We start from the raw sequence: 62,773 nt of genomic DNA on the forward strand, positions 1-62,773 counted from the left end.
ATTTATGTATTTGCTCAATCCCACTTTATGTAACTAATCTCCCAAACCTGCTTTGTCGCTGCCCAACTTGGCTACTTTCTTTGCTGAGGACCCCACTGCCAGAGCACTGACCTGCTGGGCCAATAATCTTATATGAGCCCTGATTGCTATTGGGGTACCTCCAAACTTGGCAACTTTCCTCACATGTACCTGTTCAATTACTTCTCAACTGGGTTATTAAGTAAGGAAGAAGAAAAGGAAGGCAGGAAGCCCATATGAATATTTCACATAAATATAAAACAAAATTAAGTTTAAAAATAAATCCCCCATATCAAAAGAAAAGAATGAAATACATCTGTACATTGAGTTGTAGCATAACGACACAAACAGAAACTATTTCAATTCACTTTAACACAAAGTAATTTGACTGCACATTCTCACAGACATATAGACTAAGAACGAAAAGAGCTACAAGAGGGAATTCCCTGGTGGTCCAGTGGTTCGGACTCTGTGCTCTCACTGCCGAGGGCCTGGGTTCAATCCCTGGTCGGGGAACTAAGATCCCACAAGCCACGTGGCCAAAGGAAAACAAAAAGCTACAAGAAAACTTAAATGGGTTTCAACAATAACCCAGAAATTCCACTCCTTAGTATATATATGAGTAATAAAAACATATGTCTACACAAAAACTTGTACATGAATGTTCATAGCAGCATTACACATAACAACATAAGTGGAAACAACCAAAATGTCCATCAACTGTTGAATGGATTTTAAAATGTGGCGTATCCATACAACTGAACGTTATTCAGCCATAATAATGAATGCAGTGCTAATACATGCTACCGTGGATGAACCTTGAAAACATTATGCTAAGTGTTTAAAGAATCCAGACACAAAAGACACATATTGCATGATTCCATTATATGATGTGTACAGAATAGGCAACTTTATAGAGACAGTAAGTAGAGTAGTGGTTGCAGGGGGGCAGGCAGAGGAGAATGGGGAGTGACCGCTAATGGGTATGGGATTTCTTTCTGGGATGATGAAAATATTCTGGAATTAGATAGTTGTGTTAGTTGTACAACTTTGTGAATATGATAAAAACCATGGAATTGAACTTTATGGTATGTGAATTATATCCAATAAAACTGTTATTTAAGAAAAGAGGGAGGTAACCAGGCACGAGGTGCTTCCTGACTGAAGTACACACCATCACCTACATAGCATTCTTGTCAAAAATTAGAATCTGAATCTTATCAAGTCTTCAGAAAGGAACATGTTAAAAACACCACAGAGATATAATAGCTAAATCCACAATGAGGGAAACTCTACTGGACAAATAACCTGACTTCCTCAACAAATACATTGCAAGGTAGAAAAACAAACAAAAACTATAACAAAAAACAGAGAAAGAGAGTGAGAGAGAACGGCGGGGCGGGGGTGGGGGGACGAGAGGAACCTATAGATTCCAATGTATGGATGTTACTTGGATATTGATTCCAACAAATGAAAACAAAAAAGCAAAATATAATATGAAACAATTGGGGATATTTGAACAATGACTGGATTTTGACAATATTAAGGAATTATAGTTATTTATTTAGTGTGACAATAATATTGAGATTATACTTTTAAAAATAGTTCTTTTGTGTTGATGAAATAGTTCTGTATCTTGAATTCTTGATTGTGGTGGTGGTTACATGAATCTATACATGTGATAAAACTGCATAAAACTATAAACACACACATACAAATGAGTGTATGTAAAAACTGATGTAACTTGAATGAGGTCTGCCAACATACAATGGTGAAGCAGGCATAGGGTAACTGGTATAGATTCTCATATTCAAAAATGGGGGACTAGGGCTTCCCTGGTGGCGCAGTGGTTGAGAGTCCGCCTGCCGATGCAGGGGACGTGGGTTCGTGCCCCGGTCCGGGTAGATCCCACATGCTGCGGAGCGGCTGGGCCCGTGAGCCATGGCTGCTGAGGCTGCGTGTCCAGAGCCTATGCTCCACATTGGGAGAGGCCACAACAGTGAGAGGCCAGCGTACGGCAAAAAAAAAAAAAAAAAATGGGGGACTAGGTGGCACACAAGAATCGCTAGTCCATAGCAGTGGATTCTGAGATTCAGCAGGCACGTGTTGTTAGTTCCCTGATTAGGGCTCAAGGCTTGAGGAGATTCACTATGGCTCTTGATTCCACCCTCTACATCATCGTTCCTTGTCCATGAAAGGTAGCCTGGCTTTACAACGAGGTAGTTTTCTTAAATTGTGTTCTGCCTACAGAATCTGGGGGGTCCAAAGATTTCTTAATTTCAGTCCAAACCGGTGGTGTTTCTCCTAATATAATTCTCTTTAAAATGTTGTAGATCCCTTATGAATCTTACCGGAGTTTACGTTATTAGGCAAATCAACACCCGTGAATCTCTAAGATATTCTCTTCTCTACTTGGGCTTTGCCTGAGACTGCCTAAGAACAATGTTCTTAAAATTCTTAGACGTCTTATTGTTTGAACCATTATTTGAGGCACTGCCTTAGAGCTTTCTAACATGTTAGTAAAGGATTTTATAGTCCACCCTTGGCTTCATCTTTTTTTTAAATTAATTAATTTAATTTATTTATTTTTGGCTGTGTTGGGTCTTCGTTGTTGCATGTGGACTTTCTCTAGTTGTGGCGAGCAGGGGGCTACTCTTTGCTGCGGTGCGTGGGCTTCTCATTGTGGTGGCTTCTCTTGTTGCAGAGCACATGCTCTAGGCACATGGGCTTCAGTAGTTGTGGTACATGGGCTCAGTAGTTGTGGCTCATGGGCTCTAGAGCACAGGCTCAGTAGTTGTGGCGCACAGTCTTAGTCGCTTCGCAGCATGTGGATCTTCCCAGACCAGGGCTCAAATCCATGTCCCCTGCATTGGCAGGTGGATTCTTAACCACTGTGCCACCAGGGAAGCCCTTGGCTTCATCTTTAAACCATGTTTTTATACTTGTGTTCTGATTTTTTTCCCAGAAGTCATTTCTTAATTTTAGCATTGTTTGCTATCTATAGATTCTGGGAATTTTCAAATCTGGCAAGTCCTAAAAAATTTACGTTTTAGAGTTATTTCTTGAACATATGTCTTTCTTCTTGCATTTTACTATAGGCAGCAATAAGAAGTCAGGTGAACATTCAACCCTCTGCTTAAAAATTTTCTTAGATCACTCGCTTAATTAGATAGATTGTCTACTTTCCATGTTACTATGGATTACAATGTGGCTAAAAGTTCTGCCATTAAATACCAATAATTCCTTTGCTTCCAGTTTTTGATAATATTTTCTTCATTTTCCTTTAACCTTTCATGGTCAGGCCCCCTGGGGGCCATTAAGCTACTTCTAACTGCCTCTTTGAGGCTCTTTAGGCTTTCATTAACACACTTCTCAAGGTACATCCAGTTTCCACCCCTTGCCTGATCTCAAAGCCAATCCCACATTTTTAGGGTTTTGTTAAGGCAGCACCTACTTCCGGTATCAGTCTCTGTGTTAGTTATCTACTGCTGCATAACAAATTATCCCCAAACTTAGTAGCTTGAACAATATGGTGTTATATATTACCTCCCACAGTTTTGTGGGCAGGGATTTGGGAGCAGGTTGGCTGGGCAGTTCTGGATCAAATTGTCTTATGAGGGTCTTCCATGAGCTGCAGTCATCTGGAATCTTGACCGACACTGAAGGATCTGCTTCTCACCTCATTGGCAAGTCAGCGCTGTCTGTTGATGGGTGGCCTCTGTCTCTTCACATGGACCTCTCTGTAAGGATGCTTTAGTGTCCTCATGGAATGGCAGCTGCTTCCCCCACCAGGGCTGGGACCGTAGTGAGGGAAGTGAGTCACTTAGAGGGCAAACCTGAAGGAGGACGCACTCTCGGGGTTATACAAGTGTAGGGTTGGCACCTGAGAGTAAATGCTTCCCTATATTTTGCATCCTAGGTGCCTTGCTTATGTCATCCTAGACCAGGGGTCCCCAATCCCCGGGCCACGGACTGGCACTGGGCAGCGGCCTGTTAGGAACCAGGCCGCACAGCAGGAGGTGAGCGGCGGGGAGAGCGAGTGAAGTTTCATCTGCCGCCCCCCATTGCTCGCATTACCGCCTGAACCATCCCCCGGCCCTTCCCGTGGAAAAATTTTCTTTCACGAAACCGGTACCTGGTGTCAAAAAGGTTGCGGACCGCTGTCCTAGACCCGGCCTTGCCCCCCACAGTGAGCAATCCAAGAGGCCAATGAGGAAACTGCAATACCTTATGACTCAGACTCAGAGATCAGAAACCAACACTTTCACCGAATTTTACAGGCTACCCAGACCATCCCGGATTTAGTGTAGGAGGGGAATAAACAAGGGCGTGAGGAACCAGAGGTAAGGATCACTGGGGGTCATCTTGGGGACTGACTACAACAGATAAGATATAAACGTCTGGGATTTACTATAAAATAATGTGGATTTGGGGAATTTGGTGAGATTCAATACAAATCAATCAAGACTGACCATCGGTTGATCAACAGCTGATAGGTAGGTACACGGAGGTCCATTATGCTGTGCTGTCTACTCTAGTAAACGTTTGAGATTTTCCATAATAAAAAATCAAAACAAGAAAAGACAATGTGATATGAGGTAGGAGTTCTGCTCAGCCAGCGTGGAGCAAGAGTTTGAGCTCTTCACGGTTTTCACTGTGTCTCATGGAATGTTTGATACATACTTGTCTAGTTGATCAGAATTGCCTGTTTTTTTTTTTTTTTGCGGTATGTGGGCCTCTCACTGTTGTGGCCTCTCCCGTTGAGGAGCACAGGCTCCGGACCCGCCTAGTTGATCAGAATTGCCTGTTTTTATTTTAAAAATATGAGCGAGAAAAAGAAGTTGCTGAAGGATGTTTATATGGTATAATAACATCTATTTAAAACTTTTAAATCTGTGAAATAATACTACATAATTTTTAAAAATATTTATTTATTTAGGCCGTGCCAGGTCTTAGCTGTGGCACGCGGGATCTTCATTGAAGCATGCGGACTTCTCAGCTGTGGGATGGGCATGTGGGATCTAGTTCCCTGACCAGAGATCGAACCTGGGTCCCCTGCATTGGGAGCGTGGAGACTTACCCACTGGACCACCAGGGAAGTCCCAATACTACGTAATTTTTAAAAAGACTGTTCTCTTTTTTTAGAGCAGTTTTAGGTTTACAGCAACATTGAGAGGAAGGCACAGAGATTTCCCGTGTACCCCTTGCTCCCACACAGGTATAGCCTCCCCCATCATCAATATCACTCAGCAGAACAGTACACTTTTTATCAAGGATGAACCTACACTGACACATCATGATCACCAAAAGCCCATAATTTACAACAAGGTTCACTTTTTGTGTTGTATATTCTATGGGTTCAGACAAAAGTATAATGACATATAGCCATCATATTACAATACCATAGAGTATTTTCACTGCCCTAAAAATCCTCTATGCTCTGCCTTTTCATCTCTCCCTGCTCCGTCCCTAGCAACCACTGATCTTTGTATCGTCTCCATACCTTTGTCTTTTCCAGAATATCATATAGTTGGAATCCTATAGTATGTGGCCTTTTCAGTTTGGCCTCTTTCTTAATAATATGCATTTAAGTTTCCTCCATTCCTTTAATTGTACTATATACTCTCTTTTTTCTTTTTTTTTAAATTAATTTTAATTGGAGTATGGTTGCTTTACAATGTTGCGTTAGCCTCCACTATACAACAAAATGAATCAGCCATACATATACAGATATCTCCTACTATATACTTTTTATGGATGTATGCACGCCTAGTAAGAGTATAAAAACTTACAGGAATAATAAACATTAAGTTATGGCAGTAGTTACTTCTGGGCTGAGGAAGCAGGGACAGAGGGGCCTTCAGACATAAGTTTTTTCAGGGTCAGAACAAAATGACATGATGTTATCACTTGATAAGGCTGGAATGTGGGTATATGGACATTTGTCATTCTATAGGCTTGTCTTACATTTGAAATATTTCAAAATAACAAAGTAAATTATTTTTAAAAAGCCAGGATAGCCACTGCTGTTCACCATTGTACTAAAAGTCCCAGTCAATGTAATGAAATAAGAAAAAGAAATAAAACATTAAAAAATTTGGCAAAGATCCAAATACTGCCACAGTGCTTGAAATAAAGAGATCTTTTAGAGGACCTGGGTAAAGAAATTTTGGGGAGGGGATAACAAAAGAGCATTTGTGCAGGGGTAGGAATAGTATGAAGACATCAGAGGTCCTTCCCTTAATGATATAAAGGAAGGTAAGAAGTCCTGGGAGTTTATTAGCATAAAGCATCCCTAAGAAGATGAGTGTTGAATCTATTCATAACTCTGCATAACTTTTCATAGGTTCAGGGTCAGTTCACTCATTTATGGAAGCATAAAGTTGTCTGGGAGTCCTTTATTGAGTACAAACTTTGTTAGCCATTTACTGCTTCCCGTTTTGATTTTCTTATTTCCTCAGTCAGCCATTTCACTTGTAACCAAGTGCTTCGTTACAGAGAAAGAAGAAAAAAGAGGAACTTAGGTCTCCTTTTTTTTTTTTTTTTTTTAGGTCTACTTTTGTTCAACTTTGGTTAACTATTTTTACCTCTGAAATCACGTTAATTACTATCTGTGTGTTCTGCTAAACGTCACGAGGCAGATTCGCTATGCAATTCATCCCTAGTTTGGGGAAGTCATGGGTTCTAGGATACCAGCCAAAGATAACAGTGGATTTTGCCAATATCTTTTCATGCTCACTGAGGCTGTAGAAAGAAGATGCAAAATAAATAATACTGATAGCATTTCTTTGATTTACTGAACACTAAAATTGAAAAAGAAGTTTTATTGGGGAAAGGAAGGATAAGAAAATGAGACAACATGATACCAGGAACTTGATTCAACAAGTGGTTTTCAGGGCATGACCAGAGATCAGCCCAGGTTCACCTCAAAATCTTAGACTCTTTGATGTGTAGCAACACCTACAGAGGCATCTGGGCTGGAAACCAGAAGAGCCACATTCAAGTCCTGCTTTGCAGCTAACTTGTATGATCTTAGCTGTCATGTTTCCTTCAGCATCTCCATTTCTTTATTTGCAAAATCAGGGTCCTGGGCTATATCATCTCCAAAGTTATTCTACATCCAAAAGTCAGAAAGGAACTTCATTTACTCTAGAAAGAATGTCACCAGAAGTAGGAACCACAATGTTGTTCTGGTCAACTCTCTCACATACATTTGGTATTCAGCCAACATTTGCAAAGTGCTTACCATGTTTTGAGGGACTGGATGAAAACACATAACAGCTAGTTGTCCCTGGACCAAGCAGTGATTTCTGAGCAAGATGTGGTAGAGGGAACCAGGTCTGCCAAGAACTTTTTGGCAGAACATCACCATCTTCTTCAGCCAGGAGACTGGGCCAAGACTTCTTCTTAAAAATAATCCTCCAGGGGCTTCCCTGGGAGCGCAGTGGTTGAGAGTCCGCCTGCCGATGCAGGGGACGCGGGTTCGTGCCTCAGTCCGGGAAGATCCCACGTGCCGCAGAGCGGCTGGGCTCATGAGCCATAGCCGCTGAGCCTGAGCTTCCGGAGCCTGTGCTCCGCAACGGGAGAGGCCACAACAGTGAGAGGCCCGCGTACCACACACACACACACAAAATATATATATATATATTCTCCAAAGATGGGACTTCAAACTTTTATCTTCGCTCTAGGGGAAACCTGGTCTAAAGAACTTTGAGGTTTTAATAGAGTTGATGGGAGGAAGAAAATATCTTTTGAAAGGTTTAAGGAGATTTTTGGTTTCACCTCTGTTCCTTTGTTCTGGGAAGACAATGTGATTAATGATAACAGTAAATGATTCTGTATATGCCATATGCCAGGTATTGTACTAAGTCCTATTCATTCAATCCTTATAACAGACTGCAAGAAAGGTATTATTATTAACTCCATTTTACAGATGGGGAAACTGAGGAACAGAAAATTTAAGAAAACTTAAGATCACATACAGTAAGTAGTAGAGGTGGATTCCGAACCCATACATCTAGCAAATTGTGCTCTTAATTCCAACCACTGATGTCTCCCTAAATGGTTCTGTTAGTGATGTAAAAGTAGAGCTAGGATTAGCTTATGACCCAGTGTATTAGTTTCCCATGCCTGCTGTAACAAATTACCACTAACTTTGTAGCTTAAAACCACAGAAATAGGGGCTTCCCTGGTGGCGCAGTGGCTGAGAGTCCGCCTGCCGATACAGGAGACGCGGGTTTGTGCCCCGGTCCGGGAAGATCCCACATGCCGCGGAGCGGCTGGGCCTGTGAGCCATGGCCGCTGAGCCTGCGCATCCGGAGCCTGTGCTCCGCAACGGGAGAGGCCACAACAGTGAGAGGCCCGCGTACCGCAAAAAAAAACAAACAAAAAAACACATAAATGTATTCTCTTATAGTCCTTGTGGTCAGAAGTCCAAAACGGGTCTCACTAGTCTAAAATCAAGGTGTTGGCAGGGCTACATTCCTTCTGGACGTTCTAGGGGGAATCTGCTTCCTTGATTTTTAAGACGCTGCCTGCATTTCTTGGGTTATGGACTCCTCCATCTTCAACGTTAGCAATAGCCAGTTGAGTCTTTCTTATGCTACACCACTCTGACACTCTCTTTTGCCTCCCTCTTTTCTCTATAATGACCCTTGTGAGTATATTGGGCCCACTTTGATAATCCAAGATAATTTCCCCATCTCAAGATCCTTAATCACCTCTGCAGTCTCTTCTGCCACATAAGAAAACATGCTCACAGGTTCCAGGGATTAGGACATAGACATCTTTAGGGGGCCCAGTAATTCCACTTGTAGGTATTGGGTCAGCAAAAAGTTTGTTCTGTTTTAAGTAAAAATAAAAGACCCTTTCCTCATTTTCACGAAGAACTTTATTAGCCGAACGAACTTTTTGGCCAATCCAGTATATACCCAAGAGAATTGAAAACATATCCACACAAAAACTCACATACGAATGTTCATAGCAGAATTATTTACAATAGCTAACAAGTGAAAATAACCCAAATGTCCATCAAGTGACAAATGGATAAACAAAGTGTGGTATACATCCTTACAATGAAATATTACTGAGCCAAAACAAAACAAAACAAAACAGTGGAGTACTCATACCTGGACACATGGATGGACTTCTATAATATTATGCTAAATGAAAGAAGCCAGACACAAAAGGCTACATAATGCATGATTCCATTGTATGAAATATTCAGAAAAGGCAAATCTATAGAGACAGAAAGTAGATTTGTGATAACTGGGACCTGGTGGTGGGAACAGAGAGTGACTGCAGATGGGCATAAGGGGTCTTTTGGGAATGATGGAAATGTTCTAAAATTAGATTGTGGGAATGGTTGCCCAACTCTATATATTTACTGTAAATTATTGAATTGCATACTTAAAATGATTGAATTATATGACATGTAGATATCTCAATAAAGCTGTCTCTTAAAATGAGAAGGACAGAATGAGTATAGAGTGCACATGTTGAAGTTGCCAACCCCTTTTCTTAACAAGGACTGTCTTTTATTCTGAGATTATTTCCTTCCCATGTTTTTTAAAGTTAATATATCCTTTCTTCCTAGAAGTGATGTGATAGAAACTGGCAGTAATAGTAGTTGGTTTTTTATTGTCCTTCCTTGGAAAGTAAAAAGTAAACACCCTGTGTCATTTATGGAAGGTTTGTGGGAACTGTAATGATCTGTGAAATCCAAGAGTTTGGAAGCCCTACACCAGCTAATCTGTAGAGCTGAAAGAGGTCTTAGGGATCGCTGAGTTCAACCCTCTCATTTTCAAGATGAGAAAGGGCTGGAGGCCCATGGCAGTGGAGCCATTCATCTAAGGTTGCCCAGCAAGTCTCTGGATAGTTCATTTTCTTTCCACTCTCACTGCCTTCTCCAAGGCACCTTCTGATTCCAGGAAGCTAAGAATTGTTCTATTTGCCTATCAGTGTACACTAAGGTATGACAATTCTGGGCAGGTCAAAATGTTAGAGGTTTCACCCAGGACACAGTTCTAGGAGACGTGCCTGGCTCTACTGACCTCAGTTAATCTGGATAAGCCACCTGACCCAGGCCAGCCCACATTATCACATGACAGTCAAAGGCAGTGAAGTGCATCTGTCAAATGACTAAGAAGGGCTTACTGGCCAAAGGAGATGTTGACCATTTGTGTTGTTAACTAAGTGTACTTCCCTAAGGCTCAGCAGAATGAACATGTGACTTGTAACCCCTGGGGCTGGATCTCAGCACCACATTCTCAGTTTCACTCTTGCTGCTGAAAATATACTGCAAAAGCACCTGTGAAAATTTCCAGACCCCCAAAGATGAATCAGGCATTCTGTCTTTTTTCTTTTTGGTTTTATTAATTTTTTTTTTTTTTTTTTTTTTTTTTTTTTTGCTGTACCACATAGCATGAAGGATCTTAGTTCTCTGACCAGGGATTGAACCTATGCCCCCTGCAGTGGAAGTGCAGATTCTTAACCACTGGACCACCAGGGAAGTCCCAGGCATTGTCTTTATTTATTTACATCTAGTTTTAATTCCAGAAAGGATTGAAGGCAGCTTTCAAGGATGCATAAAATACAGAGAGTGTACATTAAAAGGGAGAGTGATATGAAAGCAACCAAGGTGTCCATCAACAGATGAATGGATAAAGAAGACATGGTATACACACACACACACACACACACACACACACACACACACTCTCTCTCTCTCTCTCTCTCTCTCTCTCACACACACACACACACAGTGGAATACTACTCAGCCATAAAAAAGAATGAAATTTTGCCATTTGCAATAACATGGATGGACTTGAAGGGCATCGTGTTAAGTGAAATAAGTCAGACAGAGAAAGACAAATACTGTATGATATCATTTATATGTGGAATCTTAAAAACACAATAAACTAGTGAATATAACAAAAAAGAAACAGACTCACAGATACAGAGAACAAACTAGTGGTTACCAGTGGAGAGAGGGAAGGTGGGAGGGGCAATAAGGTGGGAAGGGGATTAAAAGGTACAAACTATTTTGTATGAAATAAGCTACAAGGATCTACTGTACAACACAGGGAATATAGCCAATATTTTATAATAACGATAAATGGAGTCTAACCTTTACAAATTGTGAGTCACTATACTGTACACCTGTAATTTATATAATATTGTACAGCAACTATACTTCAATTTTAAAAAAGTTTAAAAAGAGGGAGAGTGATACTAAAGTTATGTAAATATGGAAGTCATGTTCTGACCTGAAACCCAACTTTTTATTAAAAATGTCTATAAAAATATTCAATTAAAATTTTTATACCTCTTAGCTCTAAAGCACAAATTTAAAAAAACTTTATTATGATATAATTCACATACTATAAAATTCACTCTTTTAAAGTGCACAATTCAGTGGTTTTTTTTTTTTTTTTGCGGTACGCGGGCCTCTCACTGTTGTGGCCTCTCCCGTTGCGGAGCACAGGCTCCGGACGTGCAGGCTTAGCGGCCATGACTCACGGGCCCAGCCGCTCCGTGGAATGTGGGATCTTCCTGGACCGGGGCACGAACCCGTGTCCCTTGCATCAGCAAGCGGACTCCCAACCACTGCGCCACCAGGGAAGCCCCCAGTGGGGTTTTTTGTTCTTCTTTTTGGCCACGCTGCATGGCTTGCAGGATCCTAATTCCGCAACCAGGGATCAAACCCACTCCCTTGGCAGTGAAAGTGCGGAGTCCTAACCACTGGACCACCAGGGAATTTGCAAAATTAGACATCTTTTTTCTTTTTTCTTTGGTCATACCACGCAGCCTGCAGGATCTTAGTTCCCCAGCCAGGGATGGAACCCATGTCCCCTGCAGTGGAAGCACAGAATCCTGACCACTGGACCACTAGGGAATTCCCGCAATGGTTTTTAATATATTCACTGTTCTGCACCCATCACCAATATCTAATTTAAGAACATTTTCACCACCCCAAAGAGAGAACTCTGTACCTGTTAGCAGTCACTCCCCATTCTATCCCAGTCCCTTGCTGGGAGAAAATATTTTGCAAAAGACATATTTGATAAAGGACTATTATCCTGTATATATATATATATATATATATATATATATATATATATATATATATACATAAAACTCTTAAAGCTTAACAATGAGAAAATTAACAACCCAATTTTAAAATGGGCAAAAGACCTGAACAGACACCTGACCAAAGAGGATACAGAAATGACACATAAATATATAAAAAGATGCTCAACATCGTATGCTATTAGGGAATAGCAAATTAAAACAACGATGAGATACCACTACTCACCTATTAGAATGGCCAACGTCCCAAACATTGAAGACACCAAATGCTGGTGAGAATGTAGAATAAGAACTTTTGTTCATTGCTGGGGAGAATGCAAAATGGTACAGGTATAGCCACTTTGGAAGACAGTTTGGCATTTTTTTATAGAACTAAACATACTCTTTCCATGTGATGCTGCAGTTGTGCTCCTTGGTATTTCTCCAAGTGAGTGAAAACTCATGTCCACAAAAAATCTGCACATGGATGTCTATAGCAGCTTTATTCATAATTACCAAAACTTGGAAACAACTAAAATGTCCTTCAGTAGATGAACAGATAAATAAACTGTGGTACATCCAGACAATGGAATATTATTCAGTGTTAAGAAGAAATGAACTCTCAAGCCGTGAAAAGATATGGAAAAAACTTAAATGCATATTACTAAGTGAAAGAAACCAATGCTACATACTGTGGATTCCAAATACGTGACATTCTAGAAAAGAAAAATCTATGGACACAGTTAAAAGATCAGTGGTTGCCAGGGGTTTGGGGGAGGGAGGGATGAACAGGCAGAGCACAGAGGATTTTTAGGGCAGGGAAACTATTCTGTATGATACTGTAATGGTGGATCAATGTCATCATACATTTGTCAAAATCCATAGACTGTACAACACCAAGAGTGAACCCTAATGTAAATTATGGATTTTGGGTGATAAGGATGTATCAGTGTAGATTCATTGGTTGTCATAAAAGCATTACTCTGGTGCAAGATGTTGATTGTTTGGGAGGCTGTGGGTGTATCGGGTAAGGGGGTGGGGCAGTATATGGAATTCTCTGTACTTTCTGCTCAATTTTGCTGTGAACCTAAAACTACTCTAAAAAATAAAGTCTATTAAAATTAACCCAAGAATACAACACCAAGAATCTATCATATATACTCGACTTTAGTATCACGCTTAAGTTGGGATGGTTCCAGGGTAGTGGTTGCTCTTGGTGCCCTCTGCCCAGGATCCCTTCACTGGGCCAGTGAACTACCAGGTCTTGGATGCTAAGAGCTCACTCTGCACCCTTCTTAGGTTGGTTCCCACCCTGCCTTTGGCTAAGGGAAGCTGTCCCCCACCAGGAGATGCCCTGGAGGTTATACTTCCTCTTCATGGCCAATGACTGGCCAAGGTGGGTGGAACAACCTCTATGATACAAGGTGTGCTTCAGAGCTCCTCGTGGGATGAGGCTGAGGCCCACTTCTTGAATCCATATCTCTTCAGCGTTCCTTCTTTTGCCCTGTCCCTTTCCCCCACTCCCCTCTAGGTTTCTCCTGAGAACATGCCCTCAACAACTGACTTGCACAAGGATCACCTCTCAGGCTTTGTTTCTAGGGAACTGATCCATGACAGTTCCTATGGACTGTCCCTGTCTTCCAAGTATATCCTGATTTATTTTGCAAAATATTACATGGAAAGTCACCTTAAAAGGGTCAGGTGATTCATTGTCCACAGTATTGCTCTGATGCAAACAAACAAAAGAACTTTAAGTATTTTTTTCTGCCTTGGTGGTCTGAGACACATAGCACTGCAGCTGAGCCCGACTCCAAGCCAAAACCAAGACTTTTCCTCCAAGCAATGTTTTTACATTAAAAGAGTGACTTTGGAGGAAAAAAAAGTAGAAGTAAAAGAAGAAAGGACTGTGGTGGTGACATACAATGTGGCCAGAAATGAGTCTGAAAAACTGTGGGTTTCCCTTGGGTGGGCCACAGATTTCAGATTTCACAATAAGACCTGTGTTTACACACACACACACACACACACACACACACACACACACACACACACGTTCATTTATACAACTCAGTGTCTCCCCTTCAAGAACTAACTGTATTAAGACCAGTCAGAATTTCTACCTTGGTCCTTCTGAAAAGCATACCCCACTAGGTAATGAAGACAACCTTGACCGTATCCTTGGAGGAGAAAAGCCCCCACCCAGCTTGAGGCCTGACCCCTGCTCTCCAGGCTAAACTCCCTTACAGACTTTGGGCCATTTACTTAATTTCTCTGAGCCTTCACTTTTTCATTTGTAAAATGGGAATAGTAATAGCCCCTACTTCATAGACTTTATTAGATAATTAATCCTTTAAAGAGGACTAAATGATAAAATAATACACTGCTAACAGGTCCTGAGTGAGCTTTAAAAAACATGACAGCTTTTTTTTTTTTTTAAAGAAGATGTTGGGGGTAGGAGTTTATTAATTAATTTATTTATGTTTGCTGTGTTGGGTCTTCGTTTCTGTGCGAGGGCTTTCTCTAGTTGTGGCAAGCGGGGGCCACTCTTCATCGCGGTGTGTGGGCCTCTCACTATCGCAGCCTCTCTTGTTGCAGAGCACAGGCTCCAGACGCGCAGGCTCAGTAGTTGTGGCTTACGGGCCTAGTTGCTCCGCGGCATGTGGGATCCTCCCAGACCAGGGCTCGAACCCGTGTCCCCTGCATTGGCAGGCGGATTCTTAACCACTGCGCCACCAGGGAAGCCCCGGCAGCTTTAATACTAAAGGGAAAAAAGACATTTTAAAATTGGCTCCTGAGGTCCTTGACTTCAGACCTGTCTCTGATTACCCCACAACCTCCTCCTCTTCTGTCGTCACCCGGAATTTACTGAGCGCTCACGGAACCTCTGCAGAAGGCTCATGCTCCTCTCGCTACATCTGCTTTGCGGTGCCGGTGCTTGTTGGCAATGGAACTCCCTTCTCCCTCTCCCGAGGGTGAGGTGCAGGCCTGCCTGGCTGTTCTGGAACAGAGCTGGACTACAAAGCTTACCTAGTTCTGTTTTCTTTCTTTGCAGGGTTAAAAATTTACACAGGCCCCTCAGGTGTGCAGAAAATATTGTGTTCCTCTACGTCCTTCGACTGGATCTTGCAGGGTAAAAGGGCAGGGGAAGGAAGACGGCTTAAAGGGGGAAGGAAGACGGCTTAAAGGGGGAAGGAAGACAGCTTCAAGCTGCCAATGAGAGGCTCCTCAGGTTCTTCTGGTTTAAATCACTTTCCTTCAGATCTGGGGGGAAAACCTATTAGTCTTTCAGGCTGTCTTCTTGGTGGCAGAAATGGCTGGATAGCCCCAAATACCCACTCTCTCTTGCTTCCTTTAATAACAGAACCCCTGAGTTTTAGCCGGGTCCATGGCTGCCCAACGAAAGGCCGCATTTCTGAGCCTCCCTTGAAGCCAGGTGTGGCTATGTGCCTCAGTTCTGGCCAGCAGGATGTAACATACATGTACATTTTCCAGCTGGCTGCCTGCAACGTGACATGGTGTGGAGCCATCTTGGACCAGATAAAGCCAACGATCTAGGAATGGGAGCGCTCAAGACAGAAGGAATCTGGGTCCCGGCACCAGGGAGCTTCTCTATCAGCCCTGGACTGCTAACACTTGAAGTGTTTCATAAGAGAGAAACCCATCTTGTTTGTGTCACTGTCACTATGGTTTTTGTCATAGCAGCTGACTCTGCATTCTAACTAATATACTTTCTGTTCCCTCCTCTTTTCCAAATGGCGTCTGGAGACAGGGTAGACTTATGTAGCCTCGTGGCCATCAGAGGTGAACTCAATTTGGTTCTCCACTTAGGGTCTCACAGGCTGAAATCCAGGTGTTGGCCAGTCTGGGTGTCTACCTGGATGCTCTGGAGAAGAATCCACTTCCAAGCTTATTCAGCTGGTTGGCAGAATTATATTCCTTCAGTTTGTAGGACTGATGTCCCCATTTCTTTGCTGGTTGTCAGCTGAAGTCCTCACTTAGCTCCTTAAGCTGCCTGCATGTCTGTGGCCCCTCTATCTTCAAACCAGCAATGACTCTCTCTAGCACTAGCCAGAGAAAATTCTGCTTTTAAAGGGCTCATACAATTAGAGTAGGCTCCTTTTGCCATATAACATAATCACAGGAATGATATCTCATCATCTTCAGAGGTTTCACCCATACTGAAAGAGGAGCAGATTATACATGAGTGAGGGTTATGGGGGTTATTCTTAGACTACTGCCTACCACAGAGGTAAATAAATGCTTATTGATTGACTGGAAATCCTTAAAAAACAACCAAGAAGAGATGGTGCCCCCCCTGAGTACAGGAGCACAGCAAACAGCACTTACCTGTATCATGCCATTTAATTCAATTGCTACCTACTTAGTGAGCACCTACTATATGACAGCTACACTTTTAGGCGCTGTGAATATAGAAATAAGTAAGGTAGACTGGGTCTTGCTCTCAAGCAGTTTAACTTTTAGTGGATCCCCAGGAAATGAACTAACAAAAAATAAATGAGATCATAAAGCTAGGTAAAAGGCTAGAGAATGATCATAAAGCTAGGTAAAAAGCTAACTAGAAGGGCTAGAGGTTTGTGTGCTATTTTAAGTTGGCTGGCCCAGGGCAGCCGCTCTGAGGAGGTGGTGCCGTTTGGGCAGGAGCTAGTTATGTGTCTGGAAGGGGAAGGGCATTCCAGGAAGAGGGAGCTGCGTACACAAAGGCAAGAAAGCCATCAGGCTGGAGTGGAGTGAGTCATGTGGCAGGAAATGAGGTCATGGGGTAAGGCAGGCGATGTGAGCCAGGCAGAATTTTATTCTGGAAGGATGGGGTGGTTTTTGAGCTGGAAATCACGATGAAAAGTTTCCGAAATAGAGAGTAGTGATGGTTGCCCAGCAATGTGAATGTAATTAATGCTATTGAAGTGCACATATAAAAATGGTTAAAATGGCAAATTTTATGTTATATGTTTTACTACAATAAAAAAAGAAAAGGGAAAAAAAAAAGAATAAGTAGTACTTGGTCAGAATAAAAACAAAGGGACTTGGGAGCCGCAGGGAGCAGTGTAGTTAAATGCTCAGGGGAAGGGAGGGTATGGAACATTTAAAAAAAAAAAAAAGTTTCTGGGATGCTGGCCAGGCTCAGTCTTTCATCTGGGTGCTGGTTACCTGGACATGTTTGCTTTGTGAAAGTGTATTGAGCTGTACATTTACTTCCATTGAAATATTTAAATTTAAAAATAAGATCAGTCTGTCTGCGGTGGGAGGAATTAACTGTAGGGACCCTCAGGGCTGAGGCTAGGGTCCAGCACTTATGATGCTCTCAGTGAATAGCTGATACTTGGCTGGACACTGAACTAAGTTTTTTCATTACATGTAATTTTATTTGGTCTTTATAACAACACTATGAAGCACAGAGAAGTGAAATGATCGCCCAGGGTCACACAACCAGGAAGTGTAGCAGAGGTGGAATTGAAACCCGGGTGGTCTGGAACCACAGTCCAGGCCTTTAACCATCACATCAAATGGAGTGAATGAATGCATGCATGAATGATATATTCAACTATCTCTTTCTCTCTAAACCAGAGGTTCTCAACATGGGGGAAACTTTTGGCAAAGTCTGGAGATATTTTTGGCTGCCACAACTTGGGAGAGGGGTGCTGCTAGCATCAGATAGGTAGTGGCTAGGGATGCAGTTAAACATCCTAAAATGTGCAGGACAGGCCCCCACCTTCCCACCAACAAAGAATTACTGGGCCCCAAATGTAGTAGTGCTGAGAAGTGTTGAGAAACCCGCTCTAAACCTAACCAATTTCTTTCACACTCTCCCCAACTCTTGTTGCTCTATAATCTTCATCTCACTTAATCTCCCACCATTAGATAAGAAAAGGGTCTGAATCTGACATGGCTCCTCAGGGCTCTTATCTCTGGTGAGAGTTAGCGGCCACATCCATATCCAGCTGAGCCTCATTACCCTCTGATTGCATGGAATGGTGGCAAGAGTCCCAGACTGTGACTTTTCTTGTGAGAATTCTGCCAGGGGCATTTGATGGGGAGGTCCCCATGCCTGTATGTCCACGGGGAACCTGCCACCTTCCTGCCACCTGTGTGCTGTTTTGGTGCCAACCTCCCTGCTCCTGGCGCTTCCTATTAGCACATACCTTGCTGCCATCCCATGAGTGGGTACCAGGAGCCCAGGCAGTGCCCAAAGTCAGACCCCCATCTTCTTTCTTTCTTTCTTTTTTGTTTTTTTTGCAGTACACGGGCCTCTCACTGTTGTGGCCTCTCCCGTTGCGGAGCACAGGCTCTGGATGCACAGGCTTAGTGTCCATGGCTCACGGGCCCAGCCGCTCCACGGCATGTGGGATCCTCCCAGACCAGGGCACGAACCCGTGTCCGCAGCATCGGCAGGCGGATTCCCAACCACTGCGCCACCAGGGAAGCCCAGATCCCCATCTTCTTTTCCTAATTGGGATTCTTAATTTATAGCCCAGCAACCAAAGATCCTATTAACACAGGGAGTAGCTAATATTTACAGGGCACTTACTTGGTGCTAAGTACCGTGTTAAAAAATTTAATCCTCAGAGAGAACTTATGAAGTAGGGGCCGTTTTTTCCATTCAACAGTTGAGGAAACCCAGGCACTGAGAAGCTAAGCGACTTGCTCAGGCCACACAGCTTGTAAGTAGTAAAACTGGGATTTGGATTCAGGTAGCTTGATGGCCCACCACCTACAAGTTCCCATTCCAGGCTTCTCACGTCTCAGCCTCCTCCCCGTGGCTGGCCTAGGCTAGACACCTTACAGCCTCTTCTGAGGCTTACCTGACCTTCACCATGGCAACCCCCAGCCACGCCCCTCCCCATGTCCTCAACTTTCAGCCACCTTCTCTTGTCCCAACTTTGAGCTCTCAGCCCACAGTGATGCTGAGGGAGACTGAGGGGGCTACCCCCGGCCCTTTGTTTGCCTAAACATGCCTGGCACCAGGCCACTATTTTTATTCCATTTCAGTTGTGAAAGCCTCACCAGCCAGAGGTCGCCATTTATTCTGGGTGAATTGAGGGAGTGGTTAAGGACACTCTGCCTCTCTTACTAGACAGTAAGTTTTCAAGGGTAAGGGACAGAATCCTAATTCTCTCCATGTTCAGTTACACCTGGCATATGTTAATGTTCCCCATTGAGGAAGACTGTGAAAGCATAGTGGTCATGACAATTGACCTTGGGCTAGGGTAGACCTGAGCTTGAAGCCCATGTTCACTCCGGAGCTGTGATCTTGGGCCAGCTGCTTAACTCAGGGTGGGTGAGCTTTTTCTGTAAATGGTCAGACAGTATATATATTCTTTTGTGGGCTATATAGTCTCTCCTATAAATACTCATCTCTGCCTTGTTCCCCAAAACAGTCACACCTAAACCAATGGGTGTGGCTGTGTTCTTTTTTTTTTTTTTTTGGCAGCACCAGCGGCTTGTGGTATCTTAGTTCCTTGACCAGGTATCGAACCCGGCCCCAGCAGTGAAAGCGTGGAGTCCTAACCACTGGACTGCCAGGGAATTACCGAGGCTGTGCTCTTATAGACTTTTATTCACAAAATAGGCAGTAGGCCCAGGATAGTATGCTGACCCATGATTTACTGTAAAAGAAGATTATAAAAGAAGATCAGGGAATTCCCTGGCGGTACAGTGGTTACACCTCTGTGCTTTCACTGCCAAGGGCCTGGGTTCAATCCCTAGTCAGGGAACTAAGATCCCATAAGCTGCCCCGCCAAAAAAAAACCAAAAACCAAAAAAGACAGCCCATGAATGTAGTCCTATATCTTGCACTTGACGTCTTGATGTTCTTGGGCAAAACTGGACTTATTCCCTCACAATAATTCAACTCAACTTTCTGTGCTCCACAACATGGCACTTTGTATGTATAGTATTTCATTTTTCTCTCCCTGTGAGATAATACCAACCGTCTGAGAAGTAGCATTGCATATGGATTAAAAGCACGGGATTCTGCAACTAGACTGCCTGGCTCCGCATTCTGGCTCTGCCACTTCAGAGGTGTGTGACCTTCAGAAAATTAACCTCCCTGACAAAACTTCCCTCCGTTGCCTTATGTGTACGCTAATAGTTCCTCCCTCTCGTGGGGTTGTTAGGAGGACGAAACAGATCTGCACATCGAATCTCCTGGGGCTCTTTAAAGATTCCAAAACCCAGGCCACACGCAGACCAATGAACTCACAGTCTCTAGGGTGAGACGGAGGCATCAGTGTCTCTGAAGCTACTCTAGGTGGTTCCAAATATGTGCACAAGTTTGGAAACTGAGGGTTAAAGTGCTCCGCGCGCTGGCTTTGATCCTTGGGTGGAATCACTGCGCCCCCTGTTCCCACGCACTCCAGGACCCCCGTCCCCACCCACCCAGCCCTAGCTCACTGCGTACCCGCCTCCCTGGGTTTCTTTAGCCTCGGAGCTCAGAAGGCCCGGCGGGTGCACGCTGGGACTCGTAGTCCCTGCGACTCTCCGGCCGCTTTCCCGCTTCCCATTGGCTTTCTAAGACGCCCCGCCCCGAAGCTCCGCCAATCACCACGGCGCAGCAGACCCTCAAAGCGGGGAGCGAGGACGCTGCTCTGCAATCACTGCAGGGCTACCGTCGGAAGGTGGCTGGTTGGAGGCGGCGCGTTGCGAGGAGTTCCCACGGTCCCACCGCAGGTAACCTTGATTCCTGGCAGGGGACTGCGGCCGGGTCCCAAGCCCCGGACCAGGGTCGCCCATCTGCCGCAGCTCTTGGCTTCAAGGCAGGGATTTTCAGTTTCCCCGGCCTTTGCTGAGTAATCCATTTCTCACCCAGCGAAAGGGAGTTTCTGCAAACGATGAATTCCGAGGGAAACCCTGCGACCTCTCAGCCTGCCATGCTGTGGGGTTGTTGGTTGGCAGGGTGGGGCTCCTTCTGTTACGCGTGCTCTGGCAGGAGACCCAGGCCCCTCCGAGCTCAGAGAGAAACAGACCCGAGACGAGAGCACATTTACTAAGGTCTCATAGCCAGAGAGTGCCGGGAGGTGTCTGGGGCCTGGCTCCCATCTTCACAGACTAGAAACAGGTCAAGCTGTTGAGGCTTGTAATGCGGAGGATTGCACCAGTTTCCAGTTAGTTCTCAGTAGTCCAGGGGGGAAGGGGTTATGTTAACCACCACAACTAATATACCCAAACGTATAAAAACATCCCTCCTGAGAAATCAGGAAAGCTCTACTTCTCAGAGGCTTGAGCTGGTGGGACTTACAGGATGATTCACATCAACAATGGAAGTGAAAGTTACCTGGATTTGGTCCCCTCTCCTAACTCTTAGAGTTGAGGTTATACCCACAGGTGTTATTCAGTGCCAAGAACTGCAGAATCTGGGGGCTGGGAGAAGGAACTTTGTGTCGTATGCTTTGTTTGAGAGGTGAAAATAAATGCCCAGGATTTGAGAGTTGCCCTGTGGTATGTAGTGAGTGGAGTAGCCCCGCTTTCTTCACTCCAGGGCTGCATTCGTTAGCAAACATATATTGAGCCTTACTCAGCTTTTTGAGCAGGGATTATTTCGTAAAGGGGAGAGGCAGTCTACCATGAACCATTCCAGTGTTCAAGGGGCAGCATCTAACCCTGACTTGTGGGAAGAGAGAGAACTTTGCAGAGAAGGGAATGATTGAATGGAGCTTGAGGGATGGGCAGGAGCTAATGAGATGTAGGAGAAGAGCGTTTCGCCTGGGAAACAGCATGATGAAGACAGGGAAAGAGCACCAATTTTGGACCTGGAGTCCCGGAGCCTGGTTGGAGCAAGGGATTTCACGTGGATAGTGGAGAACAGAGAGGCACGTCTTGGCAGGATCTCCTGTGCTGCTGTAAGAGATTTGGATTTTGTCCTGAAAGCCCTGGAAGCCGAATTTAGTAGATGTGTATCTTAGATACTCTCTAATTTGGAAAGGTGTTGGAGAGAGGCCACACCAGGGAGCTCATTGCAGTAATTCCCAGGAGAATTGCTGAGGGTTTTAAAAACTGTTGCAGCGGGAAGGGAGAGAAGATGAAAAAACTGTGAACTGTTAAGGAGGTGAACACCATACCCAGTATTGTTCAGTAAAAATATACTGAAGCGAATGCTGTCTCTTGAGTTTTCCACCTATGACTATCTTTTTAGGAAATTACCCACATTTTTTCCCCCCTTAAACTGCAGACATTGCTTTGTAGACCAAAATTCGAATCCCAGTTTAGGATGGGGAAATTATCACATATGTCGAGGATGTTGAAATCTGAATGGTTAAGCATATAAGACTTGAATTTTCCTGTAATCCAGGAGAGACAAATTAAACCCCATAATTAGATCACTTTATATCTATCAGATTAGGAATTATGAAGTTTGATACTCTCGAGAGATGATAGAAATTTGGAAGAGTATCTTAGAACAGTACAGCTGCTAGCAAAATAGGTATATCTTTTTTTTTTTTTATTTTTGGCTGCGTTGGGTTTTCATTGCTGCACGTGGGCTTTCTCTAGTTGCAGCGAGCGGGGGCTTCTCTTCGTTGCGGTGAGCGGGCTTCTCATTGCGGTGGCTTCTCTTGTGTGGAGCACGGGCTCTAGGTGCACAGGCTTCAGTAGTTGCAGCATGCAGGCTCGATAGTTGTGGCTCACGGGCTCTAGAGCGCAGGCTCAGTAGTTGTGGTGCACAAGCTTAGTTGCTCCGCGGCGTATGGGATCTTCTTGGACCAGGGCTCGAACTTGTGTCTCCTGCATTGGCAGGCAGATTCTTAACCACTGCACCACCAGGGAAGCCCCCAAATAGGTATATCTTAAGACTCAGTGGTTCTACTCCTAAAGTACCTTAGAGAAAGAGACATTTGTGTACAAGGAGATGAGTATAAGAATGTTTTTGCAACATTGTTTGTAATAGTAAAAAAATTGAAACAGCCTAAATGTCTGTTAGTAGGGGAATGTTTATAAAGTGGATATATATTTTTTAAAGTATAATAAATTGATTGGAATGAAATAACTTACGGTAGTGGTTACCTTGTGGTATGGGGAGAATGGGACAGGACATGGGGGACTATTTTTCTGTAATGTTTTGTTTACGGGGAAAGAGGGTTAACGGATTTACAGAATATTAACAGTTGATGATCTGGATGATGGTAACAGGTATTTTATGTTATACTTTGTACATTTCTGTAGTTTAATGTGTATCCTTCAATTTTGTAAAATATAAATTATAGCAAAATTAAACTTAATAATTAACATCTGGCTATAAAAGTCATGTTCATTGATTTTGGGAAAAGACTACAAACTATTATTAATCCCAGGTTTCAAAATATAGTAATTTGGAAGAAATTCAAAAAAAGGAATTCAAGTGCCAATAAAAGCAGTGAAAATAAAACTGTAGAAAAACCATTAACCATTGGTCAGATTTAACTTTGCTAGATTCCTAATTGTAATCATTAGTAGATTTAAAAAATGTAGGGAGGGGGAAGGGTAAGCTGGGATGAAGTGAGAGAGTGGCATTTACATATATACACTACCAAAGGTAAAATAAATAGCTAGTGGGAAGCAGCGGCATAGCACAGGGAGATCATCAGCTCGGTGCTTTGTGACCACCTAGAGGGGTGGGATAGGGAGGGTGGGAGGGAGACGCAAGAGGGAGGGCATATGGAAATATATGTATACGTATAGCTGATTCACTTTGTTATACAGCAGAAACTAACACAACATTGTAAAGCAATTATACTCCAATAAAGATGTCAAAAAAAATCTTTGATGTAAAAAATAAAAATAATCAATAAATAATGCTTTCTTGACTATATTTTGAAATATGATATAGCTGCTAGTACCTTTTGTAATGTTAAAATATAATTTTTAAAAAGTAAAGTCATAATTTTATACAGATATAAAAATGAACCAGTGTTAAAGATTGTATTTAACTTATTAATGAGTAGATTCAGTGAGGTATTACAGCCAGTTCAAAGGAGAATCCAAAGTACATTTGTAGATGAGAAATACTGAAATGTGCATTGTGAAGCCTGGATTCTTTCTTTCACTAGAGTCACTTGAACCTTCACTTGATAGAATTCATTTGCATGTCTTTAGACATGAATTACTAGCATTGCTAGTATCCATGGTTTACAGAGTTGTGAAAAAAATTTCCATAGAATCAGAATTAGATAACCTTGAAGGACATGCTCTAATCTAGAATCTGCTTTGCCACTGAATCAGAAATTTTCCCTATGGAAAAAAGTTTGATTAACTAACTTGAACAAAATCCATATTTTGTTTGAGATTTGAGATAAGACCTATTTGGATTCTTTTTTTTTATTTCACTCTTGAAACAGGAAATCAAAGGATTTGAGAACTGAATGGGCCCTTAATAGTTTAGTTCTACCGTCTCATTTCACAGATGGACAATTAAGGCCCAGAGAGGGTCTCCCTTGACTTAGTAACTACCTGTCCCATATTAAAGAGTAATTGCACCTGACATTTTTTAAAAAATGGCAAGACGGGTTTTATTCCAGCAGTTGCATTAGAAGAGAGAGACTTCAGTATAGAACTGAGTTCAACTCCAAATACATCAAGGACAGATGAGACTTATCACCAATAGGCAGAGTGGGAGGGTCAGTGGCTGAAAAATGACTAAGAGGAGCTTGATTAGATGTCAAAGATGGGAGGTTCTTGCAGGATTCTTGCTAAACCTGGGCTCAGCAGGCCAAGGTCTAGTCGAGAAGAGGGCTCAGAGGAGCTCGACTTAAGTTTGGTGAAGGAGGGGTCCTTGTCATCTGTCCTTGTCTCTCTTGCATGATGATTTTGTTGTAAGCCCCCAGGGAACAGAGAGCAGAATCAAAAACCTGTAGGTTTGGAAGGCTCTTCACATATACCATTGTCTGCCCAGCTGCTTCTCCTGGCTTTGACGGTTCGCTGTCTCTAACCCAGAGCAAGTAGCAAGTACAGGGCTGATGGTGGGAGGTCATAATGGTGGTTAAGGTGCGGGCTTTGGTGTCAGACGTGGAGCTGAACTTGATTCTGCTATTTAGATGGTCCTCTAACGGTAGCCTATTACTTGCATTGCTGGTACCAGTTGATCTAGAATGGGCATTCTGTCCCAAACCTCCCAAATGGATAAACCCCAATTGATGGTACACTTCCTGAAGTCAAGTGGAGTCCTTCAATTGAATCACTGACCTCATGTAGCCCTGTAGCCTGAGAGGGTTGCAGGACCAGTGGAACCAGTGAGGACCTGTCCTTGGAGGCTGCTGAAATTCATTTGTAAAGGCTTGTCCGTTGACTTTGACTTTGTGTGGTTCAGGTTCTCCTTTGACGGGTTCTTCTTCTAAGAGCTCTTTATAACCAATTACCAACAAGAGCTTTAAAATAGGGTGGTGAAGAGTACTGTGGGTATCCTGCTACTGGGGGAAACTTGGAGGCCCTGGGGTATGGGGTGCAGCGCTCCCATCTGTGGTTGCAGGGTCTCCCAGATGTTCACATAAACAGTGCTTTTTTGTGACAAGCGAGGTGGTGTAGTGGAAGAAGCAATCTTTGGAATGAGATCTGTGTGTCACCCAGCAGTGCCACTTTCTACCTAGTTTCTCCACCTCTGCGAGTCCGTCTCAGCTGAAGGGAGTAATGAGCCTGCTCACAGGCTGCTGTGAAGATGGTAAAGTGCCTCACACACTGCATGGCTCATAGACACACACATATCCCACTCACCCACCGTGTGCAGCAGCACAGCACTCTTGGGGAAACTTCCGTCCCGCCCGTGGTTAGAGCAAAAGCTACCTGGGTCATTTTCTCCCTGCAAACAGTTAGCAGACTGAACACATACCCCTAACCATCCCCTTGGAGGTCTTTCCACGCTTGGCACGTTAAAAACTGCCTTCCTCTTTTAAAGGCGTCACTGTATCCCATTATAAGGATGTATCATAATTGATTTAACTAGGCAGGCTCCTGTAGATGACCATTTATGTTGCTTCCAGGCGGGCTCCCTTACCTTCTTAAAATCTCCCCCGGGCTTCCCTGGTGGCGGGGCAGGTGGTTGAGAGTCCACCTGCCGATGCAAGGGACACGGGTTCGTGCCCCGGTCCGGGAAGATCCCACATGCCGCGGAGCGGCTGGGCCCGTGAGCCGTGGCCGCTGAGCCTGCGCGTCCGGAGCCTGTGCTCCGCAACGGGAGAGGCCACAACAGTGAGAGGCCCGCGTACCGCAAAAAAAAAAAAAAAAAAAAATCTCCCCCTTTTGAAAATGATACCAGCCACTCCCACTGGGACTGCCTCCCCCTGCCTTTATTTCTTCCCCAGCACTCATCACCACCGGACAACCTGTGCGTTTCAGTGGTCTGTCTCTTCCTGCTAGAATGTCAGCTCTGCGAAGGGTTTCATCTGTTTGGGCCCTGTTCAGTGCCTGTGAGCACCTGGTGGGTGCTCAGGCCATGTTTGTTGGACGGGTGGGTGGGTAGACAGGAAGAAGTAGATGACAGCGCCCGTGTGACTGGTGCCATGGAGGGCCACGAGCAAAGGGCGGTCGCCAAGGGCTCGTTTGTCGGGGATCATTTACTTTTTCCTCATGAACTTTTCACTCTGATGAAACAAGAATAATAGGTATGCTGCAAGATTATGACTTTGTTTTCATGTTTTGACGTTGTCAAGAACATTGCTGACCAGGAAGTTGCTGTCTGAGACCTGCTGCTTTGAGATGTCTTCATTGCTGAGGGCAATGGAAGGATTAGATTACTTTCACATCTTTCCTTTGCCCCAGGCCCTGATGTGTTTCCCAGAATAGCATTAGTATGTTTTTTTAAGTTGCATTTCCCAGTCAGTGTCACCCTGTGAGGCTTTTATTTATTTATTTGTTTTAAAAATTTATTTTATTGATTTATTTTTGGCTGCCTTGGGTCTTCGATACTGCCCTCAGGCTTTCTCCAGTTGTGGAGAGCGGGGGCTACTCTTCGTTACGGTGCGTGGGATTCTCATTGCGGTGGCTTCTCTTGTTGGAGCGCAGGCTCTAGGCGTGCGGGCTCAGTAGTTGTGGCGCACGGACTTAGTTGCTCTGCGACATGTGGGATCTTCCTGGACCAGGGCTCGAACCCGTGTCGCCTGCATTGGCAGGCGGATTCTTAACCACTGCGCCACCAGCGAAGTCCCTGTGAGGCTTTTAACTTGTGGTTCAAGGAACCACAACTCTGTGTTTATAACAAGAAGAAAAAAAAGAAGATAGACAGGAACCATCGCCAGATGTTAACCATGAAAATATCACTTGTGTATGGATAAGGTACTTTGCCTCACCGAGGAGTAACTTGCTAGTATTTTAGTAGAAGAATGAAAGGTAAACTGGAACTTGTAAAACTAACCTGGTGGTGTTTTCTGTTTGCTAATTTAGGCATTTGAGCTGGTGATGTCTATTCTGTTGTTCACAGTCAGCCAACCATTCAATTTTAGTATTTTATTTCAATATGAAGGGGGAGGACTTCCCTCGTGGTCCAGTGGTTAAGGATCCATGCTTCCACTGCAGGGGCCACGAGTTCGATCCCTGGTCAGGGGAACTAAGATCCTGCATGCTGTGAGGCACAGGAAAAAAAAAAAAGAGGGGGAAAGGTCACACACCAGTGTCTCCAGAGGAATGAGCCCCTTCGGGATTAAGTCGCATGATTAAAACTCAGAAGAGAATGGTGTGCAAACCAGAGAGCCTGTTTCATGATTGTCGATGCAAGATGATAAAAACCCCAGGCTGTACCAGTCACGTGGGCTGAGAGCACATTCTGGCTCCCCGTGGTTTCAGTTTTCCCGGAACTTAGCCATGTCTACTGGTTTCTGTATTGTCTCTGGCTGCTTTCCTGATACAATGGGAATTGAAGAGTTGTGATGGAAATGATGTGACCTGCAAAGCTGAAAATACTTACTTTCCAACCCTTTACAGAAAGAGTTTGCCGACCCCTGCCGCATGGGACGGCTTCCTGGGAGGCTTGGCTACAGCCGGGAGGCTGCTGGCTGGAGGACCTCAGCAGTCACTGGCACACTTCCCCTCCCGTTTGGAGGCCACTGCAGAGCTCTGGGGATGGGAGTTTGGCTGTCTCTTGCCTGACCTCACTGCTGCTGCTTCATACATTTGTATAACTTCACCTTCTATTGCCCCATGGTGAGCCCTGGGCAGGTCGAGTGGACTCGGGAGAGCATCCTCCGATACACGCTAACGTACTCACAGACCAGCAGGTTCCAGTGTTGGGGCAGCCTGGGCAGTCCACTGCCCTCATCTGTGACGCACCTTGACCGTTTCAAGACAATCTTGAAAACAAACCTGGGGCACGTTATTGTAGCTACCCGTGCATCCATGACCTTGCAGTAGAGCTAAAGAAACCTGGATCCAGCACCAACTCAGATTCTTAATTCTTACACATTAAGAACTGAGTTCTTGGGAGACGTTATCCGGGGGATAGGGTAGTGTGGTTTCTTGACGGGGATGCCAGGCTTCTGGGCGGAGCCGACTAGAGCCTGCCAGGGTTAAGGAAGAGACCTGCTGTGAGTCCAAGTGTTGTCCTGGGCATCACCCAGAGCTTGTCAGAAATGCAGAGTCTCAGGCCCTGCCCAGGCCTACTGAATCAGAATCGGCCTTCTAACAAGCCCCCCAGGTGATCTCGGTGGACAGTCAAGTTGGAGAAGTGCTGGCCCGAGGTGCTTTTACTTGTTTAAACTTTGACCAGACTCAGGGCTTTCTGTTCTTTCACTTGGGGGGAAATCCATCATTTTGAGTTTCAGCACAGTGTCAGGCACAGATGCCGAGGATGGTTTCTTAGGCTTAGACGTGGTTCATGCCTTAGCTGGCTGTGCGATCCGTGAGGACAGAGGCCTTTTCCTGTCCCTGCTGCGTTCCTGGCACCCAGCACTTTGTTTGGCAGGGTTGGAGTTCAGGAGACTCTGGCCCAATGGGTGGATGAATGAGTGAATAAATTAGTGAATGAGTGAATGAGCGCTATTTCGTCAGAAGGCATCGGAGGCAGAGGTTAGCCTCCTAGACTTTGCTCTGCTCTGAGTTTCTATATCTCAGAGCAGACTGAGATGCTCAAAGACTGTTTTTCCTCTTGTCTCAGAGTGAGAGGCCTGGCTTCTGTCACAGGAAGGCTGTTTTTTAAAATAACATAGTCAGGACACAGGGCAGTAAGATAACATACTTGTCTGAATAATGCAAAGTGGCCTCAGTCTTGCCTTTTGTGCTTTAAAGCCCTTCAAAGTTTTGGCAATGAAGTATAAAATTGGGCATGTACTTCATTAAGAATAAAGTCTTGAGATGCAGAACCACGTAGCAGAAAGGCTGGACCAGGAATTCAGAAGGCATTGGTTCTGATCTCTGGCCAGAGCTGACTGTCTGCAGATATTGGACAAGTCACTTCTCTCATGCTTCAACCTCCCCGTCCTGTAACACAAGGATTAAAATATTTGCCCTGCCTCTTGTACAGAATAATGTAAATGGATTGTGTTATGCAAAGACATTCATTTGGGCTGCCAGTGTTAGACTATAGCTTATCCAGATAACTCCCAAACGTAAATTGCCCCCCCCCATGTTTATATTGAATGTATGTTGAAGTTTTACAAACTTTATTGTATAATTAATATATATTAATTGTAGTAAAAGAGACAAAAATAAAGATCATCCTTAATTCCACCTACCAAGAATAACTGCTGTTAACTTTTGTCTGCCTTCCACATTTTGCTGTGCACACATTATATGTCTATTTTCTTACAAATAGTTCATAGTATGTGGTAGGCGTTTTCCCAACAGTCAAGTTTGTTGATGGATTTTGTCTGCCATATTCCAAGTTGTGACAAAAACTTTAAAAGGTTGCCCCAAGAGCTTTCTCAATATTCTTTGGTTTATACTCGTAACTTCAACCCACAGTGAAGGTTGGGAGCTATGGGCAGCCCCCTGCTCCACCCGGGGAAGAGGGCCGCAGAGCTAAGAGTAAAATTCTGCTCTGTCATCATTTTTATCCTCAGCTTGTTGTGTCTGACGACTAAATCGTCTTATCTTTTTGACCCGTTTGCTGTGATCTTTGCCTAGGGGCCAGTCATGTTCTTCTGTTCACGTTATTCCTTTCTTGCCTGACTCAGCCTTTTTCTTCCCAGATTTCTACAGTGGAACTCCAAGGCGCAGAATGATTTGGGAAGTCGCTGTGTTGCTCAGCTTGGCCCTGGGAGCTGGTGCTATTCCCGTGGACGATCCTGAGGACGGAGGCAAGCACTGGGTGGTGATCGTCGCGGGATCAAATGGCTGGTATAATTATAGGCACCAGGTAAGAAAATGACTCATCGTTTCCTTTATGACGCTGGCATTCTGTAAACAATCCTGGACATTGTTACTAGAACAGACTTTTTAAAAAGCCAGTTATGTCCCTATTAGGTTGGCAAAGATAAGTGTGTTGGTGAGGCTATGGAGAAATGGGAACCCTCCCACGTTGCTGGGTGGATTATGAAATGGTACAGCCATTTTGGAAAACATTTTGACAGTTTCTCAAAGTGGCCTATCTGGGGTCACCTCAGTCTGATGCAGGGTTTCTCAACCTTGGCACTATTGACACTTGGGTCCAGGTAATTCTTTATTGTTGGGGGGCTGTCCTGCACATTGTAGGATGTTTGCCAGCATCCTTGACCCCTGCCCTCTAGATACCAGGAGCATCACCCAACCCACTGTCACGACCAAAGTTGTCTCCAGCCTGTGCCAAATGTCCCCAGTTGAGACCCACTGGTCTAATGCCTTCATTTTATAAATAAGGAAACTGAGACTTGAAGAGAGGCGGTGACTCGCCCGAGGCCACGCAGCAAGTTGAGGTGCAGACGGGACTCTGGTCAAAGCATCGCGAGGCCTCTTTGCCCTCCACGCCTCTGCCCTGCTGCTGTGCCCTTACCCCTTTCTCCTCATCTTTCCTGGCATTCCCAGCAAATCAGCCTGGCAGAAATCAGAGCGGAAAGAATCTGTATTCGTAAATACATTAAAAATGCAGCCTCCAGGTGAGAACGTAAAACGGTGCAGCTGCTTCGGAAAACAGTCTGGCTGTTCTTCGAAAGTTTCAACACACAGTGACCATATGACCCAGCATTTCACTCTTTAGGTATATACTAAAATAAATAAATAAACACATATGTCCCCCCTAATAAAACTTGTACTCAGATGATGAGAGCAGTTTTGTTCATGTTAACCAAAAAGTGGAAACAGTCCAAGTGTCCATCAACTGATAAATGGATAAACAAAATGTAGTCCATTCATACATTTGGCCATAAAAAACAACAAGGTACTGTATACATGCTTCAACATGGCTGAACCATAAAACATTATGCTAAGTGAGAGAAGGCGGTCACAAAGGACCATAGGATTCCATTTATATATGAAAGTCTAGCATAGGGAAATCTAGAGAAACAGAATGTAGATTAGTAGTTGCCAAGGTCTGGGCAGAGGGAATGACTGCTAATGGGTATGGGTCTCTTTTGGGGGTGATGAAAATGTTCTGGAATTTGAGAGTGGTGATGGTTGCGTGACTTTGTGAACATACTAGAAACCACTGAATTGTATATATTAAAAGGTTGACTTTTATGGTATGTGAATTATACCTTAATAAAGTTGTTATTTAAAAAGTCATTGAGGGAATTCCCTGGTGGTTCGGTGGTGAGGACTGCACTCTTTCACTGCTGAGGATCTGGGTTCAATCCCTGGTTGGGGAACTAAGATCCTGCAAGCTGTGTGGTGCAGCAAAAATAAATAAATAAATAATTTTAGGGACTTCCCTGGTGGTGCGGTGGATAAGGCTCCATGCTCCCAATGCAGGGGGCCCGGGTTTGATCCTTGCTCAGGGAACTAGATCCCACATGCGTGCCGCAACTAAGAGATCACATGCCACAACTAAGGAGCCCAGGTGCTACAACTAAGGAGCGCATGTGCTGCAACTAAGGAGCTGGCGAGCCACAACTAAGGAACCCGCCTGCCACAACTAAGACCTGGTGCAACCAAATAAATAAATATTTAAAAATTTTTTTTAATTAAAAAAAATTTTTAAAAAGAGTAAGAAAATTTAGAAAAAAGAAAAAGAAAAAAAAGTCATTGAATCTTTCAGTTCTCAGAGACAAGATGCACAGATGATCATGGTTGGTGCTGGGCTTGCATCTAAGAGCCCTTTACACAAATGAACTCATTTAACCATTGTGGGGTTACGTGCAGTAGGTCTGGTTGTTGTTCCCTTTTTACGGATGCATGGACTGAGGCTTTGAAAAGGTCAGTACTTCAACCCAACGTGGCCCAGATGGCAAGTGGTCGAGCCAGGATTCAAACCCAGACTGACTAGCTCCAGAGCAGCGCCGTCCAACAGGAGAGCCACCTGTGTCGTGGCAAATTTTCTAGTAGCCACATTTTTGTTTTTTTTAAAGTAAAAAGAAACAGGTGAAATTAACTTTCATATGTCCTCTTTAACCCAGTATAGCCAAACTATCATCATTTCATTTGTAAACAATATAAAAAGTTACTAATGAGATACTTTACGTTTTTTTAAAATATACTACGTCATCAGAATCATTTCATTTGTAAACAATATAAAAAGTTACTAATGAGATACTTTACGTTTTTTAAAAATATACTAAGTCATCAAAATCCAGTGCACGTTTACCTTCACGTTACATTCAGTTTGGACTGGTCATATTTGAAGTGCTCAGTCACCAAGTGTGGCCAGCGGCTGCTGTATTAGACAGCACGGACCTAGCATCTGTGTTCCTGATGGCTTAGCAGGGCTGCCTCACGTGCGTTTTCCTCCCAGGGTGTCAGTTTCATATCTGTTAAATAGGGGTTGGTTTAGATGAACTTCCTACCAGCTCTATAATTTGATGATTATTGAATGACTTATTTCTTGAATGCTTTTTGTATGTTAGCTGAATCGGAAATTTGGCTTGATTGAAAAATTATGATGGCAAAATGATCCCTTTTCTTTTTAATGCTTAACCCAGACCTGACCCAGTTAAAGAGGAGCAACCCGAGTACTAACTGCCCAGCTCAGCTTTCTCCTCCCTCTCTAACCATGAGTCCGAAAGATGCAGTGTTAAACATGGGTCATTGAGAGTGGATAGGCTGCTTCCTCAGCCACCCTGGTTTTTATACAACCAACTTAAAAAAGCATGTATTATTGGTTAAATATTATTAAGTATAGGTATCCGATTAACCTTTGCTAGTGTTGCTAGTTTCCCTGGGTAAAATATTCCATATCAAGGTGGAATGAGGCAAGCAAGGCAAACAGAAGTGGCCACAGACTGAAATTTTCATCCCTAAATGAGGGAGGATGCTGGCACTGAGGCTGTGAAGAGGAAACGTGGGTGCTGAATCATCTCTGGCCTCAGCCCATGTACCGGCCGGACGGGTTCTCTGCCAACATTTGCCGTCTCGACTTTGGAGGCCGAGCACTAAAATAGCATTTGAAAGAATTTGTCCCCTAGAACCTACACACACTTTTTTTTCTACACAGACTTTTTTTAAAATAAATTTATTTATTTTATTTATTTATTTTTGTCTGTGTTGGGTCTTCATTGCTGGGTGGGCTTTCTCTAGTTGCAGCAAGTGGGGACTTCCCACTGCGGTGGCTTCTCGTTGTGGAGCACGGGCACTAGGTGCGTGGGCTTCAGTAGTTGTAGCACGTGAGCTCAGTAGTTGTGGCTCATGGGTTCTAGAGCACAGGCTCAGTAGTTGTGGTGCATAGGCTGAGTTGCTCCGTGGAATGTGGGATCTTCCACGGCACAGGGATTGAACCCGTGTTCCCTGCATTGGCAGGCGGATTCTTAACCACTGCGCCACCAGGGAAGCCCCTCTACACAGACCTTTAAACTTACATTTTTATAGAGGTTTATATTTTCCTTGAGTGAACACAGCACTCATTATCACAAATTTCTTTTGTTTAGGGAAGATTTGTACACCAGGCACAATTAAATCACCGCAGAGAGCTTTTCTGTGCTTTCTGATGGTTATTTAACCTATGTTGGTTAAACTGAATTGTATTTCTCTGTTTTCCATTTTTGACTGGGATAATGGGATGACAGAGAGGGAGTTGGCTGGTCTGCGGTGATGCTGGTGGGCGTGCGGCCTCTTGAGTATAGGGGGGAAGGTCTTGGGAGGACAGGCTCCTGCAGTGGCAGAGGCAGAAGCCAGGCTGCAGTGCATGGAGGACAGAGAGAGAGGCCCCGCAGTGCAAGCTAAGCTGCACACGGGGACACCGGTACCATCTATTCTTCCGACAGGCTTGTAAGGGGGAAAAAGAAGTATGTAGGTCACCAGAGGAGGTACAGGACTGGAGGAGGGTTTCTTTTAGGGCAGAGATTTGAGCACGCCGAGAAGGAAAGTATAAGGCCCAGTGGGGGCAGCGGGGGGTGGTGTTAAGTAGATTGAAGGTGAAGTTCACCCTTGCCCAGGCCAACAGGAGGACGCTGAGGATGGTGGGAGTTGGGAGGACAGGCAGATGTGAACCAGGTGTCACTAGGAAAAGGGGGCTTGGGGGGCGGTTTGAGGTCACTGCTGGGCAGTGGGGCACTGAAGGAGGAGGTCTGGCGTGTTGGCAGTAGGACAGGAGTGGTTTGAGAACAGCAGGAGGGGTGAGGGGCTGGGAAAATGCTGGTGCCTCTTCCCCTCTGCTGGTCTCAAGCTGGGGGCTGGCGCGGTAAGGAAGGGAGCTCCACCTCATGCGGGAAGGCTTTGAGAACATCCACATCCTGGGGCCAGGAGGAAGCAGGGAGGGAGAGGGAGAAGTCTAGAACTCACACACGTCGGAGTCGGGAGGAGAAGATATGATGATGGAGGGTCAAGGGCAGAGTCATTACATTTCTGAGAGACTGCCTTTCATTTTATATACTTTTAAAGTGTGTACAATGACCACTTTTTAGAAACAGCTTTATTGAAGAGGTATACGTTTACATGTCATACAATTCACCTATCCTATAGCTTTGTGATTTTGTAAATTCATACAGTTGTGCAAGCATTACCACAGTCCGGTTTTAGGACCCTTCCATCATTCTAGAAAGTTCCCCATGCCTGTGCCCATCCCAGCCCCATGCAACCAAGGATTTGCCTTCTGTCTTTATTGTTTTGCCTTCTCCAAAAACTTCCTATAAATGGAGTCATACAATATGCAGTCTTTGTGGTGTCTGGCTTCTTTCGCTCAGCATAATGTGTTTGAGGTTGATCCATCTTGTTGCAAAATATCACGTATATTTTAAAAACAGAAACATGGATGGAGAGCAGAGCGGAGTAGGACTGACTTGGGGGAATGCAGTTAGCCCAGGAGGGCTGTCCTTGTACAAGCCAGAGGCTGGGCAGGGTCGTGGGGAATGTGGGCCGTGGACTTACACAGACCCCGGGTATAATTCCTGCTCTCCGCTCACCTGCTGTATTAGTTTGAACAAATTACGTAGTCTCGCTCTAAACCTCTGATTCTCCTCTGGAAAATTTGAGGTGGTGGTGAGCTCAGTGAGGCATCCCCGCAAAGCCCAGACCCAGGGCTTAGCCTCTGCCGTGCTCAGAGCACGTGTCAGGAAGTGGTCATATACACGCAGTGGTAATATACCCTCAAGTGGTAATATCCTCTCAATGAGCAGCCCGTGAGAACCACTTCCCAGCCCCTACCTGGTTTGAAAGTGGACCCCTTGGCAGTGACTAGAACATGCCCAGTATTTAACCTTTGCTCCAAGCCGGTTATCCTTATTTTGCTTACAGTTGGCCTGAGGTAAGGCAGCACAATCAGTGTCCAGACAGTGGCCTGCACCAGGACATCACGGGATGCATTAGTAAGCCCCGTCGGAACTCCTTACGCAGGCCATGAAACAAGCTGAGTCAGCAATCTCTGTTCAGTAGTCCAGAGGGCTCTGCCCTTTCTTTAAAGCCTTGCTCAATACCCTCCTCTCACATGGCATCTCGTATGGCATTTCTGTTTTAAGGGGAAAAAATGCATAGAGATCAGATATGTTTCAGGGAATCCATTCAAGTAACCTTTAACACCATCTCCAAGTCATTTGACTTGGCCTAACCCTACCTTTTATCTCTCTTGGATACCAGTAAATGCTTGACTCCAACCAAAAACCCTTCTGAATTAAGAAAGTTAGAGGCAACCAAGAAACTCCAAGGACCCAAGAGAGAATCACCGCTTGGCTCTGAGACCACTGTGTGTGGAGGCAGGGCGTAGGGCGTGGTCGGGGGCGGGAGATCTGGGTTGGAAGCCATGAGCCCTTCCTGAGCTTGTCCGCATCTGTGAAATGGGTGTAAAAGCACCTGCCTGTCAAGGTGGTGGTGAGGAGCCAGACGGTGTAGGGGAGCACTAACAGGACAGGCTGAATATATTTTCTAAAATATATGGTCTTATTGAAGCCTATTTTACAGAGCATGTATAATTCACCCATTTCAAGGGCTCAACTCAATGATTTTTTTAGTACATTTACCAAATTGTGCAAACATCACCATAAGCCAGTTTTAGAACATCTGCATCTCCCCAGTAAGATCCCTTGGGCCAATTTCCCTACCTCCAGGCCGAGGCAACCACTAATACACTTTCTATCTCTGTAAGTTCGCCCTTTCTGAACATTTCACGCAAGCGGAGCCCTGCAACGTGGTGTTTTGTGTATGGCTTCTCTTAGGGTAATGTTTTTGTGGTTCTCTGTGTTGTAGCCTGTATCAGTACTTCATTCCTTTTCTTGCCAAATAGTGTTCCCTTGTATGGATAAACCACGTTTGTTTCTGTTTACCAGTTGATGGACGTTTGGGTTGTTTCCATTTTTTTGTCTATTTGAATCATACTGCTAAGAACATTTGTGTGCAGGTCTTTGTATATACGGACAAATGTTTTTGCTTCTCTTGTGCAGACACCTAAGAGTAGAATTTACTGGGTCATATGGTAAATTTATACTTAACTTTTGAAGAAACTGTTAAACAATTTTCCAAAATGGCTGCATCATTTTACATTACCACAAGTAGTAGATGAAGGTTCCTGGTTTATACTCACCATCACTTGTTACTGTCTGTCTGGCTATGAAGTGGTATCTCATTGTGGTTTTAGTTTGCATTTCCCTAATACCTAATGATCGTGGACATCATCTTTTTATGGGCTTATTAGTATATCTAGTTAAGTGAAATGTTTATTTAAATCATTTATCTATTTTTGATTGGACTGATTGTTTTATTGAGGTATAAGAGTTCTCTGCATATTCTAGGTACAAGTCCTCTATCAGATATGTGTTTTGCAGACATTTTCCTCTTACTCTGCTGTTTGTCTTTTCATTTTCTTACTGGCGTTTTTTGAAGCACTCGTTTCTAATTTTGATGATGTCCAGTTTGTCAGTCTTTTCCTTTTATAGACCATGCTTTCGGTATCATATCTATGACACATTTGCAGTTATAACTCAAGGTTCCAAAGATTTTCTCCTAGGTTATCTTCTAAAAGTTCTATTATTTTAGCCCTTACATTTAAGTCTACGATCCACTTCGAGTTAATTTTTGTATATGGTGTGAAGTGAGGGTCTAAGTTCATCATTTTGCTTATGGATATCCAAATTGTCCCAGCACCATTTGTTGAAAAGACTCTTCTTCCCCAGTGTAGTTTTGAAAACAGGAAGTGAAAGTCCTCCAACTTTCTTTTTTTTCAATACTTTTTTTCACTATTCTAGGTCTTTTGCAGTTCTGTACAAATTTTAGGATCATCTTGTCCATTTCTGCAGAAATCCCTGCTGATCGGTTTTTAAAAATTTTAAGGGTAGTAAGTCTTCTGATCCATGAACATGAGATGTTCCTCTATTTAGATCTTCTTTAATTTCCCTCAGCACTGTTTTATAATTTTCAGTGTACAGGTCTTGCACTTCTTTTTTTTTTTTTTTTTTTTTCGGTACACGGGCCTCTCACTGTTGTGGCCTCTCCCGTTGCGGAGCACAGGCTCCGGACGCGCAGGCTCAGCGGCCATGGCTCATGGGCCCAGCCGCTTCACGGCATGTGGAGTCTTCCCGGACCGGGGCACGAACCCGTGTCCCCTGCATCGGCAGGCGGACTCTCAGCCACTGCGCCACCAGGGAAGCCCTGGATTATTTCTTGATTTTTACTGTTGCAGTGACGCTGTGAGCACTCTCCCATTACACATAGTCTAGGGCAGCGGTCCCCAACCTTTCTGGCACCAGGGACCGGTTTCTTGGAAGACATTTTTCCTGCGGAACTCGGGTGAGGGTGGGGATGGTTCAGGCGGTAATGCGCGCGATGGGGAGCCATGGGGAGCGGCAGATGAAGCTTCGTTCGCTTGCCGGCCACTCACCTCCTGCTGTGCGGCCCAGCTCCTAACAGGCCGCAGACCAGTAGTGGTCTGCGGCCCTGGGGGTTGGGACCCCTGGCCTAGGGTATAGCTTGGAGGAGAATTGCTGGGTTGGAGGGTACATGCTTCAGTCTGATCCAATAATGTCAAGATGTTTTCCCGAGCCCAGTGCCAATGACACTATACTTCCACCATCAATGTTTTAGTTTCCTATTGTTGTTGTTACAAATTACTACAAACTTAGTGGTTTAAAACAATACAAATTTATTATGTTACAGCTCGAGGTGAGAAATCTGAAATGCGTCTCACTAGGTTAAATCAAAGTGTCCAAAGGGCTGCTTTCCTTTCTGGTGATTCTTGAAGAGGTCCATTTTCTTACCTTCTCCAGCTTTTAAAGGCTGTCCACATTCCTTGGCTTGTGGCATCTTCTTCCATCTTCAAAGCCAGCAGTGGCAATCCAGTCTTTCTTACATTATATGCCTCTGACACCAACTTGCCTGCTTCCTTCTTCCACAAATAAGGACCCCTGTGATTACATTTGGCCTGCTGGAATAATCCAGGATAACCTCTTTATTTTAGGGTCAGCTGATCAGCAATCTTAAGTCCATCTGCTATCTTAATTCCCTTTTGCCATGAAGTGTAACATATTTACAGGTTCTGGGGATTAGGATTTGGACGTCTTTGGGGGGCTGTTATTCATCCTACGGCAGTTGGTGTTTGAGGGTCCTTGTTATTTGATAGAAATGGGGACTTAAACATTTTAATGTGTGTGTTTAATATTTAGTAACTTTTAAAAAATCATCTATGATTAGATTTTCAGCCCCCTACTCTTCCTGGGCCTTTACAGTTTTAATGATTTCTTGATTGTCCCTGTCTGAAGCAATATCACGTTCTGGAGTCAGAATGCCTGGGATCTTTCACTGTGAGCTGTGTGACTTGGACAGGTCACCTCCCCTCCCTAAGCTTTGATGACCTCATCTATGAAATGGGAATAATTATCACATAGAGTTGTTAAGAGAATTAAATGAGATTGTGCATAGAAAGTCTGAGCATAGTGCCTGACAAATAGAAGAAAGTCAATAAATGTATGCGTTTTCATATTTATTCAGTCATCTGTTCATCTAACAGCTCTTGAGTACCAGGTCTTAGACTCACCCACTCAACATTTAGCAGCTGTATTTTGAGCACCCATTGTTTGCTCTAAAGTCCATTTGTGTGGGGCATCTACAGGCAAAGTGCTGGGTTTGGTGGTGAGTGAGCTTTATTTTATTTTTTAATTACTTTTTATTGGAGTATAGTTGCTTTACAATGTTGTGTTTCTGCTGTACAGCAAAGTGAATCAGTTATACATACACATATACCCCCTCTTTTTCGGGTTTCCTTCCCATTTAGGTAACCACAGAGCGTTGAGTAGAGTTCCCTGTGCTATATAGGAGGTTCTCATTAGTTATCTATTTTATACATAGTAGTGTATGTATGTCAATCCCAATCTCCCAATTCATCCGACCCCTCTTCCCTCCTTGGTATCCATACGTTTGTTCTCTATATCTGTGTCTCTATTTCTGCTTTGCATATAAATTCACCTGTACCATTTTTCTAGATTCCACATATGACTGATATTATATGATATTTGTTTTTCTCTTTCTGACTTACTTCACTCTGTATGACAGTCCCTAGGTCCATCCACGTCAGGCAAGCTTTATTTTGATTGATGTGCTGAGAGCTGTGTAGAATATGATCTGTGGAGGCCCAGTTCCTAAAGCCCTCTTCCTTAGAGAGGCAAGTAGTTGGGCAAACTGTTTCTTTTATGCTTTGTCCTAGGAAAGACATAATTAAATAAAAGCAGAAAGTTAGGTGACATATTTCCCTTCTGTTCTCAAATGATTTCCATGTCGTGGAGTGTAGTATGTGTCATCTGAAAAAGGAAGCAAAGAATGTCTTCACCCTTTTATGGACAAGGAATCACATTAGCAAAGTTTTTCTTTTACCCTTAATATGGTCACCCTTGTTGTTATTTATTTTTTTTAATTAATTAATTTATTTTTGGCTGTGTTGGGTCTTTGTTGCTGCACACGGGCTTTCTCTAGTTGTGGCGAGCAGGGGCTACTCTTCATTGTGGTGCACGGGCTTCTCACTGTGGTGGCTTCTCTTGTTGTGGAGCATGGGCTCTAGGTGCGTGGGCTTCAGTAGTTGTGGCATGAAGCCGTCAGTAGTTGTGGCTCGCTCTGGAGTGCAGGCTCGTAGTTGTGGTGCACGGGCTTAGTTGCTCCGTAGCATATGGGAATCCTCCCGGAGCAGGGCTCGAACCTGTGTCCCCTGCGTTGGCAGGCGGATTCTTCTCCACTGTGCCACCAGGGAAGTCCCAACCCTTGTTATTTTTTAAACTAAAAAGCACATCCCTCATTTCAATTCCTGAGCTGAACTTTTGAGTTTTCACTCAGTTCTCTGAACAGCAACTATGGCAGTTAAAGTTACTGGAACCAGAAGAATCCTGTGTGATACAGAACTAGCCGCTAAGCTTTTAATCTGCTGGTTCATCATTCTAAGTCATTCTGTTCTTCAGACCTAAATCAGTGCTTTCAGGAGACTTTTCTATGGTGTGGAAAATGAAAATAACTTATTCAGGACTTTCAAAGGCCCTTGTTGCCTGTAGATGTGATGGTGGTGGTGGTGGTGGTGGTGGTGGTGGTGGGGTGTGTGTGTGTGTGTGTGTGTGTGTGTGTGTGTGTGTGTGTGTGTGTGTGTGTGTGTGTAATCCACATATACGCTAACTGCCTGATGAATGAAAGTTTCATGGGGGGGTGGATTTTTAAAAATTGAATTGAAAAAGATAAATGAGTGTGTTTTAAAATAATTTAAATACCTGCCCAGTAGGGAGCGGTTCACAGCACATCTTCCGTGAGAAGGAACATTGCTCATTAGAACACCAAAATTGGCTTCCTTCCGGGAGAAATCTAACACTTGACAAAACCACTTCTCCCAGGCCGATGCGTGCCACGCCTACCAGATCGTTCACCGAAATGGGATTCCTGATGAGCAGATCATCGTGATGATGTATGATGACATCGCCAACTCTGAAGAGTGAGTAGGGAGTGCTTTGAACTTGATGGTGAGGAACTTCAGGGCATTTTATTTTTATTTTATTTATTTATTTTTTTTGCGGTACGCGGGCCTCTCACTGCCGCGGCCTCTCCCGTCGCGGAGCGCAGGCTCCGGATGCACAGGCCCAACGGCCATGGCTCACGGGCCCAGCCGCTCCGCAGCATGTGGGATCCTCCCGGACCGGGGCACGAACCCATGTCCCCTGCATCGGCAGGTGGACTCTCAACCACTGCGCCACCAGGGAAGCCCCAGGGCATTTTAAAAAATGCACACAGACACTCAGGAACCCTTAGATCAGCGGCCTAACATTAGAATATAAACAGACTCCCGGATGAAGTTCCACATGGTGCTTCATCTAGAGCTTTGACCATATCTTGGTGGGACCCAGCAATGGCGGGGACGTAGGAAATGGTGGTGAAGGTCCTTGGGCTGGGGCTTTGGAAGGATTTAAAGCATGAGTTCCCTCTCAGCTTGGGGAACTGACTCATCATTGGGTTCTGTGGTGCTTGTTCCTAAGCTCTGAGCAGGGACGCCTCAGAGGCCCTGTACACAGAAGGCTCAATTGTATCTTAGAATACATTGGAGCATCTAGCCCACTCTGGTCTCCCAGCTCCTTGTATGGATACTAACCCTAACCCTATCCAGTGTCCCAGCTCCTTGGTTCCCAGACTATGGCCCTGTACTGTGATCACGTTAACAGCTCATAATCCATCCTGAGCTTTAACACCTAAGCTCTTGTATTAAAGCCTTGTTTTCTGTTCTGTCTTTTTCTGAAAGTAGTTTTGCTCTGAGAGATCTCTTGATGACATCTTGTCCCCAAGATGCAATCTGGTGTCCAGCAGGAAGCCAGGCACACAGGGGCCTGGGTCCCTGTCCTCGGTTTGCAGAGCTCAGTCCTTCACTGCCCCTGCCAGGAACTCAGGAGTTGTGGGACACCAAGACCCCCGAGCTGCTAAAATCACCAACACGTTGGTGACCTCAGAGGCAATGAGGAATGTCTGTGACAACCACGGTCGTTTAGTATTTTAAAGCGTAACAGGGGCGTATTCACGAAGCCATAGATTTCAGAGATACGTCAAATTGTGTGCCTCAGTCGTGTCCTTTGATTTTCAGCAATCCCACCCCAGGAATTGTGATCAACAGGCCCAACGGCTCAGACGTGTATGAGGGGGTTCTAAAGGACTACACGGGCGAGGTGAGGCGCATCACGGGGTCAGAGCCAGCGGGGTCTGCTGTTTCATTTCAGTGATGATTTTTCCCTCTTTCTTGTACTTCTGGGATCAGAACCTCATTAGACTGATTTCTGGTTAATGTTTCGTGTTTGTATTAAGATTTGTGCTTGAGGTGTAATTTCTGAGAATTTTGAAAGAACGCAGAGGGAAAAAAAAGGACGTTAGTTGTAGTCTACTGATCCTTAGTTTCTAATCTTGTTGTACTTTAAGCCTCATAATAGATTTCCTTCCATAATACCTGATTTTCTTAGGATATTGCCAGTGATCTGATTATAGATTATCCGTGCCCTTTCCTGAAAATCAATTTTCTCAGCATCAGCTCTAGTACAAAATATATCTCTAAATTTTGTAAGATAGTTTTTCATTAATCATTATAGTATATAACTTCCAGCACATTACATGCCTTCCAGTCGATTGAGGCTGTATACATTGACACGTTTTTAAAAGCACCATTATGACTTCAGCCTCATGGATTTCAGAGTCTCTTTTTTGTAATGTCAGAGGGATTGAAACTAATATTCCTTGTGACAGAGAAAGTCTGAAGTTTAGCAGTTCTTTCAGTTTTATTTTTCTCTTTTAAATTCAAGAACATTTAAATCAGACACATCATACGTGTTGTATAGATGATTCCATTTTTTATAAAATTGTTTCTATATAGTTATATAGGGAAACATTTGGAATTTAGGTGGTGGGATTTTTGATGTTTTTTCTTCCTTGTGCTTTTCTGTATTACATTTTTTTAACGATTGCCTATCCATTTTACAAAATCCCCTTTAAGGACGTTGAGTGTCCTTGGGAACTGGCCTTTTAGGAGGCAAGCTGGTTGCAAAGGTCGGCGCTGATGTTTCTGCCGCCCGCTTTGCTGTCTCTCTGAGGCAGCGTGCTCTTCCTCTGCTCTTTGCCCCTACCTACCGACATCTTTGGGTTTCTCCACATGAACTTTATAACGGTTAAGAAGGAATGGCAGGCTTGCTGAGTTGGCATCAGCCAAAGACAAGATGATACTTGAGACGAGGTCATGCACATGCCCAGGAAACACTGGATCTTTCTTGGTTGCAAAGTGTTTGCCCTTAAACCTTAAGCCTTGGAGGTATGTGGACGGTGGCCTGGGCCCTCTGCGACAGACTCAGCAAACGCACTGATTTGGAGTGACAGCTGCATCTGATTTCAACTCCCCATTCTTTGTAGGATGTCACCCCGCAAAACTTCCTTGCTGTGTTGAGAGGTGATGCAGAGGCAGTGGAGGGCAAAGGATCTGGAAAGGTCTTGAAGAGGTAATGTCTGTTTATGGCTGTCACACTTTTCTGAATGACGTGGTACTCCAGAACTGAGAATTCAAACAGGCCTTGCCCTTTGTTCCCGGACTATTTACCTGTGAGAGATGGCAGCGTGGGGACCTTTGCCCTGACAGGCTGCACAGACCTGGTGGCTTCTTTTGGCAGCCCATTTCTGTAACGAATTAACCCTGTGATCCAGGGTCCCTGGTTAGTCTTAGTGAAATGTTCCCCGTCACTTAAACCTGCTACGTTTTGTTATCTGTGGATCCTGGTTCTGGTCGGTTCCACTACCAGGGGAACACGCCAAGACAGGCGTGAGGCTCTGTGGCCAATCAGGTTGTAGGGCCCCCGCCCCGCCTCCTGCCGACCCTGTGCTCTGATGGCGGGTCAGCCCAGTGGGAGGAGGACATTTGTAAGTTGAGAGCAAACCTCCGTATGGGAGAAAATTCATCCCATTGCTTGCCCTGTTGGCTGTGGGTTAGAGATGTCTTGTTTAGCATCTCTTTATGCAGCATTTTGACGTGATGTCAGGGACCTTAGGAGCGTGACTTCAGAGAGTCTCAGGTACTTGGCAAATGGTGCTGTTTCCCTTATGCCCGAGGGGAGGCCTGGGCACAAGTAGCTCGTGTGAGTTAGAGCAGAGGCGGACATCTGCGCGGGATGAAGCAAATTGCCTCCGAGTGAGTTACTGCATCTCTGCAACCTTGAAGCAGGGCCCTCTGAGTGGAAGCCTGGTGAGGGGGCGCAGGTGGGCGTCCCAGGCCGTGTGCAGGCCGAGGGGCCCGGAGAGGCAGTCAGAGCTGCAGGACCGTGCTTGGCGGTGTGTCCTGGCTCCCTTACTTGTTTCGGAGAGATCTGGTGGCACAGAGTGGCCGCCCGGGATGAGGCCCTGTTGCCAGAGGCCTTGCTGTCCAGATCACCCTGGGCTGTCTGCCGAGCACCCTCCCGGCTGTGACTGAGATCCTCCAGACTCTGGGACGCACCTCGTGGTTCAGAACGGCACCCAGCGGGAGCAGAGGAAACAGGCTGGGCGGCGGGCTCCTGGGCCCCTCCTCCCACCTGGCTGGGAGACTGTAACCTCAGATCTCTCCTGAGTTTTTTGATCGGGGTGGCATTTCAGTCCAAATGGTCCACTTGGACTCTCATGCTCGTGTGCGTGTCTCTTGGCAGTGGCCCCCGGGACCACGTGTTCGTTTACTTCACTGATCACGGAGCCACTGGAATACTGGTGTTTCCTAATGACGATGTGAGTTTTTCTTAATGTTTTAAAGACAAGCTGGGGGGAACTCTCTGGCGGTCCAGTGGTTAGGACTCCACACTGTCACTGCCGAGGGCCCGGGTTCAATTCCTGGTCGGGGGACCCACAAGCCATGTGGTACGGCCAAAAAAAAAAAAAAAAACAAGCTGGGAGAATGGGAAACAAACAAAACCTCAGTGTTGGCAGGCCACCTGTGATGTGTGTCTCTAACATCCTACAGCGTAGGTTCGTATGTGGCCGCTGAGGGTGAGGTCACATTTCGCAGCTTGCAATCTATCCAGAGGCATCTCTTCCGGCAGGTTTTCCCTGCGTGTCTCCTGACATCACAGCATGAGTCGCTGTCCCTGAACTTGGGTGCAGTGCACTAGACGCAGTCATAGAACACAGTCCCTGAATGCTCCGGACAAAGTGATGAGGAAGCACATCTGCTTCCCCTTTTTATTATGTGATTAAAGCCCTCCATGATGTTCTGGGATAATGCTGTTCACCACGATTATTTAGAAATCTCTCAGGATTTCTAAATAAGAATTTATAAAGCATCATTAAGACTTGATTAGTGGGTTATCCAGCAAATGGTTTCTCTTGATGTGTTTGGTCTGAATGTCCATATTCTTACCTTTCAGCTTCACGTCAAGGACCTGAATGAGACCATCCATTACATGCACAAACACAAGAAGTACCAAAAGGTGATGTCAGTGCTTGGGGTAGCCTTGGGGGAGGAATGTGAGGGATGCAGTGGAAGCAAAGCCCATGGTTCTTCGACAGGCCTCCTAGCTCTGGATGGGCTGTGGTTTTTGGAAAGGGTGTCCTTTCAATCAGTCTTGACCTCTGGTCTCCCAGGATTAGCTTTTTGTGATTCTACAGCTTCAGCTGTTATATCAGAATCACTGGCGACCTTGTTAAAGTACAGTGTGGGCCCCAGCCCCAGAATTTGGCTCAGTTGTTCTGGGGAGAGGCCTGCGGGTTTGCCTTTCTGAGTTTTCAGGTGATACTGATGCTGCTGGACTAGGGACCACACTTTGAGGACTACTGTTTCTAGGGCTGTCACCAATCTGGGGCAGCTGGGGAGGAAAATACCACCTTCTTATTTTCCCTTTGGCCCTCTCTGGCCCCCGCGCCTTTTTTTTTTTTTTTTTTTTGGTGGTACGCGGGCTTCTCGCTGCTGTGGCCTCTCCCGTTGCGGAGCACAGGCTCCGGACGCGCAGGCTCAGCGGCCATGGCTCACGGGCCCAGCTGCTCCACCGCATGTGGGATCTTCCCGGACCGGGGCACGAACCCATGTCCCCTGCATCGGCAGGCGGACTCCCAACCACTGCGCCACCAGGGAAGCCCTCTCTGGCCCCTTTTGCACCCCGTGTGGAACCTGTGTAGCTTAGGTGTGTATGTGTTAGTAAGGTGTTTTGCTCTTGGAAACTGCTCCCGGCGTTGGATGGCAGATCAGTTTTCCTTAGCATCACCTATGGCTCCATATTTTTCTGCATTATTTCAGCTAATAGATCATTTTATTCTATTAGTCATGCATAAATTTGGGTCCTTCTGGTTTGTATGACAACAGCTTCTGTAGCCTCTGCTTCTTACAGCAGAGATGTCTCCCAAAAGCAAAAGTGAAAGACTCTTAAGAAACACGTCACCCCAATAAAGATGTTAAAAAAAAAAAATCTGTTTCACCCTTCCAAAAAAAAAGAAAAAAAAAGAAAAAAAAAGAAACACGTCAAGAGAGTGGGCAAAGTCAAAGTAGCATTTACGAGAGGCCTGTGCCTGGACGGGGTGAGTTCACCTGTCTCATTCACCTCCCAGATGGTGTTCTACATTGAAGCCTGCGAGTCTGGGTCCATGATGAGCCACCTGCCCCCCAACATCGATGGTAGGTGGTGGGAACACTGGCCTCTGAGCCAGGCTGGGTGAGCACCTTGCTACATGGTGCAATTGGACATTCTCTGAATCTGCCCATGGGAAGAACCAAGTGTCTTACATAAGCCAGGCCTAGGCCAGCCTAGTGCTTGGAAGTAGGGGGATACCTGTGGGCAGCTCTGAGCTTCTTCTTCTCCTGGAGGATTAGTGGTCAGGGGATGAAGGGATGGAAGCTCTTGATGTGAACTCTGTAGTGCTCTGCCGGGTTCTAATAGGGCTACTTAAGACCAAGATCACAGTCTTTGGACCAGCCTCTGTCCTTTGAGATGCGTTGCTTGCTGGCTCTCTGATCTTGGGCAGGTGACTTACCCTCTTGGACCCTCAGATTTACTCATCTGTAAAATGGGGATAAAGATAGTGTCTGTTAGGAGAGTTACATTTTAAGCAATGACATCTGTCCAGCATAGTTCTGAGCCCATGGTAGCTAGGTAGTAAATGGTAGGGATTTCATATGTTCAGTCCATCTAAGTGTTTCTTTAATGAATGTTCACTTTCTATGGAAATGAAATGAGGTCCAAATCCTTCAAGATTCCAGAGCTACTCAGATCTGTTAGCACTATCTAACAGTGTCTATCAGCTGGCTTCTCTTTTTCCACATTTAGTTTTAGATGAGTTACTGAAACTCAGTGAGCAGGGCTGGATACAAGGAGGTCTCCCTGCCCTCCCTGAGCTGATCATAGGTGACCTGCTTTGATTGCACTAGGAAAGGAGGAGGAACTCAAGCCTCAAGTGGAATCCGCAGACAGCCGAGAATAAAACACGACTGAAATGTGTCTTTTAATTCCTCGTAGTTTATGCAACTACTGCTGCCAACCCCAGGGAGTCGTCCTATGCGTGTTACTACGATGAGGCGAGGTCCACGTTCCTGGGGGACTGGTATAGTGTCAACTGGATGGAAGACTCGGACGTGGTGAGACATCTGGGGGCCGACTGCTTAGCTGAGGCTTAGCTGTCAGCTGCGATCGTCAAAGGACTCGACTGTTTTCATTTTCGCAGGAGGATCTGACCAAGGAGACCCTCCACAAGCAGTACCAGCTGGTGAAGTCCCACACCAACACCAGCCACGTCATGCAGTATGGAAACAAGGTGAGGAGGGGAGCCTCGCACTTCTGATGATGCCTCAAGTCTCAGGCTGACTCACCGGGGACGTTTCTCTCCCGGTGAAGAGAAACGGGATCCATCCGGGCGAGGAACGGCTGAGGCAGGGCTGGCTCTGTCTCTCATGGCCGCTCCATCCTGGAGATCCCGCCTGTGCTTTGGAATCAGACTTAGGTTCAAACTCACAAAGTGGTGAGACTTTGGGCAACCTACCTGACCTCTCTGAAACCTCTGTGTTTCCTCCTTGGTCAAAGCCCTAGTGCACAAGGTGATAAGGAGCAAAAAGAAGGGGGTCCATCACGTGCGCAAAGCACACAGTGAGAGTTTACTGAGTCGAAAGCTTCTCCTGTGAGTTCTGTGGCTTTGCCCCGTAGAACCCCACACCCTGAGTCCTCCGGGGTCCAGCCTTCCTGCAGTTGCAGGATGTTATCTTGACCCTCTGGCTATATAAATTCGAGACTTTTACCGCCCCTACCCCCCACCCCCCCAGCTATGTTCAGAAGGGGCCTAGGTGGTAAAATAGGTCAGTCCATCAGGGCTGCCCGGACAGAGGTCATAGCAGGTGGCTGCTGAAGGCTTGGGCCTTAGGTGCCACCCCTGGGGCTAGCCCTCGGGATGTGTGCAGGGCTTCCAGGAGTCTGTACGACCAGACATCACCCCTCAGGTGGCCTGCCACCAGCTGAGAGCTCGCCAGCTGAGTTCTGTTCCTTTGATGTGAGCATTGGCCTTCTAGAAGACCTTGTGAGCAGTCAGTCCAGCTATTCCCTTCAGCACTTCTCGGGCAGAGTGTCGATTGGAGGGCCTGGGAGCCAACAGGGCAGTCACAGGCCACGAGAAGTGCACTCAGGATGCCGTGGGCTTGGCCAGGCTTTTGAGGGGGGGTAGTGGGGAGGTAGAGCAGCGAGAAGGCCAGGGAAAGGTAATTCAGAGGGGGCAGGGTCAAAGGTGGCGCTGCCCCAGCTTTGTAGGGGGACTGGAGGGAGGGAGGGTACCAGCCACAACTCTTCTGCCCTGAGCTTTCTGTTCTCTTTACAATTTCCTCCACATTAGCCACGTCTGCTCTTGGTAGAGGAGGTATGAAGGATCTTTTCTAAGCATTATGTTTCTATATACGTGTGCGTATATTTTAATTTTTGTTTTAGAACTGTTTTTAGATTAGCGCCGCTTGGTTTAGGAACATGACTGCTTGTAGCATTTCTTTCCCTCTGAATCGGGATCCAGTCTGCAGTGACCCCTGCAGGCAAACACAGCCAGGCAGTCGGGCCCGTTTGTTAGGCCCTGATGCCAAGTCGGCCCCGCCCCTCGGTGGCCTTAGCTCTGCCCATCTCAGTGGACCCAGACCTCAGCTCTGACCTGGACAGATGCTCTGCACCTTCCTTCTGCTGGTCACTAGGGGCAGGCGGGTGAGCGTGGAGGGGTGAGCACAACCCAGGGTCACCCCTGGCTGAAACGACTCTGGTATGAGCGTGGCGGAACTGGGTAGCGGTTCTGCTGCAGAGGATGCCAGGCAGCTTCGAAGTTCATCATCGGTGGATTTCAGGTGGTCAAATGCATTGCCTCGCCCGCTGCTGAAGACCAAGCGCGTGCTTTCAGGCTGCGATTGTGACCCTTCAGTGGTCCTGAAACCACGTGCGGGGAGCTGTGGACTCCAGGACCCAAGGGACGTTTGGCACATCTGCCCCTCCCACTCAAACTGACTCTCTCTCTCTCTCTCTCTCCCCCCACCCCCTCGCCCGCTCCCTCTCCCCCTCCCTCCCCAGTCCATCTCTGCCATGAAGTTGATGCAGTTTCAGGGTCTGAAACACAAAGCTAGTTCTCCCATCTCCCTGCCCCCAGTCAAACACCTTGACCTCACTCCAAGCCCCGAGGTGCCCCTCACCATCATGAAAAGGAAACTGATGAGCACCAATGACCTGCACGAGTCCAGGCGTCTCGTCAAGAAGATCGACAGGCAGCTGGAGGTAAGTGGTGGCGAAGCTGCGGCTCCCAGACTTGCCGGGCAGCGTGTGCGAGTCCTGTCTCTGCCTCCTGACCATAAATCCGTGTTGGTGGGAGCCAAGTGACAGAGCTCTGGGGTCACCCTCCTCCTGCCACACTGGGGGTACATGGGAAAGGAAACCAGGCTTTGTACTCGCTGTAAAATGGACATGAGTGAGCAGGGCAGTGGCCAGCTTCATTAGTAAACTGGCCTTGACCTCTTTGGAAGCAGGAAGCAAAGAGAGGGAGCCTGTCTCCTGCCAAGAAGCCACGGCATATGGGTGTTTCCTCTTTTACACCTAGTTGCTTACAAGACATTTTTATTTTGCTGCTTGGTGAGTTAGTAGCTAATCATATTTAAAAACAAAAATCCAGTCCACAAAAAATTTCTGCTGCCTTAGGAAATCATAGTCACGGCCCCAAATTCTTCCTAAAATGCTTGAGCAATCTTTTACGATGACTGGGTTTGTTTTCAGCAGCTCATCAGTTTGTCTGCAACTGGCCAAATTTCTTTTCAAATTCTAGCTGTGTGGCTAGAACCACCAGGCGTGTACTCACGAGATGCTGGGCGAAGACTGTCCATTCAACAAAGCCAGCTGTGTAGACTCTATCCCCTCATCAGCGCAGCACAGGGACTGATGTGCTGGGATACAGCCTGAATTTTCTAGGGAAGAAAAAAAAAAAAATCTGTGTGATCTGTCTTAAAGTCGTATATCTCATAATCCTGACAGCTAGCAATCCTACACGTGGTACATTAACCAGGATGGGGTTTTTGTTGTAGTTGTTGGTACCACAGTGTAATACAACAGTTCTCATATTTCTTTGCTCTCGGACCTCTTCACGCTCTTAAAATTATTGATCCCAAAGAGCTTTTGTTGGTGTGGGTTATATCAATATTTACTGCGTTAGAAATGAACACTGAGATTTTTAAAATAGTAACTCACTTAGAAATAACAATAAACCCATTTTGTGTTAATATATTTTTTATGAAAAAGAATTATTTTCTAAAATAAAAACAATTTGGGTGAGAAGAGTGGCATCACTACACTTTTGCAGATCTGTTTTCTGCCTGGCGTTATGGAAGACAGCTGGGTCATCGTACCTGGGTCTGCACTCACTGTTGGGCTCTTTTGTTCTGGTTGAAATATATAAAGAAAATATAACCTTACACAGATACATAGTTGGGAAAGGGAGGACATTATGGAGCCCCCAAGAAGCCTGGGGGACCCCCGTGGTCCTGGACCACATGTTGAGACCCGCTGGTCTGGCGCACCGTGGGCAGGGAGCATTCGGGCATGAATGGAACAAACCCTGGCTGGGGAGCGGGAGGGTCAGGGGACTCGATTGAAAGTTTTGGTTGACATGGAAGCAGCTTTCTCCTTAATGATGCTGGCTTTCATTATCTGGGAAGAAAATGATGTCCACCCTTTGCATCCTTCTGTCTAAGCATCTGATGGTTTCCAGAACGGACAAAGGTGCCTGTGAACACAAAGCACCGCTTATGGGACAACAGTCTGCTTTGGGGCACAATTTCTACATGCCCTCCCGCACCCCCCACTTCCTTAGCCTGGGCCATACCTGCTCTTCGGGTATTCAGATTTAAATGCTTCCATCATGCCCGAAGATCCCTAAAAGGCAAGGTATTCCTGAAGGGTTCCAGCTGTAACGGAAGCCTCGCGTGTGCACCTTTGGCCGCAGAAAGCATCTGTTGGCATCTCTTTCAACATACTGGGGTGGAGGCTCTATGAAAGAAGCATCTAACTGGTCCAGGGTTCCAGGAGAGACTACGTTAAGTAAGATACATTTGGAAAAGATGTGTTTCTTCACAGGTCAGAAATGTCATTGAGAAGTCAGTGCGGAAGATTGTCGCCTTGATCTCAGGGTCCGATGCCGAGGTAGACAGGCTCCTGTCCCAGAGAGCCCCGCTCACGGCGCACGACTGCTACCAGGCAGCCGTGTCGCACTTCCGCACGCACTGCTTCAACTGGCACAACCCCACGGTAAGTCCGGACCCTGGGGCTGCCGGCCTCTGCATCCTGCCTTCCGTGGGCCAACTAGCTTGGCCTTCCTCTGCATCTTAAACCCCAAACCTGAGTTAGTACTGTCCACTGGGAATCACATCAGGTGCATTGCCTTGTAGAAGGTTCCATCTTGTAGAAGAAGCAACAGGCTCATTCAGGGGCCTTTGGTGGGGATGCGAGAGGAGAAAAGTCATCCAAAATCACTGACCCTAAATCTTGGCCCCAGACACTCTGAACTGTCCCAGTGGCTGGGAGAGCTTACCAGTCAAAGACCATTCAACTGCTATTTCCATTGGCCTTTGAAGGGGACTTCCTTCCCTTCACACTGTGCCGTCCCTGCCAAACCCCACCCCTCCGCCCTGCCCCTCACACCAGCCACGCAGGTTTTCTCCCTTCTGGGTCTGTTCCGACCTCTTCCCCAGATTTGTTGTTGAAGCAGGCCCTGGCCCATGGAGGAGAAGAAAGGACCTAGTTTCTGCAGATTGTCGAATGTCAGGGTTGGAAGGTACCTAAAAAGCCTCCTTTCTGGCCAGTACTTACATGATGCTTGGCTCCTTATAGGGGAGGGGTTAGCAAACTGTGGCCCGCAGGCCCGTTCCTGCCCACAGCCTGTTGGGTTTTTCCCCCCACAGCCTGTTTTTATAAATAAAGTTTTATCAAAACACAGCCACACTCAGTCACATAGCTTTCACCCTGCAGCAGAGTTGAGTAGTTCACGCAGCCTACAAAGCCTCAAATATTTACTGTCTCGCCCTTGACAGAAAAGTTTGCCAAGTCCTGCTTTAGACCCATGCTCTTCGATAACAGTAGTCACTAGCCTCACGTGGCTCCTTAAACTTGAATTTAAATTGATTAAGGATTGACATATACACACTACAATATATAGAATAGGTAACTAAAAGAACCTACTAAATAGCACAGGGAACGCTACTCAATACTCTGTAATGACCTATATGGGAAAAGAATCTGAAAAAGAATGGATATATGTGTATGTGTAACTGACTCACTTTGCTGTACAGCAGAAACTAGCACAACATTATAAAGCAACTCTACTCCAGTAGAAAAAAATTAATTTAAAATAAAGAAATAAATGGATTAAAATGAAACCAAACGTAAAAGTCAGTTCCTTAGCTGCAGTAGCTACATTTCCCGTGTTTAGGAGCCACATGCGGTGAGTGGCTACTGAATTGAGAACGTTATAGAACATTTTCATTGTTGCAGAAAGTCCTCTCTGGGCTGCGACGTGCAGACCATGGTCATCCTCAGATGCTTCTGAGGATGGAATGCTGGGCACTTGGGAGATAGCTCTCCATTATTAAGAGGCTCTTAATTTTATTTTTCATTTATTTAACAAAGCATTCTCTTTATTTAATGACTTTTTAAAATTCCCATTTATTTAACAAATACTTAATCCTCTGGTGTTACATTTTTTGCCTGCTGGAATCACAGAAGGTAAACACCCCCAGTTATTTCCATCTTAGTTGCCACCTGTTTGGCAATCACTTACCATCTGTCTCCCTCACCACTGTGTCCCAGACTAAAAGCCAGGCTGCCAGGGGGAGGTCCGAGCTAACAGAGGGGAGCAGGGCCAGGGGGTTCTCGTCCAGGAGTCCTTACCTGGGCTTGAGGGTGCTGCCAATCCTGGGCACATGTGCATTTTTTTTTTTTTTTTACATCTTTATTGGAGTATAATTGCTTTACAATGGTGTGTTAGTTTCTGCTTTATAACAAAGTGAATCAGTTATACATATGTTCCCATATCTCTTCCCTCTTGCGTCTCCCTCCCTCCCACCCTCCCTATCCCACCCCTCCAGGTGGTCACAAAGCACCGAGCTGATCTCCTTGTGCTATGCGGCTGCTTCCCACTAGCTATCTACCTTACGTTTGGTAGTGTATATATGTCCATGCCACTCTCTCACTTTGTCACAGCTTCCCCTTCCCCCTCCCTACATCCTCAAGTCCACTCTCTAGTAGGTCTGTGTCTTTATTCCTGTCTTACCCCTAGGTTCTTCATGACATTTTTTTTTCTTAAATGCCATATATATGTGTTAGCATACGGTATTTGTCTTTCTCTTTCTGACTTACTTCACTCTGTATGACAGACTCTAGGTCCATCCACCTCATTACAAATAGCTCAATTTCATTTCTTTTTATGGCTGAGTAATATTCCATTGTATTTATGTGCCACATCTTCTTTATCCATTCATCCGATGATGGACACTTAGGTTGTTTCCATCTCCTGGCTATTGTAAATAGAGCTGCAATGAACATTTTGGTACATGACTCTTGCATTTTTCTTACGAGATGGTCCATAAGTCTCACCAGATAATCTAAAGGTGGGAGGGGATCCCTGACTCAGGAAAGGTTAAGAACCATTGGTGTAATTTTTTTTTCTTTTTTTTTTGACTGCACCAGGCGGCCTGTGGGATCTTAGCTCCCCAACCAGGGATCGAATCTGGGCCCTCAGCAGTGAAAGTGCGGAGTCCTAACCACTGGACTGCCAGGGAATTCTCAGGAAACACTGGTCTAGTTGCTTTACATATTCCCATGTTAGGAGCTGATCGTGTTATAAAATGATGATGTTTGATTGTGCTTTTTGGTTTGTTTTCCTCTAGTACGAGTATGCTTTGAGACATTTGTACGTGTTGGTCAACCTTTGTGAAAACCCTTATCCGATTGACAGGTAACCCTGCACCTGGCATTTAAAGGGTCGGTGTCCTTCTGAAAGCAGAAGGGCACATGTAGCACTGCTGTCCTCTTCTGCACCTGGGCACTTTGCTTCTACCGGCTTCTGCCGGCTTCTACCTCTCACTGTGGACGAATTCAAAATAGATGCATCCCCAGGGTTGCTGGGTTGGGTGGGTCTGTCATACATGTTCCATGGTGGGTTCTGTTCATCTTCATTTCTTCAGAGTTGACCAACTTCGGGTTCAACAACTTCTTCTTCCCGTTTCTTACAGAATAAAATTGTCCATGAACAAGGTATGCCTTGGTTACTACTGAAATGCTGTCGACGCTTTTCTGAATGTGAACACGTCCCTTAGAATGTGTGCTGATCAGAGACAGAAGAGCTGGGGCCAGAGGGAGGCTCCCCCCGCGGCTGCAGGCCCTCCCGGGGATGTGATCAGGCCACGCAGGCCGCACTCCAGGCCTCCCCCAGGATGGCTTGCTCACCTTTATCTACTTCCCCAGCTCCTACAGGTCCTGTGTATCCTCTGAAAACCCCACAGATGTGGGAGGCTGAATCTCTGCACTGAGAAAGGTGCATTTGCTTTTTAAGAGGGGTTTTTTGCCCACGCCTTTTACGGAGCGACACGTTCACTGGGGCTTCTGCAGCCAGTGAAACAGTCTTTGAGGAATTTGAAGTCAGAACCTCTTAAGTCTTTACAGTGATTTTATGGGAGAGGGACATAAACCCCAAATGGAAAACTATTTTTAGAAAACAGTATAATTTTTGATTGCTTTTGTATTTTATTTGTCAATGATGGACAAGTCTGAAAAATAAAGATTTATAACTGAATCCGAGTATTAATTTCAGGTCCCTGACTTTGTAGTCTGGCCCCTCCTGGTGGGGTCCGCTCCCCATCTGTGTCTTCCAGCCTCCCCTCTCCCACACCGCCACCTGCCACTTTGTTCTCCCTGCTCCCCCGACCACCTGGATTTTTCAGCCTCCTGTGCCTTTGCTCCTTGCTGTGCCTTGTGCCCTGGAGTGCCTTTCCTTCCATCTGACCCATCCTCAAGGTGTATCTGAAAGTGCCCTGTCTTCCTCAGCTTCCTTCTCTCCCACACACAAAAGTCCCCTCTCCTCTTTCCGCGGGCATTTGCGTTTTCCTTGGGGCTTTTCCAGCACTTGTAGGCGTGCCCTTACACCACGCCTGGGGGCTGGGAGGTTATCTAAGCTCCTCCGAGGGCACAGGCTGCCTGCCTTGTCTTTGTTTCCCTTGGCCCAGTGTCCCACACGGGGTGGTACTCACCGTGGGTTTGTGAAAGACATTTAAAAGTAGCACTGACTCCATGTAGTGGAATATTAAATGCGGCCACGTAAAGGATGAAGCACTGCTACAGCTACAGCATGTAGCCAAGGGAAAGAAGCCGGTCATACGAGACCCCGTATTATACGATTCGACTTGTATCTAATGTCCAGAATAAGCAAACCTACAGAAACAGAAAGTGGATGAGTGATGCCGGGAACCAGCGAGAGAGGGAAATGGGGAAATAGTGACTGCTAATGGGCATGAGTCTTTTGGGGCTGATGAAAATGTTCGGAGACCGATCACGATGATGGTTGTAAAGCTCTGAATGTACTAAATAAAACCCAGTGACTTGTACACATCAAATGGAATTATGTGGTTTGCTAATTATGTTTCAGTAACGTTCTTTTTAAAAATAAGCCGTATACCTAGGTGACTGTTAAAATAGAGAGCAAAGAAAAAAGGAACACTAAAAACCACGACACTTGTGACCGCCTGTCTTTATGTAGTGAAACCTGTCTTATTTAGCAGTGGTTGACGCCTTTAAAGTTTGGAGGTATGGACTGGAAGTTGAGATACTGGCAAAGAGGGTTATTTATATCTGTGACAGATTCAAGGGTGATACTTTTGTTTCTAATTGGCCCCTTTTTTTTTTTTTTTAGCGGTACATGGGCCTCTCACTGTCGTGGCCTCTCCCGTTGCGGAGCACAGGCTCCGGACGCGCAGGCTCAGCGGCCGTGGCTCACGGGCCCAGCCGCTTCGCGGCATGTGGGATCTTCCCGGACCGGGGCATGAACCTGTGTCCCCTGCATCGGCAGGCGGACTCTCAACCACTGCGCCACCAGGGAAGCCCTAATGGGCCCATTTTTAGTCAGTTTATGCTTTCTCCATGAGGTTGTCCTAATACATCCAATCACGTGACCAGGATAAAGAACTCATTGTCCTACAGATTTGGGGGGGCTTTAGGGATTGAAGTAACAAGTACAAGAAGCGTAAGGTGTGTGAACATGTATCACTATAGCTCAAGAATGGGCAGCCCTGGGGGCCGGCTGATGTTCAACGAAATGCAAATACTGACAAGTAGAATATTTAAAAGGAGTCTCTCAAAAGGCCTTAATGTTCAGGTGGTAAAAGTTCTGTTCTTCTATTTTCTAGAACTGTTAACTACTTTGTGACCGTGCTTCTCTCTTATTATTTGTCCTCCCTGTAGAAGAAAAATATACTTAACTATAACAAGTGCAGTAACTTGAATGTTCATGGTTCTAAGGGTTAAAAGCAGCTTGTTCATTTCTCAAATAAATGACAGTTTCATAAGTAAGTCACACTGCCTCTTCTTTCTCCTCATGTGGTTCATAGGCCCCCAGCAGATGTGGCTCTCCATCCCTCGTATTAAGCCATTTTCTATTAGATTTCTGATAAGGGTGACCTTTCTATGTGTATCACAACTAGGACCAGCATTTTTTCCCTAGTTATATCCAAAATGTACAGACATGTTCTGTCATAAGAGGTACATAGTACAGAAACTTTCGGAGTAAAACGTGGCCAACGCTTCTCTTCCCCAGAAATCCCAAATGTCAGTTTGTATTCATCATTAGAATGCCCTTTCTACATATTTACATACCTATATACAAATAATACTTTTTTGCCTTTTTATTATAAAATAAAAACAGATATAGAAAACCATACAAAACAAGTGTAATGCTTGGTGAATTGTAAGATGAACAGCCTTGTGACTACCACCCGAGAGATAGAACTTTACCAGATGTACTCGTCAAGATTCTCCTGAGAAATAGAACCAGTTGGATGTGTATACATATAGAGAGAGACACTTATCTGAAGGAATCAGCTCACATGATTGTGGAGACCTGGTAAGTCCAAAATTGCAAGCCGGAGACCCAGGGGAGGAGTTGCGGTCCAGGCCAAAGGCCACCTGCTAGCAGAATCCCTTCGTGCTCAGGGAAGGTCAGTCTTTGCTCTCCTAAGGCCTTCAGCTGATTGGATGGGGCCCACCCACATTGTGGAGGGTCATCTGCTTTGCTCAGTGTCTACTCACTTAAATGTTAACATCATCCAAAGTCCACAACATTCAGAATAATATCTGACGAAATAAGCACCGTGGCCTAGTCAAACGGACACACAGAATCAACGATCACACCGGCCACCCTGGAAGCCCGTGCGTGTGCTCCATCCCAGTCACAGAACACCCCAGCCAACCCCCCACAAAGAGTAACCACCCTCCCTGTGTTCTTTGTGGTTTTATCACAAGTGTGTATCCCTAGACACTCGTCTTAGTCTTCATTCTGCAGGTTTCCTCATTCTTTCTCTTCCTTCCAATTTCCGTTGAAGAGTCCAGGCTGCGCATCGGTAGAGTTTCTCAGTCTGGACTTCGCTGATGGCACATTCAGGCTGCTGTTCAGCATGTTTCTCTGACGTCCAGCTCTCTTACGGATCAGCAGCAGGATCCGGACGACTTACACGTGTCTGATGGGTTTCAATCCATTGTGCTTCTGTACTGAAGCTCAAATTGTTCATTTTCGGCTGATGGAATCTTAAAGGTGGGCTCCCAAGCCCTTTTGACGTGCCCCTAGGAAACCTCCATAGCTTCCTTCGTATCTGGTGTATCAAGATGTTTCTTTCTACATTTCCTGTCCCAAAGCTGAGATCAGCTATTTCTCCAGGAAAAGCTCGTTTCTTTTCACGAGACATAGTCTTTCAAGGCAACAGTTGGACTGCTAGGAGTGCTCACTGCTCCTGCCTCCAGGCTGGCCCCCTCCAGTTCTGTTCTACATGGGCGGAGAATGTCCAGACTCCCTGTGCTGCCAGACAGGGCTATTCAAGGGCCTGGCCAGCAGCCCCGCATCTGCACCTTCCTCTACTCTTTGCTTCAGGCTTTATGTACGAGCGATCTGGAAACGACTGGTGACCCTGCATACAGCACACTCCTATTTCATTTTTCTGTGATTTTTCACTTTCTCTCACCTTCCTTGTCAGAAACTGTCAAGAGCCAGAGATTTTACCCCACTTGCACGTTAACAAGGTCACCTGCCACAGTTTCACAGGTGCTGGCAGGAGACTCCTGGGGCCATGACAAGGGACTTCATTACCCCTGGCAACCAGGCGCACGTGCTTCATATTTGCTTCGACCCCTCTTGCCTGCCAAGTGCCCTGAGGGGAATGCGGAGGTGGGGCCTGGTAGAAGCTATACACACAGTGGGTCTGGATCAGGCTGAGGAAGAAGGGCTGTGAGCAGACCTGTCCCACTTTTACCCTGCGGGGAGACACTCTCTTCCAAAGTGAGAGACATTATTTTATCATCTTGGTCAGGAAAAAAAAAATCTGCCCTCTTCCCAGGAGGGAGAAATTCTCTTTATCCTCCAAGACTAGTCAAATACTCTTAAGAAGATGGTCTTGGGCTTCCCTGGTGGCGCAGTAGTTAAGAATCTGCCTGCCAATGCAGGGGACACGGGTTCGAGCCCTGGTCTGGGAAGATCCCACGTGCCGCGGAGCAACTAAGCCCGTGTGCCACAACTACTGAGCCTGTGTGCCACAATTACAGAGCCCGTGCACCTAGAGCCCTTGCTCCGCGACAAGAGAAGCCACTGCGATGAAACGTCTGTGCACCACAACGAAGACTAGCCCCCGCTCGCCGCAACTAGAGAAAAAGCCCACGCGCAGCAACAGAGACCCAATGCAGCCAAAAATAAATAAATAAGTAAATTTTAAACATTTAAAAAAAAAAGAAAGAAAGAAGATAGTCTGGAATAAAAGCTGTCAGTGAGTCTTCACCAGACATGCAGGAGATCCATGGAGAATTCCAGCAATCTTCAGGGGTTCTGCAATTCCCTTCTGCTTTTGGCCAACCCTTTATCCTTCAAGACCGAGCTCAGGCAGCCCTGTCTGCAGGGAAGCCCTCTGCTTCCTCCAGGCGGGTTACATGCCCTCCCCTCCCTCAGGACCCCATCACATCCCATGCTGACTGTTGTCACTACACTGCTCACATTAAACAGAAAATATGTGCATGGCTCGGTAACCCCCAGGCTTGAGTTCACCTGGACTCCCCATAGATCATTTAATGCCATCATATGGAAAAGGTGTCCCTTTCTCTGGGTGGACACAGTCCTGTGCCAGGGTGACAAGTGGAGCCCAGACTGGATTTCAACCCCACTTGTCCCCTCAGCCGTGTAGCCTTGGCCGTGAACAACTTCCCTGCCCTCATGTGCTAGCTCTGAATTTATTTCCCTTTTCTGAAAGATCTAAGGCTTCGCTTGCCCCAACCCGGGAGCTTGTCTGATCCCCGCGACAAGCCTGGGAGATCAGGGCATGAGCATTCTTAAGAATGGGGACACTGAGGCACAAAGATGTTGAGCATCTTGCCGAGGGCTCACAGCTGGCCTGGAGCCCAGGTCTCCTGACTACGAGTGGAGGTTCTTCCCACCTTCCAGCTGAGCAGTTTCTCCGACTTTGAAGCCAGATTTCAGAGTTCCCTTTTGGTGGAGGGCTGCGTCAGCAGCAAAGAGGTTTCCCGGAGGGCATTCCTGGGAAACCGCTGTCTTCCAGCAAACGGCTGACAGCTAGGGAAGAGGAAGAGCCGCAGCCGCTGTGAATCAGCGCTTTTCTCCCGAAGCCCTGCCCCACCTGACCTTCCTGCGAAGGAAGGGCCCAGTTCCTGCCCCAGCTGCTCCCCCGCTTCCCCGCCCCAGATGACCCTGCAGAGCAGGAGGTGGCCAGTTCCTGGATTCCGGCCAGCTGAGTGCACACACAGCGACCGCATCTGCAACCGCGTCTGCAGACGGGTGCCGTGCCTTCCAGATACGGCCTCAGCCGCCAAGTGGGGATGACAGGCTGGTCTGTGGCTGGGGGAGGGAGGCGTCTCCACTGCACCCAGAGGACCCTCCCCTCCTCCCTCTGTCCCTCCTCCCACTCAGGGCCTCTGCTCTTCTCTGCCCACCTCCCTTGCAGACCCGTCCCTTGTCCCCCAGCAGAAACTTGCTCATACTAGGGAGACCCGGATTCAACACATTAAGGTGTTGTGAGGCCATCGTGGGCCAGGTGTCTGCAGGGGCAGTTTGGGACTTCTCACGATGGGCAGGGCTTTGCACCCAGCTGTCGCTGGTAGGCCCTGGGGACGGAAGAGCAGCAGGGCCTGGGCATGCCCTGGTCTCTGCAGAAGCCCTCGTAGCTTCTCCCAGCACCGCTGGCTCCAGTCTCAGCCTCAGGGACGGGGGCGGGGGGCGGGCAGTAAAAGTGGAGGGAAGGAGGGAGCCAGCCGGCCAAGGGGAGAGGGGACAAACGCTGAGAGGACACACAGCCGAGCCCCTGTCCTACGTCCCAGCCTGTGGCCCGATCACCCTTGGACACAATGACCCCCTGTTCAGGGCCTGTGGAGAAACCAGGCCGCTTCACTTGCATCTTGGGCCTCTGGATCAGGTCAGCCCTGCGATGCTCACCATGGCCTCAGGCAAGTTCACCCAGAGCGGGCCTGGCGGGCGAGGCTCATCTGACTTTGGTTTTCTACCAACAGGTCACTTGGGATGCTGCACCGGGTAGAAAACAGAGCCCTGAATTTGGGGGTAGGTTAGCCCTGAGTTCAAACCTCACTTTGGCCTCTAACCAGCTGTGTGACCTTGGGCAAGTCATCCCTTGTTATGGGCCCAGTTGTGATCCCTCCAAGTTCATGTGTTGAAGCCCTAACCTCTAGCATCTCAGAATGTGACTGTGTTTGGAGACGGGGCCTTAAAGGGTTAATTAAGGTAGCATGAGGTCACATGGCTGCGCCCTAATCCAATAGGACCTGTGTTCTCGGAAGAGAAGGAGATTAGGGCTGCTCGGGCCCAGAGAAAAGGCTGTGTGAGGACAGAGCGGGAAGGCAGCCGTCTGCAAGCCAAGGAGAAACCAGCCCTGACCTGCGACTTCCAGCCTCCGGAACTGTGAGAAAATAAATGTCTGCTGTCTAAGCTGCCCCATCAGTGGTATTTTGTTAAGGCCGCCCAAGTAGACTAATTCTCCCCCTTCCTTTGAGCCTCTGCGTCCTCAGCCATAAACACCTCCCACAAGGGGCTGGTGTGTGGATTAAATAAAATCACACAGAGCAGCCACTAACCAGGGCCAGGCACCCCCGTGAAGGCTCAGTACATGCGAGGGTGTTTCTGCGCCCTGAATCGGGCCCCCACACCTCCCCGGGGTAGAAGGCATCCAGAAGACAGGGGTCCAGATACCCCCACCCCTCCTGCTCTCTGGCCTCTCCTGATGGGAGAGGCCCCAGGACGGTGGGCCCGGCACATATGCTTGTGCGCACACACACACACACACACACACACACGTGTTCTTACAGTGGTCCCCGGTCCAGCTCACTGGCTGGACAGAAGACTCCCAGGGCTGGGCTGGTGTCCGATCCACCCTCTGAACTCCAACCCCACCCCAAGTTTGGGCCCCACTTGGCCAAGAGGGTGCTTGGGTAAATGGACCCGCCTCTGACGTTCCCCACCAGCCTCAGGCCTAGTGGGAGGTGGTGGGCACTTTGCCGTACAGCTGGGGGCACGAGGCTGTATGGCCAGCTCAGCTCAGGGCTGC

General features: G+C 46.1%; 1 protein-coding gene across 2 annotated transcripts; it reads left to right on the top strand.

Annotated features, from left to right (window-relative positions):
* Positions 1 to 20,636: 20,636 nt before the first annotated feature.
* Positions 20,637 to 55,752, top strand: LGMN (legumain). 2 transcript variants are annotated; one of them, XM_033850699.2, is made up of 14 exons: positions 20,637 to 20,772; positions 30,183 to 30,349; positions 41,340 to 41,437; positions 42,572 to 42,653; positions 43,879 to 43,964; positions 45,138 to 45,213; positions 45,849 to 45,911; positions 47,023 to 47,089; positions 47,928 to 48,046; positions 48,133 to 48,222; positions 49,995 to 50,195; positions 52,041 to 52,211; positions 54,848 to 54,915; positions 55,193 to 55,752. In XM_033850699.2, exons 2-14 carry the CDS (start codon positions 30,212 to 30,214, stop codon positions 55,233 to 55,235), a joined length of 1,302 nt encoding a protein of 433 aa, XP_033706590.1. In that variant the 5' UTR covers positions 20,637 to 20,772; positions 30,183 to 30,211; the 3' UTR covers positions 55,236 to 55,752. The 2 variants fall into 2 exon arrangements, with proteins under 2 accessions (XP_033706590.1, XP_073656204.1); XM_073800103.1 differs by lacking the exon at positions 55,193 to 55,752 and having other exon boundaries at positions 54,648 to 54,915.
* The last annotated feature ends 7,021 nt before the right edge of the window (positions 55,753 to 62,773 follow it).

Source organism: Tursiops truncatus, chromosome 2 (genome assembly GCF_011762595.2).
Source record: "Tursiops truncatus isolate mTurTru1 chromosome 2, mTurTru1.mat.Y, whole genome shotgun sequence".
NCBI classification, from domain to species: Eukaryota; Metazoa; Chordata; class Mammalia; order Artiodactyla; family Delphinidae; genus Tursiops; species Tursiops truncatus.

What these genes read in the sequence shown, in the direction of transcription:
- LGMN (XM_073800103.1), top strand. Translation starts at nt 30,212, where the DNA reads ATGATTTGGGAAGTCGCTGTGTTGCTCAGCTTGGCCCTGGGAGCTGGT. An exon ending in CCTGCCCCCCAACATCGATG is followed by an intron (nt 47,090 to 47,927) that starts GTAGGTGGTGGG and finishes AATTCCTCGTAG; the next exon opens with TTTATGCAACTACTGCTGCC. An exon ending in TCATGCAGTATGGAAACAAG is followed by an intron (nt 48,223 to 49,994) that starts GTGAGGAGGGGA and finishes CTCCCTCCCCAG; the next exon opens with TCCATCTCTGCCATGAAGTT.